Source organism: Aegilops tauschii, chromosome 2, assembly GCF_002575655.3.
Source record: "Aegilops tauschii subsp. strangulata cultivar AL8/78 chromosome 2, Aet v6.0, whole genome shotgun sequence".
Classification (NCBI taxonomy): Eukaryota; Viridiplantae; Streptophyta; class Magnoliopsida; order Poales; family Poaceae; genus Aegilops; species Aegilops tauschii.
Window position 1 is genome coordinate 108,927,372 of NC_053036.3, and position 72,089 is coordinate 108,999,460.

General features: G+C 46.8%; 1 protein-coding gene, 1 non-coding gene and 1 pseudogene across 2 annotated transcripts; all 3 read left to right on the top strand.

Moving 5' to 3' along the window:
* The first annotated feature begins 26,529 nt into the window (after nt 1-26,529).
* On the top strand, nt 26,530-31,425 carry LOC109737160 (DEAD-box ATP-dependent RNA helicase 36). The gene is made up of 6 exons (XM_020296369.4): nt 26,530-27,410; nt 29,156-29,478; nt 29,806-30,009; nt 30,112-30,193; nt 30,829-30,927; nt 31,094-31,425. The coding sequence occupies exons 1-6, from the start codon at nt 26,709-26,711 to the stop codon at nt 31,214-31,216; spliced, it is 1,533 nt and encodes a 510-aa protein (XP_020151958.1). The 5' UTR covers nt 26,530-26,708; the 3' UTR covers nt 31,217-31,425.
* Nucleotides 31,426-32,082: 657 nt separating this feature from the next.
* Nucleotides 32,083-32,193, top strand: LOC120975034 (U5 spliceosomal RNA; annotated as a pseudogene).
* Nucleotides 32,194-43,064: 10,871 nt separating this feature from the next.
* On the top strand, nt 43,065-43,184 carry LOC120975036 (U5 spliceosomal RNA). The gene has a single exon (XR_005770882.1). It is a non-coding gene; the product is annotated as a U5 spliceosomal RNA (small nuclear RNA).
* Nucleotides 43,185-72,089: the final 28,905 nt, after the last annotated feature.

The following is a 72,089-nucleotide window of genomic DNA, read 5'->3' on the forward strand; positions in this document are numbered from 1 at the left end:
TATGTCTCTTTGCCGTCTGCTAGCAGACGGCAAAGAGGTGGGACGTTAAGTTTTTCTAAACGGGCGGGGGGTGGGGGCCACCTCTCTCTTTGCCGTCAGCCAGCGGACGGCAAAGATTCTTTGTCGTCTGCTGGCTGACGGCAAAGAGCCGGCATATGGCAAAGACCTGTTTTGTCGTCTGCCATTTCTTTGCCGTCTGCTTTTGGGTAGCTGATGGCAAAGAGCTTCTTTGCCGTCAGCTAGCAGACGGCAAAGAGCTGGCAGATGGCAAATTAGCTGATTCCAGTAGTGATTCGGAGCAGAGGTTGCGGCCATGTCTGAGGCGGTGGCCATGGCAGCTGACATTGGCGCCCTTCGTGTCGTCTTCGAGACCGATTCACAGCTACTGCAGGAAGCAGTCGACTTGTCCAAGGTTGACTCGTCCCCATACGCGGCTGTCATCGAGGACATCAAGCTTCAGCTTAAATTGTGGTTCTCTAAGCAATCTATTACTTTCTGTAGACGCGCAGCGAACTCGGTAGCGCATGAACTTGCGAAACTTGGTAGTTTATGTTTGCCAAATGACAGCATTGGCTGGACCAATATTGTACCGCCCCATGTGACTGCTTGTGTGTCGGGCGATTTGCCCGAGCACCGTTAAGTTATAAAGCTTTGCTTTCTCTCAAAAGAAAACTGTTCAAGTATACGCCCCCCTCAGAAGTTCCCGAGCTAATTCGACTTCAAATATGTAATTTGAAGATGTCTATTCATCCTTCTCAGCATTCTTTTTTTACTTTAGCAAATATGTTCGGAGTTTTTGTACTTTCCCATGCATATATCTTTCTCCGAAACTGCTCTGCGTACGATTCATTTTCATCGTACACTGGTACGACCAGAATGCAAATGCTATGGCCCACAAACTGAATTATCAACGATTTATCTCTAATCGTAAGTGTTGGACGGGGAATCCATCGTACGTATAGCAAGGTCGATCTTTCTATGATAACAAGCCTCCATCTACCGTTTTTCATGTTTCCAATGCTGTCGGTTGCCCAACTAGCAACGTGTTGGCCACACGTTTTTTGTTTCGTTTTGAGACAAATATTCATATTATGAACCGCTTCCGTTGTTGCATTTCTCTTGAAGAGATGTTCAAAATAGACCTTATTTTGATATACTTCATGAAATTCTTTTGATGTCATTTCTCTAATGGATATGTTCTCGGCATCGTGACTCGGCAGGTGACAGCGAGCGATACACAAATGTCATCTTTGATGAATGCTTCACTACTAGGAAAAGGGCTCTACCTAATATGGACATTAATGGCACACCAAATACAGGTGCACCATTACTAGTTTGGGAAAAAAATGTTAGTAATGGCGCATCAGGGATAGTGCGCCATTACTACTAGTAATGGCGCATCTTCACTAAAGTGCGCCATTACTATGTGTATGACTTGGTCAAACCTTGGTCAAACTTAGTAATGGCGCACTTTGCGTAGGTGCGCCATTACTATGTCAAACTTAGTAATGGCGCACTTTTTGAACTTAGTAATGGTGCACCTACACAAAGTGCGCCATTACTAACTTTGATCAAGGTTTGACTAAGTCATACACATAGTAATGACGCACTTTGTGAAGGCGCGTCATTACTAGCCTGGTGCGCCATTACTAACTTTCTTTGCACCCACCCCCTTGGACCGCCTTTTCAGTTTTTAAAATAATAAAAGAAAATGATGGAAATGTCAAAAAAATAAAAAAAAATAAGTTTCTCATGTGATATGTGGTCTAGTTGTTGGAAAAATTTACAAATATGAATTTCGACTTTATTTGCAAAATCTCTCTGGAATTTAGTAAATGGGCATAACTTTTGCATACGAACTCGGATTAAAAAGTTTTTATATGAAAAATCATCTACTCGAAAAGTTACATCCGAATTGAACCGGGAAACCCCGTTCAAGATTTTCAGAATCCCCAAAAACCTAACCGAACGAAAGATACGGGGCTTTTAAGATCTAGAGGGGGGAAAATGGAAAAAGTTTCAAACTTACTAGTGGCGCACCATTTGCTATGTGCGCCACTAGTAACAGAAAAAAAATTGGTTCCGAATTATTTTTTTGGAATTTTTTTTCAAAATATGATACGTAATATGACAGGGATGTTTGAAATATTTTTTCAAAATTTCATCACACTCATGAACATGAACAAAGTCCTAGACATCAACAAGGTTTAATAGGATTGATATGATAGATATATCAACAAGTGCCTGTGAAGTGAGCTGGTGCTGGGATTGGATAGAACTGCGAAGTTAAGCATGTTCGGGCTGGAGTAGTGTGAGGATGGGTGACCTTTCGGGAAGTTTGACCATGGAGTGCGATTTGACTTGAGATTAAGCATATTGATCCGAGATTAAGCCACAGTGACCCGAGATTAAGAAAAAAATGATAAAATATTTGAAAAAAAAATTCTGAATTTTTTTTTTAAAAAATTGTTAGTAATGGCGCACTTCTATGATACTAATGGCGCACTATAGGTGCGCCATTACTATCTGGGATACTAATGGCGCACCAGACTATTTGTTATTAATAACGTGATAATAGTGGCGTACCTATAGTGCGCCATTAATGGCCAAAACAGGTGCGCCACTAATTAGTCTTTTGCTAGCAGTGCTTGCTCCAACCTATTTTCCTTTTTATTGTCACTAAAGTAATTAAAATTCAGATGTTGTCTATCTTAGAAATTACTCTGTTGAACTAATATGTTTATGGTGCTCCGACGAGCTGGCGATGCTGCGATGACAGACGAAGATGTATGATGGCGAGACATTGTGAGGCCAAGAGCGGGGTATGAGCAAGCTGCGTGACGCCGCCTTTTTTTGATGCAATAGCTTGTTTCATAGGTGTACGCCCAAGTCTTTTTTTCTTGTTTCCATGGACTCTTGTGGCTCACTAAGCTGTAATGAAAAGCTGCCAAACAAAGAAGTGCTTGGTTGCTGGTCATAGTGGGAATTAATTTTGATTAATAACATGCATATGTTATTAGCCTGTGTTGGATAGTAACATATGTGTGGTATCATGCAAGCCTTCATTTATTTAGATATAGACTTATTTTATTTTGAGGTGTGTTATGTTATAGTAACATAGTGAGTTATCACAAACATTTCTTTTCTTATTAACTACATGACACATAAGCAAACTTGTCTTCATGTGTGCTATGCTACTATCTAAGTTACTTTCTGGGTCTGTCTAGGGCACAACTAGATGTGCCCTAATTATTGCACATCTAAGTGCTCAATCAAACTAGAAAGAAAAAGAACAAAAAAAAATACTTGCATGAATCTTAGTGTAAAACCAATAATATAGGACTTAGATGTGCAATACTTATTGGGTCCCATGACAGGCTAGCGGACAGTGACAGAGCATGCAGTGTGGACAGCGACTGGGCATGCGGTCATGTGAGACGTACGCGAACAGCGTCACCGATGTGAACGATGGACAAGACTGTTTTTTCAACCGCTACAGCCGATTGGCGCATAGCGTCTACCTATGTTTATGTATCTGACTTTGGGTAAACGTGCGTGTTGGTGGAAAGTCCTTCCGATTTTCCTGTCCAAATCTGAGGGAAGAGTGTTTCTACTAGAGCACATGACCGGAGGAGGGAGGGCATATGCCCCCTCCCATTTCCCTAAAATTTCAAATTACTGGTTACATAAATATTTCCCCCTCGGCACTACTTATACTTCACACTATACCCTCAGATACGAGTCGTGACAACATGTCATGCTCCAACAACTGGATACATGTATTTCACCCCGTAAATTATTAACCATGCTCTAATAATGCTAAGTTTTCTTTGTATATCAAGTTACAGAATGGCCACTGAGTGTGCTAAAAATTCTTCATACATATGTACATGGACAAGAAAAAGTATGCAGGACACAATATCTTATATGTTTGTTTTGTCATGTAAATTCTTTTTTTTTTGAGGAATTGCCATGTAAATTCTTAGTATGCAAACTACCGAGCCTTATGTAAACCCAAAAGTGACAGAGCCGAGTTTATTGGGACCATATAATTATTATTCATTAGCACCCAGGCCATGTCACAAGTCAACTGGCGGACATGTACGTGTCCACGATGATGGCATGATACTTATTGACTCCTTCCATCGAACTTTGTTAGTCTGTATAGTGCTGAATGCGGGGCATGAATATTGATTTCCATAAACCCGATATTTGGTGCATTTATCAAGTACATGGAGCATGGAGTTATAGAACATTCATGAAAATTGTGTAAGCATATTTTGGATAAATTACTTGTGTGGTTACTCTATGCACACAATGCTAAATTATAGTATTTCTTGAAACTCATTTAAATTATAGATTGATTTGTGGTATTTATCAAGACGTGCGTTCCACGTGCACACTTACTAGTACATCAAATCTATGCACACGATGCTAAATGGGCTGCCCTCACACACAGTCAGGCACGGCCTCACGGGAACCATGCATCATAGATATAGCCCCTGTAAACATTGTGACGATTTAGATAAAACTTCGTGAGATTGTCTTAAAAAGAAATTATCAGCTTCTTCGGTGGTTACGGTTTTTGACCACTGGAAACGAAACGTACACCGAACACTAAAAACCAATCGAAGTTCCCACTGAACCGAACAAACAGGCAAATTGGTTAAAACGATTCGGTTTGATTCGGCTTTTCTATTTTTGGTGTGACAGTGTCCACCCCTAGGTCAGGGGTGATCTCAACCAACAGTCTCTCACATGGAACAGAGAAACAAAAGGTGTTTTGAAGAAACAGAATTCCTAAGATTCCATATAAAAGGTCTTCTATCACCGTTTAGAACAAATGGATCCCCATCCTAGATTTCTTTCTAATTCCTACTGCGAACATCTCGGTTCATGTGGTTCTACTTTGCAGCAAGCTGATTGTAAAAAAGGAAGAAGCTGATTTTGCAGTCTATGCCGTAGGGCCGCAAACGAGTCAACTTTGAGCGAGTTGAATTAGGCTCACCTCAACTTATACAAAAATTCGGGTCAGCTCAAACCAAGTGAAGATCAAGGTTGAGTTGTAGAAAGTGGCTCGTGCTCAGCTTGTAACAATCTCGAATCGATCTCGAGCTAGTTTCGAGCTAAATAAGATTATAAATTTTTAAATAATCTAAGTCAAATTTTAAAATAAAATAGGCCACAACACAACATAAAAAACCATTACATAATGCAAGCTATTCACTCTAAACTTAAGACTAGTATTCCCTCCATCCGGAATTATTTGTCGAAGAAATGGATAAAAATGGTTGTATCTAGAACTAAGATACATCCATTTCTCAGACAAATACTTCTGAACGGATGGAGTACTTAATAGAAAAGATCATGGAAGAACTAGTAGCAAGAGGAAAAAAATGAAGGTGTGTGTGCTCTCAAAAAATAACATGCTATTTTACACATGCTGATCACATTCCATAGTGAGGCTAAGTTTTCTCTGGAGTTACTAATTAATTTTTTTCATGTTTGGTAGCAGGTAAAATGAAGGGAAATCATACACAACATATATGGTAATAAATTATTTTTGACTATCTATATGGTAATAAATGTTGGGGAACGTAGTAATTTCAAAAAAATTCCTACGCACACACAGGATCATGGTGATGCATAGCAACGAGAGGGGGGAGTGTGTCCACGTACCCTCGTAGACCGAAAGCGGAAGTGTTATGACAACGCGGTTGATGTAGTCGTACGTCTTTACGATCCGACCGATCCAAGTACCGAACGCACGGCACCTCCGAGTTTAGCACACGTTCAGCTCGATGACGTCCCTCGAACTCCGATCCAGCCGAGCTTTGAGGAAAAGTTCCGTCAGCACGACGGCGTGATGACGGTGATGATGATGCTACCGACGCAGGGCTTCGCCTAAGCACCGCTGCGATATTATCGATGTGGAATATGGTGGAGGGGGGCACCGCACAGGGCTAAGAGATCAAGAGAGGTGCCCCCTGCCCCCGTATATAAAGGAGCAAGGGGGAGAGGCGGCCGACCAGGGAAGGCGCGCCAAGGGGGGAGTCCTACTCCCACCGGGAGTAGGACTCCTTTCCTAGTAGGAGTAGGAGAAGGGGGGAAGGAGGAGGTGGAGAGAAGGAAGGAGAGGGGGGCCGCCGCCCCCTTCCCTTGTACAATTCAGACTGGGGCAAGGGGGGCCGCGCGCCACCTCCTGGATGCCCTCTCTCTTCTCCACTAAGGCCCAATAGGCCCATTACTTCCCGGGGGGTTCCGATAACCCCCGGTACTCCGGTAAAATCCCGATTTCACCCGGAACACTTCCGATATCCAAATATAGGCTTCCAATATATCAATCTTTATGTCTCGACCATTTCGAGACTCCTCGTCATGTCCGTGATCATATCCGGGACTCTGAACTACCTTCGGTACATCAAAACACAAAACTCATAATACCGATCGTCATCTAACTTTAAGCGTGCGGACCCTACGGGTTCGAGAACTATGCAGACATGACCGAGACACGTCTCTGGTCAATAACCAATAGCGGAACTTGGATGCTCATATTGGCTCCTACATATTCTACGAAGATCTTTATCGGTCAAACCGCATAACAACATACGTTGTTCCCTTTGTCATCGGTATGTTACTTGCCCGAGATTCGATCGTCGGTATCTCAATACCTAGTTCAATCTCGTTACCGGCAAGTCTCTTTACTCGTTCCGTAATACATCATCTCGCAACTAACTCATTAGTCACAATGCTTGCAAGGCTTATAGTGATGTGCATTACCGAGAGGGCCCAGAGATACCTCTCCGACAATCGGAGTGACAAATCCTAATCTCGAAATACGCCAACCCAACAAGTACCTTCGGAGACACCTGTAGAGCACCTTTATAATCACCCCGTTAGGTTGTGACGTTTGGTAGCACACAAAGTGTTCCTCTGGTAAACGGGAGTTGCATAATCTCATAGTCATAGGAACATGTATAAGTCATGAAGAAAGCAATAGCAACATACTAAACGATCAAGTGCTAAGCTAACGGAATGGGTCAAGTCAATCACATCATTCTCCTAATGATGTGATCCCGTTAATCAAATGACAACTCATGTCCATGGCTAGGAAACTTAACCATCTTCGATTAACGAGCTAGTCAAGTAGAGGCATATTAGTGACACTATGTTTGTCTATGTATTCACACATGTATTATGTTTCCGGTTAATACAATTCTAGCATGAATAATAAACATTTATCATGATATGAGGAAATAAATAATAACTTTATTATTGCCTCTAGGGCATATTTCCTTCAGTCTCCCACTTGCACTAGAGTCAATAATCTAGATCACACAGTAATGATTCTAACACCCATGGAGTTTTGGTGCTGATCATGTTTTGCTCAGGGAAGAGGCTTAGTCAACGGGTCTGCAACATTCAGATCCGTATGTATCTTGCAAATCTCTATGTCTCCCACCTGGACTTGGTCCCGGATGGAATTGAAGCGTCTCTTGATGTGCTTGGTTCTCTTGTGAAATCCAGATTTCTTTGCCAAGGCAATTGCACCAGTATTGTCACAAAAGATTTTCATTGGACCCGATGCACTAGGTATGACACCTAGATCGGATATGAACTCCTTCATCCAGATTCCTTCATTTGCTGCTTCCGTAGCAGCTATGTACTCCGCTTCACACGTAGATCCCGCCACGACGCTTTGTTTAGAATTGCACCAACTGACAGCTCCATCGTTCAATGTAAACACGTATCCGGTTTGCGATTTAGAATCGTCCGGATCAGTGTCAAAGCTTGCATCGACGTAACCATTTACGACTAGCTCTTTGTCACCTCCATAAACGAGAAACATATCATTAGTCCTTTTCAGGTATTTTAGGATGTTCTTGACCGCTGTCCAGTGATCCACTCCTGGATTACTTTGGTACCTCCCTGCTAGGCTAATAGCAAGACACACATCAGGTCTGGTACAGCATTGCATACATGATAGAGCCTATGGCTGAAGCATAGGGAACATCTTTCATTTTCTCTCTATCTTCTGCAGTGGTCGGGCATTGAGTCTGACTCAACTTCACACCTTGTAACACAGGCAAGAACCCTTTCTTTGCTTGATCCATTTTGAACTTCTTCAAAACTTTGTCAAGGTATGTGCTTTGTGAAAGTCCTATCAAGCGTCTTGATCTATCTCTATAGATCTTGATGCCTAATATGTAAGCAGCTTCACCGAGGTCTTTCATTGGAAAACTTTTATTCAAGTATCCTTTTATGCTATCCAGAAATTCTATATCATTTTCAATCAGCAATATGTCATCCACATATAATATCAGAAATGCTACAGAGCTCCCACTCACTTTCTTGTAAATACAGACTTCTCCAAAAGTCTGTATAAAACCATATGCTTTGATCGCACTATCAAAGCGTTTATTCCAACTCCGAGAGGCTTGCACCAGTCCATAAATGGATCGCTGGAGCTTGCACACTTTGTTAGCTCCCTTTGGATCGACAAAACCTTCTGGTTGCATCATATACAACTCTTCTTCCAGAAATCCATTCAGGAATGCAGTTTTGACTCCATTTGCCAAATTTCATACTCATAAAATGCAGCAATTGCTAACATGATTCGGACAGACTTAAGCATCGCTACGGGTGAAAAAGTCTCATCGTAGTCAATCCCTTGAACTTGTCGAAAACCTTTTGCAACAAGTCGAGCTTTATAGACAGTAACATTACCGTCAGCGTCAGTCTTCTTCTTGAAGATCCATTTATTCTCAATGGCTTGCCGATCATCGGGCAAGTCAACCAAAGTCCACACTTTGTTCTCATACATGGATCCCATCTCAGATTTCATGGCCTCAAGCCATTTTGCGGAATCTGGGCTCACCATCGCTTCTTCATAGTTCGTAGGTTCACCTTGGTCAAGTAACATCACCTCCAGAATAGGATTACCGTACCACTCTGGTGCGGATCTTACTCTGGTTGACCTACGAGGTTCAGTAGTAACTTGATCTGAAGTTTCATGATCGATATCATTAGCTTCCTCACTAATTGGTGTAGGGTCACAGGAACCGGTTTCTGTGATGAACTACTTTCCAATAAGGGAGTAGGTACAGTTACCTCATCAAGTTCTACTTTCCTCCCACTCACTTCTTTCGAGAGAAACTCCTTCTCTAGAAAGGATCCATTCTTGGCAACGAATGTCTTGCCTTCGGATCTGTGATAGAAGGTGTACCCAACAGTTTCCTTTGGGTATCCTATGAAGACACATTTCTCCGATTTGGGTTCGAGCTTATCAGGTTGAAGCTTTTTCACATAAGCATCGCAACCCCAAACTTTAAGAAACGACAACTTTGGTTTCTTGCCAAACCACAGTTCATAAGGCGTCGTCTCAACGGATTTCGATGGTGCCCTATTTAACGTGAATGCAGCCGTCTCTAAAGCATAACCCCAAAACGATAGCGGTAAATCAGTAAGAGACATCATAGATCGCATCATATCTAGTAAAGTACGATTACGACGTTCGGACACACCATTACGCTGTGGTGTTCCGGGTGGCGTGAGTTGCGAAACTATTCCACATTGTTTCAAATGTAGACCAAACTCGTAACTCAAATATTCTCCTCCACGATCAGATCGTAGAAACTTTATTTTCTTGTTACGATGATTTTCCACTTCACTTTGAAATTCTTTGAACTTTTCAAATGTTTCAGACTTATGTTTCATTAAGTAGATATACCCATATCTGCTCAAATCATCTGTGAAGGTGAGAAAATAATGATACCCGCCGCGAGCCTCAACATTCATTGGACCACATACATCAGTATGTATGATCTCCAACAAATCAGTTGCTCGCTCCATAGTTCCGGAGAACGGCGTTTTAGTCATCTTGCCCATGAGGCATGGTTCGAAGTACCAAGTGATTCATAATCAAGTGATTCGAAAAGTCCATCAGAATGGAGTTTCTTCATGCGCTTTACACCAATATGACCCAAACGGCAGTGCCACAAATAAGTTGCACTATGATTATCAACTCTGCATCTTTTGGCTTCAACATTATGAATATCTGTATCACTACTTTCGAGATTCAACAAAAATAGACCACTCTTCAAGGGTGCATGACCATAAAAGATATTACTCATATAAATAGAACAACCATTATTCTCAGATTTAAATGAATAACTGTCTCGCATCAAACAAGATCAAGATATAATGTTCATGCTCAACGCTGGCACCAAATAACAATCATTCAGGTCTAAAACTAATCCCGAAGGTAGATGTAGAGGTAGTGTGCCGACGGCGATCACATCGACTTTGGAACCATTTCCCACGCGCATCGTCACCTCGTCCTTAGCCAGTCTTCGCTTAATCCGTAGTCCCTGTTCCGAGTTGCAAATATTAGCAACAGAACCAGTATCAAATACCCAGGTGCTACTGCGAGCTCTGGTAAGGTACACATCAATAACATGTATATCACATATACCTTTGTTCACCTTGCCATCCTTCTTATCCACCAAGTACTTGGGGCAGTTCCGCTTCCAGTGACCAGTCTGCTTGTAGTAGAAGCACCCAGTCTTAGGCTTAGGTCCAGACTTGGGTTTCTTCTCTTGAGCAGCAACTTGTTTGCTATTCTTCTTGAAGTTTCCCTTCTTCTTCCCTTTATCCTTTTTCTTGAAACTGGTGGTCTTATTGACCATCAACACTTGATGCTCCTTCTTGATTTCTACCTCCGTAGCCTTTAGCATTGCGAAGAGCTCGGGAATTGTCTTATCCATCCCTTGCATATTATAGTTCATCATGAAGCTCTTGTAGCTTGGTGGCAGTGATTGAAGAATTCTGTCAATGACACTATCATCCGGAAGATTAACTCCTAGTTGAATCAAGTGATTGTTATACCCAGACATTTTGAGTATATGTTCACTGACAGAACTATTCTCCTCCATCTTGCAGCTGTAGAACTTATTGGAGACTTCATATCTCTCAATCCGGGCATTTGCTTGAAATATTAACTTCAACTCCTGCAACATCTCATATGCTCCATGACTTTCAAAACGTCGTTGAAGTCCCGGTTCTAAGCCGTAAAGCATGGCACACTGAACTATTGAGTAGTCATCAGTTTTGCTCTGCCAGACGTTCTTAACGTCGTCAGTTGTATCTGCAGCAGGCCTGGCACCCAGCGGTGCTTCCAGGACGCAATTCTTCTGTGCAGCAATGAGGATAATCCTCAAGTTACGGACCCAGTCCGTCTAATTGCTACAATCATCTTTCAACTTTGCTTTCTCAAGGAACGCATTAAAATTCAATGGAACAACAGCACGTGCCATCTATCTACAATCAACATAGACAAGAAAAATACCATCAGGTACTAAGTTCATGATAAATTTAAGTTCAATTAATCATATTACTTAAGAACTCCCACTTAGATAGACATCCCTCTAATAATCTAAGCGATCACGTGATCCAAATCAACTAAACCATGTCCGATCATCACGTGAGATGGAGTAGTTTTCAATGGTGAACATCACTATGTTGATCATATCTACTATATGATTCATGCTCGACCTTTTGGTCTCAGTGTTCCGAGGCCATATCTGCATATGCTAGGCTCATCAAGTTTAACCTGAGTATTCTGCGTGTGCAAAACTGCCTTGCACCCGTTGTATTTGAACGTAGAGCCTATCACACCCGATCATCACGTGGTGTCTCAGCACGAAGAACTTTCGCAACGGTGCATACTCAGGGAGAACACTTATACTTTGATAATTTAGTGAGGGATCATCTTATAATGCTACCGTCAATCAAAGCAAGATAAGATGCATAAAAAGATAAACATCACATGCAATCAATATAAGTGATATGATATGGCCATCATCATCTTGTGCTTGTGATCTCCATCTCCGAAGCACCGTCATGATCACCATTGTCACCAGCGTGACACCTTGATCTTCATCATAGTATCGTTGTCGTCTCGCCAATCGTATGCTTCTACGACTATCGCTACCGCTTAGTGATAAAGTAAAGCATTACAGGGCGATTGCATTGCATACAATAAAGCGACAACCATATGGCTCCTGCCAGTTGCCGAGAACTCGGTTACAAAACATGATCATCTCATACAATAAAATATAGCATCATGCCTTGACCATATCACATCACAACATGCCCTGCAAAAACAAGTTAGACGTCCTCTACTTTGTTGTTGCAAGTTTTACGTGGCTGCTACGGGCTGAGCAAGAACCGTTCTTACCTACGCATCAAAACCACAACGATAGTTTGTCAAGTTAGTGTTGTTTTAACCTTCTCAAGGACCGGGCGTAGCCACACTCGGTTAGACTAAAGTTGGAGAAACTGACACCCGCCAGCCACCTGTGTGCAAAACACGTCGGTAGAACCAGTCTCGCGTAAGCGTACGCGTAATGTCGGTCCGGGCCGCTTCATCCAACAATACCGCCGAACCAAAGTATGACATGCTGCTAAGCAGTATGACTTGTATCGCCCACAACTCACTTGTGTTCTACTCGTGCATAAACATCTACGCATAAAACCAGGCTCGGATGCCACTGTTGGGGAACGTAGTAATTTTAAAAAATTTCCTACGCACACACAGGATCATGGTGATGCATAGCAACAAGAGGGGGGAGTGTGTCCACGTACCCTCGTAGACCGAAAGCGGAAGCATTATGACAACGCGGTTGATGTAGTCGTACGTCTTTACGATCCGACCGATCCAAGTACCGAACGCACGGCACCTCCGAGTTCAGCACACGTTCAGCTCGATGACGTCCCTCGTACTCCGATCCAGCCAAGCTTTGAGGGAGAGTTCCGTCAGCACGACGGCGTGGTGACGGTGATGATGATGCTACCGACGCAGGGCTTCGCCTAAGCACCGCTGCGATATTGTCGAGGTGGAATATGGTGGAGGGGGCACCGCACACGACTAAGAGATCAGGAGATCAATTTTTGTGTCTGGAGGTGCCCCCTGCCCCCGTATATAAAGGAGCAAGGGGGGGAGAGGCGGCCGGCCAGGGAGGGCGCGCCAAGGGGGGAGTCCTACTCCCATCGGGAGTAGGACTCCTCCTTTCCTAGTAGGACTAGGAGAAGGGGGAAGGAGGAGGTGGAGAGAAGGAAGGAGAGGGGGGCCGCCGCCCCCTTCCCTTGTCCAATTCGGACTGGGGCAAGGGGGGCCGCGCGCCACCTCCTGGCTGCCCTCTCTCTCCACTAAGGCCCAATAGGCCCATTACTTCCCGGGGGGGTTCCGGTAACCCCCGGTACTCCGGTAAAATCCGGATTTCACCCGGAACGCTTCCGATATCCAAATATAGGCTTCCAATATATTAATCTTTATGTCTGGACCATTTCGAGACTCCTCGTCATGTCCGTGATCATATCCGGGACTCCGAACTACCTTCGGTACATCAAAACACAAAACTCATAATACCGATCGTCATCTAACTTTAAGCGTGCGGACCCTACGGGTTCGAGAACTATGCAGACATGACCGAGACACGTCTCCGGTCAATAACCAATAGCGGAACCTGCATGCTCATATTGGCTCCTACATATTCTACGAAGATCTTTATCGGTCAAACTGCATAACAACATACGTTGTTCCCTTTGTCGTCGGTATGTTACTTGCCCGAGATTCGATCGTCGGTATCTCAATACCTAGTTCAACCTCGTTACCGGCAAGTCTCTTCACTCGTTCCGTAATACATCATCTCGCAACTAACTCATTAGTCACAATGCTTGCAAGGCTTATAGTGATGTGCATTACCGAGAGGGCCCAGAGATACCTCTCCGACAATCGGAGTGACAAATCCTAATCTCGAAATACGCCAACCCAACAAGTACCTTCGGAAACACCTGTAGAGCACCTTTATAATCACCCCGTTACGTTGTGACGTTTGGTAGCACACAAAGTGTTCCTCTGGTAAACGGGAGTTGCATAATCTCATAGTCATAGGAACATGTATAAGTCATGAAGAAAGCAATAGCAACATACTAAACGATCAAGTGCTAAGCTAACGGAATGGGTCATGTCAATCACATCATTCTCCTAATGATGTGATCCTGTTAATCAAATGACAACTCATGTCCATGGCTAGGAAACTTAACCATCTTCGATTAACGAGCTAGTCAAGTAGAGGCATATTAGTGACACTATGTTTGTCTATGTATTCACACATGTATTATGTTTCCGGTTAATACAATTCTAGCATGAATAATAAACATTTATCATGATATGAGGAAATAAATAATAACTTTATTATTGCCTCTAGGGCATATTTCCTTCAACAAATTATCCTATTGTGACGCCCGGATAATTAAGCTACAGTGATCCCCTGCTAATGATGCCATGTCACCGCGGTTACTGTTGATAAACTCTCGATAGTTCAGAACTGAAACAAATTCAAAATTTAAATAAAAGAAAACAATAAAACTTTTCAAATATTAAAACTAAAATGTTCGGAGTGAACCAAATATTGCATAGGTAATTATGGTGGAGAAACCACACTTTTATAAAATGTTTAAATACTCTAAAATGAATAAAACAGTAGCAAATACAATTATTTAAATGCTTTAAAAATAATAAACTTCTTCAAAACTAAATTGTTATAAGTATTAAACTATTGTGGCAGTGGCATAATTTGTAAAATCTATTTTGGTGTCACTTTGGTAATTTACTAAAACAAAATAAAAGAGAAACTAGAAATAAAACAGAAAAGAAAAATAAATAAAAAGTAAAAAGAAAGCAAAAGAAAAGAAACCCCGGGCTCCCCAAGGGCCTTGGCCCACTGGCCCAGCTGGCCAGCTAGCCAGCCCAACCCAGCCAGCCCAACTCCCCCTCCCCGGTCGTCTTCCCTGTTCCAGCGACCGCATCGCTACAGGGGCGAGACCCCGCCGGATCACCTCGCCGGCATCGCCGCGAGAGGATAAGGCCTCCACCTCCCGCGACGCCTCGGGCACCTCCACTCCCCCCCTCTCTCTCTCCTCTCGGCCTCTGCGCCTCTCTCTTCCCCCCCAGGTCCGTGCCGCTCCTCCCTTCCCCACGCCCGACGCGGTCGCCGCCGTTCACCGTCGTTCACACGGCCACCGTGCCCGCCTCGCCGCCCCAAGGTGTCTCCAAGGACCGCCGTCGCCCGCTGCTGCGTCTGGTGCAGACCGTTGGAGACCGGAGCCCCTACAACGAGCACACCGAGCTCGTCTTCAGCTTCGGACGCCGGCGACCCCCTTCTTCCCCGGTGCCGACCTGCTGCTCCTAAGCCTCTCACCGGCCTCCGTGTGCCGCGCGGTGAGCCTCTCCCCCCTCCTCCCCTGTCCTTTCTCTCTCGCGCGCCCCCTAGCGGCTTCCCCACGCGCGCCCGAACGCCGCGCCGCGGAGCTCGTCGTCGGCGGGTCTCCGGTGACCATTTGGTCATGGGCGTAGGCCCGTTAGCTCGACCGCATCGTGCCGCACCCGCCTAGCTAGTTAGTTCGGCCGCTCGTGCGCTCTAACGCCGCACCCGCCCCAGCCCGAAGCACCTCGCCGCCGGCGAGCTCGAAGCGCTCGCCCCCGCCCGTTCCAGCCACTCCGGCCACCACCGTTGGACGCGCTGCGCCGAGCCGCGTCGAACGCGCCCAGCCACAACCCCGCAGACCCCCTGTGCGCGAGACCCGCGCCCCTCCCGAGCCGCGCCGCCGCGTTTGGCTCGTCGGAGTCGCTCCGGCGCCGGCCGCCGACATGGCTGGCCTGGGGCCACCCCCAGTGCCACTGCCAGTGGGCCCCGTGGACCCAGTTGACTGAGTCAACTGCTGACTGGGCAGGCCCAGCCACTGACATGCGGGCCCCGCCGCAAAAAAAATGTTTTATAAATAAAATTAATTAGATTAACTAATCACTCACTGACATATGGGGCCCACCCCTCTAATTAGACTCTTAGTTTAGTTTAAATTAATATTAGACTAACAGAGGCTGACATGTGGGTCCCACTAGACCCACCTGTCTGGGTTGACTGGTCAGCCGACCTGTTGACCTGCTGACGTCAGCATTACCTCATGCTGACGTCATAATTCATTTTTGCTAAATTCAAATAATTCCAGAAATTCAAATAAACTTTGAAAATTCATATCTTTTAAACCGTAACTCGGATGAAAATGTTTTCTATATGAAAGTTGCTCAGAACGACGAGACGAATCCAAATACGCAGTCCGTTCGTCCACCACACCTCCCTAACCTATCGAACTAGCAACCTTCTCCCTCCGGTCATCTGTCTGGCACAGGTCCGGAATCGGGAAAACATTCCCGGTTGAATTTCCCCCTTCACCTATTCGTGTAGACATACGTTAGGTCACCCGACACGTCGTATTACCATGTTATGCTTTGTGATGCTATGTTTGCTTTATATTTACTGTTTCTTCCCCCTCTTCTCTCCGGTAGACCCCGAGACCGATGCTGCCCCTGTGATCGACTACGTCGACGACAACCCCCTCCTTGCCAGAGCAACCAGGCAAGCCCCCCCCCCCTGATCACCAGATATCGCCTACTCTACTCTCTACTACTTGCATTAGAGTAGTGTAGCATGTTACTGCTTTCGATTAATCCTATTCTGTTGCATAGCCTGTCATTGTTGCTACAGTTGTTTCCCCTACCTGCTATCCTACTGCTTAGTATAGGATGCTAGTTTTCCATCAGTGGCCCTACATTCTTGTCCGTCTGCTGTGCTATACTATCGGGCCATGATCACCTGGGCGGTGATCACGGGTATATACTACATACATTATATACATGACACATGTGATGACTAAGGTCGGGTCGGCTCGTAGGAGTACCCGCAAGTGATTCTGATGAGGGGACTGAAAGGACAGGTGGCTCCATCCCGGTAGAGGTGGGCCTGGGTTCCTGACGGCCCCCGACTGTTACTTTGTGGCGGAGCGACAGGGCAGGTTGAGACCACCCAGCAGAGAGGTGGGCCTGGCCCTGGTCGGCGTTCGCGGATACTTAACACGCTTAACGAGATCTTGGTATTTGATCTGAGTCTGGCCATTTGGTCTATACGCACTAACCATCTACGTGGGAGTAGTTATGGGTATCCCGACGTCGTGGTATCAGCCGAAGCTCTTTTGACGTCAGCAACTGAGTGGCGCGCGCCGCATTGGACCGTAAGCTCGCGCTTGTATTAAGGGGGCTAGGTCTGCTTCCGGCCGCGTACGCAACGTGCAGGTGTGCATAGGGCGATGGGCCCAGACCCCTGCGCGCATAGGGTTAGACCGGCGTGCTGACCTCTCTGTTGAGCCTAGGTGGGGCTGCGACGTGTTGATCTTACGAGGCCGGGCATGACCCAGAAAAGTGTGTCCGGCCAAATGGGATCGAGCGTGTTGGGTTATGTGGTGCACCCCTGCAGGGAAGTTTATCTATTCGAATAGCCGTGTCCCTCGGTAAAAGGACGACCCGGAGTTGTACCTTGACCTTATGACAACTAGAACTGGATACTGAATAAAATACACCCTTCCAAGTGCCAGATACAACCCGGTGATCGCTCTCTAACAGGGCGACGAGGAGGGGATCGCCGGGTAGGATTATGCTATGCGATGCTACTTGGAGGACTTCAATCTACTCTCTTCTACATGCTGCAAGATGGAGGTGGCCAGAAGCGTAGTCATCGACAGGACTAGCTATCCCCCTCTTATTCTGGCATTCTGTAGTTCAGTCCACTGATATGGCCCTTTACACATATACCCATGCATATGTAGTATAGCTCCTTGCTTGCGAGTACTTTGGATGAGTACTCACGGTTGCTTTTCTCCCTCTTTCCCCTTTTTCTATACCGGATTGTCGCAACCAGATGCTGGAGTCCAGGAGCTAGAGATCCCGAGGGTGATTCTACATGGAGTTCGGCTTCGAGGAGTAGTTAGGAGGTCCCGGGCAGGAGGCCTTGCCTTTTCGATCGTTGCTACTTTTGTGCTAGCCTTCTTAAGGCAAACTTGTTTAACTTATGTCTGTACTCAGATATTATTGCTTCCGCTGACTCGTCTATGATCGAGCACTTGTATTCGAGCCCTCGAGGCCCCTGGCTTGTATTATGATGCTTGTATGACTTATTTATGTTTTAGAGTTGTGTTGTGATATCTTCCCGTGAGTCCCTGATCTTGATCGTACACATTTGCGTGCATGATTAGTGTACGGTCAAATCGGGGGCGTCACAAGTTGGTATCAGAGCCAACTGCCTGTAGGAATCCCCCTTTCCAACTCCTTGGCCGAAGTCGAGTCTAGACATTACAAAACTTTTACTAACATGGCTGTGCGGCTTACGGGCCCACGTCGCCATTGGGTGGTAGTAGGATCTTTTATTCCTCAACCTATACTCTGGTACTCTGTCATCTCTTCTATTCGGGTTAAATGATTTTTCTAAATCTAACATTAGGATCTCGTTATCACTTTCACCCGGAAAGCCCCTTATTACTGATGATCGTCTGTTGCACGTGAAGACCCTGAAGATACTCTCCGCTGATAACCCGAGAACTTGTGTTCATCGCTTTTACAATTCCCTTTCATCGATAAACTCCTATGGATATCCACGTATACTCGCCATTCATACAATGTTTCCCAGTTGATCTTGGTATTACGAGATACCCCGAAATTCTCTTTGCTGCTCCGAGAATCTTTTGAGCTTACTGCCTTGCTGTTCTTTGCCACATGAATACCACTACGGATAATTTCTAGCACTTACCGAGTATCCGATCATCCCCAGTTGATTCAAGTATTCCACAATAGTCTTCAAAATACTATTCGATCTTTCGAAAATCCTCAGGAGCCTATTGCTCTTGAAATTCTTGTTTGCTTGCTTTATGGTTAATCCCATAAGTCTCGTAATCTTATTGGCATCTCTTGTCATTATCATTTTGAGTCCGTTGATTCAATTTGTTGCGAGTGCTCACAATCCTCAATCATACCCTAGAATTCATTCTTCCGGCTCAGACGACATTTTAAACGTGAGCTGGATCTCGACCTATCAAATTGCCATCGATTGTACCCCTAAGCCTACTCAACTTATCCATCCTTGATCAGAGCGTTGCTTCTGACCCCATGATTTGGAAATCATAATTCTTTTGCATTTGAACTTTGAGTTAGTCAGTTGTTTCTTTAATCAGATCTCCTTGCATTCTTTCTTCCTCTGGTTGAGTACTGATGCTCACATCAGATCCCTTGTGGACCACCAGACCCTTTTGTCGGATTTTATCCGACAATGTCCTCCATATTAAATAAGCTTGTGAGCTTTTCCTCGGATACATGATGCCTTTGGTAAATTGTATCCTCTGCTTTGTCGACCATGCTCTACTTCTGAGCTTGTGTTATTTACTCCTGAAGTTTGTAGTATATCTTTCTTCGATGCCCCGATGGGTTGAACCTATGCCTTCCTTAATCTGTGTGAACCCGAAAGATTTCGCGGGACATACTTATCTGGTATTGCACCAGGTAAAACTTTCGACAACTAATGTCATTATCAAAATACGAGAGGCGAAGGGAAGGTTATGCATTGAAGAAGTGGGAGTCGACCTTGAACTTTGTGTTCATGCCCATGGACACGATGTAGATCTTATCATTAAAAGCTTCTCTTAAATTAATTATTCCCTTGGTATAAGTTCATCTTATATCTGGGATCTGGCCTTTTGCAAACGTGGTTCCGACCATGTTCTCCTTTAAATACCATTTCTTGGTCAAGTTAAATCACTTGTCTTCTGCAGGTCAATACGCCTGCCCAACCTCTATTATGATCTACCTTTGGGTATTACCCCTGATATCTCGGGGATATCTTACCATTGCACTACATCTTATAAACTTTGATGAAGTACTACCTTACCTTGTCTTTGTCACTTCATGGGCTCTGGGTTGTTTGTCAATCGAGAACACCGAATAGTGAATCAAGTCCGCACTCCGATTCAATAACTCTAGGTAATTTTCGTTGCTTACGAGTTTAATAATATTAAGTCATTCCTAGCCTGATCGGCTATATCATTAGCGTGCTAAATTTTAACCGTGCTATCTGGTCCTTAACCCCGGAGCACAACTTTCGATGATGAGCTAAGCTTACGCCGATCTTCCTCTCATACCATTTCACCTGGAACAACAAGCTTGATTTCAAGCGTGTGTCCTACCCATGGTTCCAATAACCGTCTGCTTCATCATTCCTTTGACTTGATGTCGTCGCTGATTGATTACATCTTCATGAAATCCCTCGACAAATGTGTCGTGATCATCATCAACCTTATGCGCTCTTCCAGGATATCGATTGAGTTCATGATGAGAAATACCATCCTTGCCCTCGATGATCTGTGTTATCATCGACCACTTTATTGCCTTCCCACCAACACAAGCTTGTTCGTGTTTGGTGTTATACCTTGAGTTCCTTGCTATCCAGAAATTGTTCTTCTTTACCTTGGAGTAATACCATCTTTTATGTCAAGTATGTCGTAAGAATTTCACCACCTCGCATGACATCTTGGTACAGTGATACTTCTCCCCATCACCATTCTTCTTGGTCCCCGTGTTGTTTCTAAAAGGAATACCAACAAATGGTCTGTGATGTGTAAATTCTAAACTTCTAGCAACCCTATTGCTTTGAAGTCATTGGTCTATAGTTTCATTCTACGTCTATGGCTTAATCAATCATCATTCGAACATTGATCGTGCTACCTAGCCCATATTTTGGGTGCACATTTCAACCAATATTTAACTGTGTATGTTTTCCTCGAGCATACATCATTAAGTCATTCGATCTAGCTAATGTTATTTCCTTGTTCACATAGTTGTGGAAATCCATCCTTTGGAAATCTCAATGGATTGTCGCTGCGTCAATCAGTCACCTCCTCACCTCTCCTTGATTTAATTATGAACCCTTGTTCGGAACTCGCTTCCATAGTTTAATTCCCGAGAATCATACAATGTCACCTCGACAATTTGTGTTGCACCTTTCTTCTCAGGCATCCTGAGTCTGAGTTATCTTGACATCAATCAGATCTGAATCTCGGTCAGATATGATGGTTGGAACATATTTCCAAGAGTTATAACATTGGCCTATTTATGACCCTGTAAGGTGATGTCATGCCTAACACACCTGGCGGGAGGACCTATTGTTATAAGTTTTACTTTTCAGCAAGGTTAGCTATTCTTCCATGAGGAAATTGTAAGACTTACTCTATAAGTTGTTCCTGATGGATCCTTTTTGTTTCCAAAGTCTGATCTTCACCTGTTGACCATGTCAGTGCTATCTCGAAGCATGTCTATGGTACTCTGATTTTAAACTGGAACATTTGAAGCCCAAAGCTAATTGTTTCCTGCTCAATTATCCACACACCGTTGTATGGGTAATGTCATGAAATTTCTCTCCCGTACCTAAAGAGTTTTCTACGTTATATCCCGTCATGGATATCATGCTCTGCTTACCCTTGGGAAGAATATACCCTTGAAATATGTGTTTTAACACATTTTCCTTTCCATTCTTCTGTTTAATCTGATAATCATATTTTCCTTTCCATTGTTTGATTTAACCTTTCTGGTGATCTATATGATCTAAGCAGTAATATTCTCCTGCTTATGTAAACACCTCGGTGTACAACTCTGTCAGTAAGACCTTGTTAATATTGTTGGTGACATTTCGTTAACCACTGATGGACGAGAACTTTGCCTACTGGTCCGCCTCGTTCAACGAGCAGGAAAATGGTTCTCTTTGTCCCTCGCCCTTGGTACCGACGTTGTTGCCGACATAACTGACAGGCTACCCTCTGACATGCCTTGCTTGCATGATCACGCAAGACGTCTCCGCCTTCCTACTTTTAACCCACATAGTGGGCCCATAACCCACAGTTCCACAGGATCGAAACCTGACTCTCTTGTGCACCCCCTGTTTCCAAGGTTGTTCCTCGCACCTGGCCTCGTATGTAATTCACGAGCCACCTTCAGGTCTGATATCGGACACAATACTTATTCCCATTGCTTTGACCCTTTCACGCCCTATAACAGGCATCGAACGATTGCCTGCCCGCTCGAAACTTCCCAGGTTACCTCCTTACTTTGCTCTCGATATTTTCTTAAGTTTCGATTCGAGGGTTACTTTTCGCCACCTTCCTCGATGTTGTCGACCCAATAGACAACCTTGTCGAGGCCCGTTCTCCCAGAATGCCCACCCCTTATTCTTTCGTAAGTACGATGGAGTTCCTGAAGAAAGGACGCCGACTTCATCATGATGACCGCAGCAGAGAAATGAAGACATCAATGTATTGGACCAGCCTCTTCCAGAAGTGCAAGCCAGGATGAGAAGACCCGCTAGATTCGTTACCAAACCTTCCCCCCTTACTCCCCTCTTAAATCTCGGGACGAGATTTCTTGTAGTGGAGGAGAATTGTGACGCCCGGATAATTAAGTTACAGTGATCCCCTGCTAATGATGCCATGTCACCGCGGTTACTGTTGATAAACTCTCGATAGTTCAGAACTGAAACAAATTCAAAATTTAAATAAAAGAAAACAATAAAAGTTTTCAAATATTAAAACTAAAATGTTCGGAGTGAACCAAATATTACATAGGTAATTATGGTGGAGAAACCACACTTTTATAAAATGTTTAAATACTCTAAAATGAATAAAACAGTAGCAAATACAATTATTTAAATGCTTTAAAAATAATAAACATCTTCAAAACTAAATTGTTATAAGTATTAAACTATTGTGGCAGTGGCATAATTTGTAAAATCTATTTAGGTGTCACTTTGGTAATTTACTAAAACAAAATAAAAGAGAAACCGGAAATAAAACAAAAAAGAAAAATAAATAAAAAGTAAAAAGAAAGCAAAAGAAAAGAAACCCCGGGCTCCCCAAGGGCCTTGGCCCACTGGCCCAGCTGGCCAGCTAGCCAGCCCAACCCAGCCAGCCCAACTCCCCCTCCCCGGTCGTCTTCCCTGTTCCAGCGACCGCATCGCTACAGGGGCGAGACCCCGCCGGATCACCTCGCCGGCATCGCCGCGAGAGGATAAGGCCTCCACCTCCCGCGACGCCTCGGGCACCTCCACTCCCCCCCTCTCTCTCTCCTCTCGGCCTCTGCGCCTCTCTCTTCCCCCCCAGGTCCGCGCCGCTCCTCCCTTCCCCACGCCCGACGCGGTCGCCGCCGTTCACCGTCGTTCACACGGCCACCGTGCCTGCCTCGCCGCCCCAAGGTGTCTCCAAGGACCGCCGTCGCCCGCTGCTGCGTCTGGTGCAGCCCGTTGGAGACCGGAGCCCCTACAACAAGCACACCGAGCTCGTCTTCAGCTTCGGACGCCGGCGACCCCCTTCTTCCCCGGCGCCGACCTGCTGCTCCTAAGCTTCTCACCGGCCTCCGTGTGCCGCGCGGTGAGCCTCTCCCCCCTCCTCCCCTGTCCTTTCTCTCTCGCGCGCCCCCTAGCGGCTTCCCCACGCGCGCCCGAACGCCGCGCCGCGGAGCTCGTCACCGGCGGGTCTCCGGTGACCATTTGGTCATGGGCGTAGGCCCGTTAGCTCGACCGCATCGTGCCGCACCCGCCTAGCTAGTTAGTTCGGCCGCTCGCGCGCTCTAACGCCGCACCCGCCCCAGCCCGAAGCACCTCGCCGCCGGCGAGCTCGAAGCGCTCGCCCCCGCCCGTTCCAGCCACTCCGGCCACCACCGTTGGACGCGCGGCGCCGAGCCGCGTCGAACGCGCCCAGCCACAACCCCGCAGACCCCCTGTGCGCGAAACCCGCGCCCCTCCCGAGCCGCGCCGCCGCGTTTGGCTCGTCGGAGTCGCTCCGGCGCCGGCCGCCGACGTGGCTGGCCTGGGGCCACCCCCCAGTGCCACTGCCAGTGGGCCCCGTGGACCCAGTTGACTGGGTTGACCCAGTCAACTGCTGACTGGGCAGGCCCAGCCACTGACATGCGGGCCCCGCCGTAAAAAAAATGTTTTATAAATAAAATTAATTAGATTAACTAATCACTCACTGACATATGGGGCCCACCCCTCTAATTAGACTCTTAGTTTAGTTTAAATTAATATTAGACTAACAGAGGCTGACATGTGGGTCCCACTGGACCCACCTGTCTGGGTTGACTGGTCAGCCGACCTGTTGACCTGCTGACGTCAGCATTACCTCATGCTGACGTCATAATTCATTTTTGCTAAATTCAAATAATTCCAGAAATTCAAATAAACTTTGAAAATTCATATCTTTTAAACCGTAACTCGGATGAAAATGTTTTCTATATGAAAGTTGCTCAGAACGACGAGACGAATCCAAATACGCAGTCCGTTCGTCCACCACACCTCCCTAACCTATCGAACTAGCAACCTTCTCCCTCCGGTCATCTGTCTGGCACAAGTCCGGAATCGGGAAAACATTCCCGGTTGAATTTCCCCCTTCACCTATTCGTGTAGACATACGTTAGGTCACCCGACACGTCGTATTACCACGTTATGCTTTGTGATGCTATGTTTGCTTTATATTTACTGTTTCTTCCCCCTCTTCTCTCCGGTAGACCCCGAGACCGATGCTGCCCCTGTGATCGACTACGTCGACGACAACCCCCTCCTTGCCAGAGCAACCAGGCAAGCCCCCCCCCTTGATCACCAGATATCGCCTACTCTACTCTCTACTACTTGCATTAGAGTAGTGTAGCATGTTACTGCTTTCGATTAATCCTATTCTGTTGCATAGCCTGTCATTGTTGCTACAGTTGTTTCCCCTACCTGCTATCCTACTGCTTAGTATAGGATGCTAGTTTTCCATCAGTGGCCCTACATTCTTGTCCGTCTGCTGTGCTATACTATCGGGCCATGATCACCTGGGCGGTGATCACGGGTATATACTACATACATTATATACATGACACATGTGATGACTAAGGTCGGGTCGGCTCGTAGGAGTACCCGCAAGTGATTCTGATGAGGGGGCTGAAAGGACAGGTGGCTCCATCCCGGTAGAGGTGGGCCTGGGTTCCTGACGGCCCCCGACTGTTACTTTGTGGCGGAGCGACAGGGCAGGTTGAGACCACCCAGCAGAGAGGTGGGCCTGGCCCTGGTCGGCGTTCGCGGATACTTAACACGCTTAACGAGATCTTGGTATTTGATCTGAGTCTGGCCATTTGGTCTATACGCACTAACCATCTACGTGGGAGTAGTTATGGGTATCCCGACGTCGTGGTATCAGCCGAAGCTCTTTTGACGTCAGCAACTGAGTGGCGCGCGCCGCATTGGACCGTAAGCTCGCGCTTGTATTAAGGGGGCTAGGTCTGCTTCCGGCCGCGTACGCAACATGCAGGTGTGCATAGGGCGATGGGCCCAGACCCCTGCGCGCATAGGGTTAGACCGGCGTGCTGACCTCTCTGTTGAGCCTAGGTGGGGCTGCGACGTGTTGATCTTACGAGGCCGGGCATGACCCAGAAAAGTGTGTCCGGCCAAATGGGATCGAGCGTGTTGGGTTATGTGGTGCACCCCTGCAGGGAAGTTTATCTATTCGAATAGCCGTGTCCCTCGGTAAAAGGACGACCCGGAGTTGTACCTTGACCTTATGACAACTAGAACTGGATACTGAATAAAATACACCCTTCCAAGTGCCAGATACAACCCGGTGATCGCTCTCTAACAGGGCGACGAGGAGGGGATCGCCGGGTAGGATTATGCTATGCGATGCTACTTGGAGGACTTCAATCTACTCTCTTCTACATGCTGCAAGATGGAGGTGGCCAGAAGCGTAGTCATCGACAGGACTAGCTATCCCCCTCTTATTCTGGCATTCTGCAGTTCAATCCACTGATATGGCCCTTTACACATATACCCATGCATATGTAGTATAGCTCCTTGCTTGCGAGTACTTTGGATGAGTACTCACGGTTGCTTTTCTCCCTCTTTCCCCTTTTTCTATACCGGATTGTCGCAACCAGATGCTGGAGTCCAGGAGCTAGAGATCCCGAGGGTGATTCTACATGGAGTTCGGCTTCGAGGAGTAGTTAGGAGGTCCCGGGCAGGAGGCCTTGCCTTTTCGATCGTTGCTACTTTTGTGCTAGCCTTCTTAAGGCAAACTTGTTTAACTTATGTCTGTACTCAGATATTATTGCTTCCGCTGACTCGTCTATGATCGAGCACTTGTATTCGAGCCCTCGAGGCCCCTGGCTTGTATTATGATGCTTGTATGACTTATTTATGTTTTAGAGTTGTGTTGTGATATCTTCCCGTGAGTCCCTGATCTTGATCGTACACATTTGCGTGCATGATTAGTGTACGGTCAAATCGGGGGCATCACACCTATTTATCTTTACCATATATCAAAATTATGTAATATAATTAAATGATCTCGGGCTATCAAGCTAAAATCGTGCGAGCTGGTGTTGGCTCAAGATCAACTCATTTCTCGATCGAGCTACATAAAATGTTCAAACTCAGCTCATTTCTTTTTGAGTGAATCTCAAATCAAGCCAAAATACGAGTGGATCTCAAATGGCTCACAAAGCCTCGAGCTATTCTTGCAGCCCTCCGTTTAGGCCTGCATTTATATAATCTGACTGATATCAAAATGGAACTCAGACGGACGCTGGTTAGACTTTCTATTTTCTTTTCTGATATTTTTTTTACTTGTGCTTCGAGTTTGTGCGTCCCAACCCTAAACTTCCCACTTCCTCCGCCGCCCCTCCCCCGCGCCTACCCCCACCCCCCTGCTCGACCCCTCTGCCGCCGCCGGCGCCGCCACGAACCACGGGGGCGATGGAGGTCGACGGCGAGGCCCGCCCGTTCCTCCTCTTCTCCAAGCCCAAGTCCAATCGCCGGACCGAGCCTCAGCCCCAAGTCCAGTCACAGCCGAAACCCCCAAAACCCGACCTTTCTCCCGCCGTCCAGACCGACCACGCCGACTCTGGCGACTCCGACGACTCCGGCTCCGATTCTGACTCCGACCCGGCGCCCACCGTCGTGATCGACCACGGCGACACCTGCAGCGCGGACGGCGCCGCCGCCGACGCGCTCGCCTCCTTCGCGGACCTCGGCCTGTCGGAGTGGCTGGTCGACGTGTGCACCTCCCTGGGCATGCGGCGCCCCACGGCCGTGCAGCGGCGGTGCATCCCGCGCGCGCTCGCCGGCGAGAACGTGCTCGGCATCGCCGAGACCGGCAGCGGCAAGACGGCCGCGTTCGCGCTCCCCATCCTGCACCGCCTCGGCGAGGACCCCTTCGGCGTCGCCGCGCTCGCGCTCGCGCCCACGCGGGAGCTCGCGGCGCAGCTCGCCGAGCAGTTCCGCGCTCTCGGCTCGCCGCTGGGGCTCAGGTGCCTCGCGGCGATTGGAGGGTTCGACTCGCTCGCGCAGGCCAAGGGCCTCGCGCGCCGCCCCCACGTCGTTGTGGCCACCCCCGGCCGCATCGCCACGCTCATCAAGAACGACCCTGACCTCGCCAAAGTCTTTGCCCGCACCAAGGTTTGGCATTCGGTTACTCTTTTAGCAGTCATACGCGAAGATATAGCAACTACTTGCTTGCTTAATTGTGCTATGGCCTGCTGTCATGTACAACCATACATTGAGATTCTCATCTTGACTCAAAATGCATGTGGTTTAATAGCAAAGCACATTATGCCCATGTAGTCACACGACCTGTATATAGTAGAGATTTGTGTAGAGAATTTTAATGGTGTGTTATCTTGTAAATAGTGGTAGTGATGTTATGCTATTTGACCTTCATGAGAAATTAGACATGATGTGCTGCTTTTTTGTGATGAATTGAGGTGTTCTGTTAATATCATGATGCAAAGAAACTATCGGTAGCACACCTTTGTGCTAGAAATACGTGATTCCACTGAGGTATAGCAGATTTCTTGTGCTTAACTGCTTATGTCTGATGTATGCTCCTTATGGGTGTGTTGGTTGGTGGATAAAGGGGGGGGGGGCATAAGTGTTATGTGAATTCTATTTGTGCTCCTTGCGTAATATCAGGATGCTCCTTAAGTGGTTCATGATTTGGTCTGTGTGATCACCGCCATGCCTATTTGAGCGATCTTTGTACTTGCAGTAAGCAATTAACTGCATCTCAAGCATCTAGAATTGTACCTAGGTTGCCCGGATACCGATACTGTGATACGGCATTTTTTTTTCTGAATGGTGCAGATACCGTGATACATTTGTATATGTGAAATAAATATTTTAAAATATAATGACAATAATTATATATGAAAACAGGACAGTTTACTACCAAGGAAAATGCACTGTAAACATTATTCTAGGTTTCTTCAGCCACTGAAACTTCAACTAGAAGCTGATGAAGAGTAGGGCACGTCACATTTGGGCATGATCCGATCCCCTTATTGGACATTTTAAGCAAATGTGCTTTAATTCTTCTGTAGCTACCTTTATATTCCTGAGTACAATACTTGTATCTGAATCACACATTTCCTCCACCTCCTAAGATATCCACAATGGCTTGTTACCTAGATCATTTGCTGGCAAATCCTAAAGTAGTGTGAAGCACATACAACATTAGACAATTAGAAGACAAACTAGGTTAGAAAGGGTGAACTCTCAACTCACCATAGCCAAGAAAATATTGCCTCTTGCTTCGGAACCTGGGAGGAACTGAAAGAGATGGAGGCGACACTCAGATCTGTTAGTGGAGCAGTTGCTAGTCCTTTCCTCTCAAGTGCGGAGCCAGATGGAGGAGAGGAAGCACTGGAGGGAGCACCAGTGGCGGTGCACAGATGCGGACAGGGAGCACCGAAGGCTGGCCCTCTTATTCCTTGTTGATGCGGCCCTGCCTGGAGCTCTCCTTCTCCGGTGCGGCGGCGCTCAGACCAGGGGAGGAGATAGAGAAGGCCACCCTTCCTCGCCCGCGTGGTGGCATCGTGACACTCAGGTTGGGATGGAGGCACGGATGTGTGAGGACAAGGCAAGAAAGGAGGAGGGGCATGCCGTGGGTATGGATAGATGGATTAGGGTTTTCTCGTACCCCGCCAGTATAGGGGTGTATCTCACCATTATCCTTTTTTTTACTTTTTGGAAAACAGAAAATCGCCAGATACATATCTTGGGGGCATCTGGAGGCATCCCCGTATCTAGACGTATCTAACCTCCGATATGCCATATTTTGGCCGTATACATGCATCCTAGAATTTTTCGTATTTTCTCTTCCGCTAGTTTTAGGTTTCTAAGGTATGCTGTCTTTTCTATTGCAGTTTCTTGTGTTGGATGAGGCAGATAGAGTTGTAGATGCCAATTTCGAGGAGGACCTCAAGGTGATATTTGATTGTTTGCCAAAGAAGCGGCAAACATTTCTATTTTCTGCAACGATGTCGGATAATCTGCGATCTTTGCTAGAGCTTTCGGGAAGCAAGTCGTACTTTTTTGAGGCATACGAAGGGTTCAAGACTGTTGAGAACTTAAAGCAGCAGTATATCCATATACCTCCGGATGGAAAAGAGCTCCATCTTCTGTATCTTCTGTCAAAAATGAAGGAAGATAATATACGTTCAGCCATTGTATTTGTTTCAACTTGCAGGTATGCTCCCCTACACCATTAACTATTCATTGTTCCGTGTAATAGGTTGCATAGAGTTATAGATCCTCTCATGAACATTTTATTTACGTGAACCAGAACTATGCTGTTGATTTTGTTTCGAGTGCAAAATTTGGGGAAAAAATGTTTATTATGCACGTATCTTACCAAGATATGCCTATTTCAGTTTACCCACTCCTGCAATTGTCAATCCCTGTATTCAGAAGTCTGATGGAATGCTGCGTGTTACTCTTTACGTTTAATTTGTAATCTGTTTAAAGTTCAATGCTCTCTTGAGAAGTTGCTGAAGTCATTTATATTATCATATAGGACATGCCAATATTTGGACTTTGTGTTGCAAGAGCTTGGTCGACCTGCTGTTTCTTTGCACTCTCACAAGGCTCAGTCACAAAGGCTTTCAGCGTTGCATCGTTTTAAGTCTGGTCAGGTCCCTGTGTTGATCGCTACCGATGTGGCCAGTCGTGGGCTGGATATCCAAACTGTTGATCTTGTTATCAACTATGACATCCCAAGGTATCTTGTACTAGCTTTATATTCATAGTAACTTAGTATTCGTTGCTAAAACATTTTGATGAATGTGAATACCCGACTGATGCTTGTGGTTACTTCTTTTAGGTTTCCACGTGATTATATCCATAGGGTTGGGCGAACTGCAAGAGCTACCAGGGGAGGGCTCTCAATATGCTTTGTGACCCAGGTTTGCTGAATGCCTGAGTTTAGATGATGTTTTCCATGGCCCAATTATCATTTGCCCTCTTGTATTTGAAAGAAAATCCGACCTTCACGAGTCTTCTCCTCATGTCAACTTAGATTGGTAACGGATCCAGCCGATTGCAATTCTACATGTACCGATGAAAAAAATACGGAGGAGCTTTCCATACAAACTATGAAAACTTGAAACTACTTCTAAGTAACTTGAAATACTTCAATGGCAGAAGCAACTAACCTTCAAGCATGCACGTTTATCAGAAACCGCTCTTTGCAAGTTATGAATTTCACCTCACAGAACTCTTATGCAAAGTAGGAATTTTACCTACCAGTTGGCTCTTTTATATGGAAACGTGTACCCCCGCTGTCCGGAATTAACTGTCGCTGAAATGAGTGAATCTACACACTGAAACGTGTCTAGATACACTCATTTCAGCGACAGTTAATTCCGGATGGAGGTTGTATGTTACAAGTGATCAAATCAGAAATGTACACAGTAGGAGCGCACCAAATTTTCTTATGAGACTGTGCTCTTGTTTACATGCGTTATCTTCACTTATCAATTCCTGCTGAAAACTGTGTACTTCTTACTAAACCTGCATGCTGATTGGGATGTCTCTGCAGAGGGATATATGTCTCCTACATGAGATAGAAGATGACGTGGGGAATCGATTCAGTGCATATGAGTGCGACGACAAAGAAGTCACCAAAGATATTACAAAGGTGTGCTAACTGGATTCATGTTTTGTGCATATCGCCTGACTGCAATATCTTGTCATTTAGTCTTGCGTCTGGACAGTTCGCTGCTGAACCTGTTCTAGTACCCTAGCTTATGACAAAGACATTTCTTCTGACAACTAAGTTTATATATACTGTCTGAACATTGAAGGTATTCAAAGCGAGGCGTCTCGCAAACATGAGGATGGCGGACGAGGGCCACGAAGACAAGGTTCAAGACAGGAAAGACCAGAAGAAGAGAGACCAGGCAAGAAAGCGCAAACACGACGAGTGAAGTGAACCTCGCCATAGAGATGGCTCACGCTTTACGGCTTGCGTTGTGGACGGACTGTGCCCCCTCTCATACACCGGGCGGTCAGTTCCCTCCTACACACTGACATCGTCTAATCGATGCGAAATTTTGTACTAGTAGCTAATTCATGTTGTAAATCACAATATCTAGTCATGCAATCGTAAAATTGAGCAGATGATGCTGTGACCGTCTGTCGTCGCTCCTCGACTAACCTCAGTATGCTATCCTATATTTCTCATCCTGGGACTGTTTGGCCGAAGCTTGTGCCTGACAGCGGTGCTGTTTCTAACTCGCATGATTGCGCCCCTCAAAAAACAAAAACAAAAACTCACATGATTCCGGTGTTAGAACCAAGCGGCTGCTGCTCATCGTTTTAGTGGGGAAAAAAACTTTGCCTTGCATCTTTTAGTGTTGTTTGACCTGCAACATGGAGGGAGATTTTGAAGACAAAAAGGAAAATTACGGCCTATGATCCGATGCAAACATCGATGGTGGAGTCCCGTGGCTCAGATAACGCCATCTGCGTGGGCAGCCGCAACAACTCGCTGATTGAAGAAGAAGTCCCTCAAAAAAATAGTAGACTTTTTCTTAAGGCAGGCTGAACAAAGTAGACGCCGCGGCGAATCGGCGAACGGGACGTAACTCCATGGGCCGACCTCCTGCATACAAGGCCCAAACCCAACACAGCCTACTTTTGTGGCCTTTCCGGTGAAGCGTGCGACGGCTGCAGCGGAACGAAGGATGGGACGTAGGTGCCCGTTCGTTTAGTCCCACCTCGCCTGGCCAAGGGAGAGAGGGCGGGGAGCTGGGCTACATAAGAGCGGGTGGTTCTGCGATGAAAGGTACGCAGCTGCGTGGTGAGCACAAAGCGAACTATTCTTTCGCCTTTTACTAAAGAATACCGTGTGCACGCCACACTAAGCAGCATACCCTAATTTTTGAAGGGTGTCTTCTCCCTGTGAGAAGGCCCCACCAATTCTAAAATTCAAAATTTTGATGAATTAGCAGCATATAACCATATTCAACAGTTTTCTGCCGGGCTTCTATTCGAGATGAAACCTTGGCATTCTGAAGTTCCGTTCCTTCTGACGAGATTGGCTTAAAACTCCAATTCATAAGGGGAATAAAAGACCCAAAAAATGAAAGAATTTGTATCGATCTCTGTACTTGTCCACATTGAGTCGTTTGCAAGTTCGTCTCTTCGGGAGCAATTTCAGTGTGTAGGGCTCTAGGACTGGTAGATTTTGTAGATTTGATTTGAGTTATTCAGTTCTAGGATATGCTGAAATTTTAAGAGAACTGGGTAGGCTTGCAGCGTCTGTTAATATCTCGTGTGGAAATCGTGATCTCTTGTAAATTTAGTCACTTATATATATACTTAAGTTGAGTTCCTTAGTTTGCTTGTTCAATTGGGTTGGCATGCGGTTTTTCTGTAGTATGTCTAGACACTATGGTCATTCTGAGCGCACCTGAATCAGTTCCCTTCTGGCTTTTCTACTTTATGTCGAGGGGTCTGCCTGTGAGGTGCTAGATTAGTCCCTTCTAGGCCTGAGTTGGCTGTAGTATGCATCTGGTTGTTTTAAATTTTGATTCAAGGAGTTTAAGAATATGAGACAGTTCTTGCAAGTCAATTGTTTCTTGCAGATTAGTGTGTTTGGAGAAGATGCTGAGTAGTGCAGTGGTTACTTAAGCTAACTCTTAGTCCAGTGGTAAATATGTTCTACTCCCTTTCTAGGGAGTACTTTGTTCACTTTGTTACTTGTACAAGAGCATGTATACGAATTAGGTTACGACATTGACTTCTGCATGTTCTATTATGCATTCTCTTTACTTGGTTCCGTATGTTATTGTATTTGAATTGTGAATATCACTTGCACACAATGCAAGGTGTGATTTAGAGTCAGATTCTCACTGAACAACAGTTTTATATGTCAAACAAGCTTTTGTTGTAGAGCAATATATGAATTTGAAATGTGATCAGTTTGAACATTCTTTAATTTTGACATGCAGTCATTTTCCGTTACTTCATCATAAGCACATATTTTCCACCAAAAAAAGGAAAAGGAATGCAGAAAGGAGACACAATGCCTGCTGATTCTTTTTATCTCTCTGAAACCGGGCGTTTGATAGCTTATCTGCAACATTGTCCATCTAATAATTGCGCATCGACATATCATTGCTGGTAACGTGTATCACTATGTCGGCTTGTGTTGGTTCTCAAACGGTAGGCAGTAGGGGTTCTTGGTGTCTTTTGAACACCGCCCATAAAGTCATCAAATAAGCCCCAAAAATATGACCTGGTTCTGTGAGTGCAGTCTTGCTATGAACAAAAGTAATTAACATTGCTAAGTCACCATTTTGTTTGTCATGCCTATACCTCTGGAGAGAACATGTGGTACATCACCAATAATATTAAAATACATAGATCTTCCACAACAATGTTAAAAATCATTTAAATTAGTATTTGGCTGCACTATACAGTGATATTACTGCAGCATGGCTGCAGTAGTACTATCCTATATCATTTCATCGTAGGATCAGCTATTCATGCATTTGTATTTTTACGTGTTGCAGATGATGGAACTAGAGCTGAAGAAGCTAGATGATACCATCAAATCTATCCATGAAAAAATGTTTTATCTTCGTGAAAGGTACAATACTGCCTATTATTTATAGCACTGGTTAAATTTCACTTGATGATACTTAAAGAAGCTAACTCTCAGATTAAGTTTTTGACCTGACATTCGTCCGCCTAGTATAGTTTTTTTTTTGGAAATGGAGGTATACCCCCGGCCTTTGCATCATGATGATGCATGCAGCCCTTTTATTAAAAATCCCGAAAGTAACAACCCAAAGGTCTTACAGCTCGCAAACGGAGCGAAGCACAAGGCATAAAAACTGAAAAGTACAAGCGGACAAAGACAACCGGTATGGTAATGATGAGGACAATCTCTCTAGATTCCTATTCTGTTATGCGACCGCCATCCGAACCGGTTGAATATAGCCCGAGCCACCATCTCCCATTGGTTGCACCCAGTAACCAAAGGCTCCCTGGAGTCCATAGGAGTGAGTAAGGACCACGTACGGATCCAAGCTGTAGCTCTGAGATAACCTGCAAAAAAGTTAAGTTGTGTTGTCTGGTGAATATCATATCATTTCTGCAATTCCATATAGCCCATAATAATGCACATATTCCAATCCGAATACGAGCTGCCATGAACTTTTCAACCCCAGCTAACCACGTCCCAAACAAAGACGCAATATCTATAGGGGGGTTGATATTAAAAGCTATATGAATCGTTCTCCAAAGTAACTTGGCAAGTGGGCATTCAATAAATAAATGTTGTATTGTCTCGTCTTGAGCACAGAACCAACACCGCGCGTTTCCTACCCATCGCCTCTTAATTAGGTTATCCTTTGTGAGTATTACTTGCTTGTGAACGAACCACATGAAAATTTTAATCCGCAAAGGAACCTTAATCTTCCAAATATGAAGTGATCTTGAGAGGGGACCAGAATTAATCAAATCCGTATAAAATGATTTCACCGTAAATATCCCATTCTTAGTTAACATCCAGTGCATGGAATCTGGCATGTTGGAGAGTCGAACTTCGATCAACCTCCGAACCAGGTGCATCCAGGCTGTCCATCTCTCCCCCACTAACGTACGGCGGAACTGGATGTTCAAGGGAATATTTTGAAAAACATTACCTACGTAATCTTCCTTACGTTGCACAATATTATAAAGGGTAGGATATTGTAAGGCCAGAGGTGTCTCTCCTAGCCACGTGTCCTCCCAAAATCTTGTTGACATCCCGTTGCCAATCACGAATTTGATCCTACGGAAGAACAAATCTTTCGTTCTCATAAGTCCCTTCCAGAACGGTGAATCATTCGGTCTGATAGTAACCTGAGCTAGAGTTTTCGAGTGCAAGTATTTATTGCGTAGGATTTGAGACCACATGCCCTCCGGCTCTGTCTCTAACCTATACAACCATTTGCTCATAAGGCATTTATTCTTAACTTCCAAGTTCTCAATACCGAGCCCCCCTTGGTCTTTAGGTCGACAAAGGATATCCCATCGTGCGAGACGGTACTTCCTCTTGGACTCCTCAGATTGCCAAAAGAAACGAGATCGAAAGAAATCAAGCCGCTTGCGGACCCCTTTCGGAATTTCGAAGAACGAAAGTAAAAACATTGGCATGCTAGTCAATACGGAGTTAATCAAAACTAGTCGACCTCCATATGACATCAGCTTACCCTTCCAACAGGTGAGTTTTTTTTCAATTCGTTCTTCAATACATTTCCATTCCTTATTGGAGAGCTTACGGTGGTGAATCGGAATACCCAAGTAACTAAATGGTAAAGCACCGACTTCGCATCCAAACAATTGTCTGTAAGTATGTTCCTCTTCTTTAGCCTTCCCAAAGCAGAACACCTCACTCTTATGAAAATTAATTTTTAATCCAGACAATTGTTCGAATAAACAATATAAGTTTCATATTACGTGCCTTAGCCATGTCATGTTCCATGAAAAGGATAGTGTCATCAGCATATTGTAGAATGGACACTCCTCCATCAATCAGATGAGGAACAAGACCTTCTACATGGCCATGTTGCTTGGCCCTGCCAATAATGACGGCCAGCATATCTGCCACAATATTGAACAGAAGAGGTGACATGGAATCCCCTTGTCTCAACCCCTTATGCGTCTGGAAGTAGTGACCGATATCATCGTTCACCTTAATTCCGACACTACCTTTCTGGACTTGAGTATTCACCTGGTGTCTCCATCTTTCACTAAAACCCTTCATACGCATTGCCTGCTGAAGAAAAGGCCATTTTACTTTATCATAAGCCTTCTCGAAATCCACTTTTAAGATAACCCCGTCTAGTTTCTTTGAATGAATTTCATGGAGTGTTTCATGTAAGACAACCACTCCTTCGAGTATATGTCGTCCAGACATGAAAGCTGTCTGACTAGGTTGAACCACTGAGTGAGCAACTTGCGTCAATCTATTGGTTCCTACCTTTGTAAAAAATTTAAAACTCACATTCAGCAGGCAAATGGGTCGGAATTGTTCTATTCTGACCGCCTCATTCCTCTTTGGTAATAATGTTATAGTACCAAAGTTGAGGTGAAACAACTCCAAATGGCCATCAAAAAAATCATGAAACATAGGCATAAGATCATCTTTAATGATATGCCAACATTTTTGATAAAATTCAGCTGGGAACCCATCTGGTCCCGGTGCCTTATTCGGCTTCATTTGAGTTATGGCCAGATGAACTTCTTTTTCAGTAAACGGAGCCGAGAGAATATCATTCTCCGCTGCCTGTAATTGAGGTATATCATCAATCACCGACTCATCAAGAGACACCGTGGAAGTAATCGGGGGCCCAAAAAGGTTTTTATAATAATTGGAAATATATGATTTCAGATTTTCATGCCCCACAATTGTTCCTTCGTCTTGTTCAAGCTGTATAATCTTCTTCTTCCTATGTTTACCATTTGCAATCATATGGAAGAACTGTGTATTGTTGTCCCCTTGTACAACTTTAAGCGATTTCGCACGCAGTACCCACTTGAGTTCCTCCTCTCTCAAGAGAGCACGTAGGCCTTGCTCAGCCTCTGACTTGGTGCGATGCTCAATCACAGATAGAAGAGTTGTTTCAGCTTTTACATCTAGTGCCTCAATGAGTTGAGTTAGACTTTCTTTTTTCTTCTTGTAAACCCCACTCTCGTTCCTGGCCCAACCTCTCAGAAATTGTCGGAGATGTCTAATCTTATTCTGCCATCTCTCGACATGTGTCGTACCCATAACTGGTAAAACCCATTCGCGTGCAATCATCTCCATAAATCCTTCTCGCTCAAACCAACTTTGCTCGAAGGAAAAGGTATTCTTGTTTGCAACATGGGTAGCCTCTCCCGAATCTAAAAGGAGTGGTGTATGGTCCGAGATCGCTCTTTGCATCGTATGAACCGACACCATGGGATATTTTTGTTCCCACTCCACACTAGAAAGTACCCTATCCAACTTCTCATATGTCGGAGTGGGTAACGAATTAGCCCATGTAAACTGTCTACCGGTGAGCTCAATTTCTCTCAAATTGAGACTCTCGATAATCATGTTAAACATCATTGACCACCGGCCATCGAAATTGTCATTATTCTTTTCTTCTCTTCTCCGAATGATATTAAAATCTCCCCCGACTAGTAATGGCAGAGTTTCATCTCCACAAATCCTCACTAAGTCGGCAAGAAAGTCAGGTTTAAATTCAGGTTGCGCAGCCCCATACACTGCAACTAGCGACCATCGGAATCCATCCAATTTTGATCGCACCCTAAATTTAACCTAAAAGTCTCCCTGCACTACATTAAGCACCTCTAACGACTCACACGGTACACCTAGTAAAATCCCACCGGATCTTCCTCTAGGGGGTAGAATGTGCCAATCAAAGTCGATACCACTGGACAATGTTTGAAGAAATTGGGATGTGAAATTATCTCGTCCAGTTTCTAAAAGTGCAATGAAATCTAAGTGATGCTCTAAAGTTGTCTCTGCTAAGAATCTTTGTTTAGCCAAGTCTGCTAGACCTCTGCTATTCCAAAAGAGTCCTTTCATAGATCATCATAGAATTTTTTCTTAAGTTTTACTCTAGCGCTTCTACGTACTGCCGAAGTAGGATAAATTTTCCGCTTCCAGGGTCGTTTGGGCTTCTCCTCAACACCCTGCGGTACGGAAGAATCATCTATAACAGATAGTCCGTCCTCTCTCAAGAGAGTTTCGACCGTATCTGTGTTCTCTACATCCTCTTCCTCTTCAGCCTCGTCACTCGGTAAGAGATTATGACAAATATTTGTTAGATCATTAATGCCTAAATTGTTCATGTCATTATCATTTAAAGGTTGGACAGAGGCAAGATTATGAATGATCTCTGAAGCCCTCTCCGCTTCCAAGTCTAAAAGATCGTTAACTGATTTGACGACCTCGGTTTCATTTGACCCCAAAGAAATGCCTAAGTCATTTGCCTTATCAACAATTTCATTCTCAGAGAAGTATAAAATGGAACAACTTGTATCAAAGGACGTACCTGCTGTGATCTCAGCATGACGCAGCATGGCGGTCCTCTTGGCACGCGCTAACTGCAAGTCGTCCGCGTCCGGCTGTCCCTGGATCCGGTTACTGACACGCCTGCCAGCCGACACCGGATCCGCAATCCCGCCAAAGGCGATGAGCTCCTCTGTGGTCTTCCCGCCAAGGGTGCGGTCAGGACTCCCACGCCCCTCCCTTATCGTCGGTGAAGGAGGGGAGGGCGCTGTGTAGTGGACATCCGCCGCCTGTGCCACAGGGGAAAAGGACCATGGAGACGCCTGCTCACAGATCCCGCCCCCCTTGGCACCCGCGGACACCGCCGTCCCTCGACTGCCCTGATCGATGCAACATGGTGGAGGAGTTGCGACACGGGACTCCTTCCCGCATCTCACCCCCGAAGCGCCATTGCGGAGGATATGATCCTGTGGAGGGGTTATAGCACGGGACTCCTTCCCGCACCTCACCCCAGATCGGCCAGAGACGTCAAAATGGGGGAAGTGCCACAGACCTCCTGTCTAGGCGCCCCTCCCGCAGCCACCCTCTCAGACACGGCCCGCGCCCCGGGTGTGGACTCCGCAAACGTCACATCGCCGACTAGATTCGGCACTGGTGGTAACTCAAGCTCGGCCGGGTCGTCTGCCTCAACCCTGGTGCTCCATAACCGGCTAGGAGCCGACCCCGGTGCAAAAGAACCAAAACGAAGCGTGTTCACCGGAGTAGTGGACGAGGGCGCCTGTTTGGTAGAACTGGCTACTTTATCTGGCGTAGGCCCCTTATCCGACTCCGGCAGTACATCATCGGCGCCCTTCTCCTCATTCCCGGGCGCACCACCACCCTCAGTCGTATCCATGTCATGTGGTCCATCTCCCTCCTCCGAGACTGCAGTATCCTCAATCTCGAGCTCTAAGATATAAGTGACTCCAGCATGTGTTCAGCTGACCACATCTGGTATATGCTCAACACTCACCACACTGACTAACAATCTCGCTGCATTTTGTGCGCGTGTGAAAGGCATGTCAACCTTTTCTGTCTTACCAATGAGACCACCCAAACTCCAAGCAATTAGAAAATGTTTTACATATTTAGGTGGCACCCCATAAAAGCGAACCCATACCTTCTGTAGAGGTGTACCTTCAGGTTCCTCCTGCTTCCACTCGTCGAAAGCGATAACAATGTTTGTACTCGTCACTCGGCATAAACCCCACTTAAGAAAATGCATCTGATCCTCTTTAGTGGGACAATCAACCTTATAAGACTGACCATCTAACTGCTCCAGAATCCAGTGGTGATTACCCGGCACTAACTCACGTAACTGTCTGATAATCTGAGCTTCGGACAACTGCCCATTAGTAACTCTGATAGCAACCGGGAAAGAGCTCTCAACCATCTGTGGTAGAGGATCGACCTCCGGTGTCTCAAAAAACATCAATTCCTTACAGCATACCCCAAAAATGTTAATGGCCGGCTTGGGACCGGAGAGAAGAGGGCATTCCCCAGTCACATGCTGGGAACGAAGACAATACTCGCAAAGCTCATTAGTACACTCTGCCACGAAGTGACCCGGCTCACCACATCTATAGCAAGGCAACTTCTTCTTCTTAATCGCCCACTTAGATAGTTTCTCTCCCTCCGCTTTCTCCGACCCTTTGTCAGACGTGCCCTCCCGATGTTTGGTCCCTCCCGAAGTCACCGGAACCTGCACGGCTGCCAAAGCCCTAACCGCATCAACTGCCGCTGCGGGTAACGTGGATGGATCTCCCACTGTATCTGCCCCGTGCTCGATCTCCTCACCCGACGCCTCCTCTATAGCTGGCGGTGGTGGCGGTGGGTAGTGCCGTGGCGGTGGTGGCCGTTTCCCTCTCCCACCGCGGCGATAGCCACCTCGGAAGCGATCTCTGGGTCCGGCGACACCTTCAACGAAATGACCGGGCGGCCCTTGAAATTGTCGCGCGTCCTCATCAGAATATCGAGTAAAGCCCCGGCCGCCACCGGACGAAGATCCACGGTGTATTCCCTCACCATATGCATCGTATCCGTCATCTCCCCACTGCCCGTATCGGTTGAAATTCTTTCCATCTCTACTGTAACCAGTATATCCACCACGCCCGTTCGCCCCGCGACCTCGTCCGAGGGCCAGAGCCTTGGCTGCCGGTGGCTGAGTTGGATCCTCCTGCTGACGTACAGTGGACAGAGCAGCGTGCGTCGTCGCCGTAACCCTGGCAGAATCGGTCGCCGCACCCTGCCGCAGGACGGTCGGAGCACCCCGGCCAGCTCCGGCTCTGGGTTTCGTCCCCGTAGCCGACGGTCTCTGAAGATGCAGTCCGCCGCGCCCGGCATTGCCATTCACACCAGCCGGCAACGCGCCGCGGCCGGCGCCACCAGCGCCAGCCATCAGCGGAACGCTACGCCCAACACCGCCCGCAGCGGCGGCTCCAAGAACCGGAGGAGCACCACGAGCAGTACCTCTCGTAGGAACGGCGCCGGCGGCACCAAGAACCGGAGGAGCACCACGACCAGTACCTCCCGTAGGAGCAGCGCCAGCAGCAGACGGCGGCCCTCGACCTGACATGCCGCATGCGCGAGAGACCCTCCTCGCCCGTCCCGGGCCGAGCGAAGGAAAACCCGAAGCCAAAACCCTAGAATCAATCGACGATATCCCTGGCAGTGTCGATACATGCACGTCCGGATGATTTGGAGACAGAGAGGCTTGGGCCTCTGGCTGGGCCTCGCCCGAACCGAGAGACTCCACGACCTTCGTTGTGTCCCGTAGTACATCCACCGCAGGCCCAAGGCCCAATAACGAGTTCAAACGAGCCCTTCTGGCTGCGCGAATCTCGCTCGCCGATTTCGCCACCGGTGATCCTGGCGGCGGCGGTGGCCGGAAAATCTTCCCTTTCTTCTTCTTCCTCGTGACCATAGTCCAGTTTTCCGGCAAAAAATCTGACAAAGTTACAGGTTCGCGGATTACCTTAGGAATTGGTCCGATCCATGGTTTCATCGGCGGTTTGGAAATGTGAACTTTGGATCGACGGCGAATTGTTGTGGCGTTAGGCTCCGGCAACACAGGCGCACCCTGCGAGGCCACAAGTGTTCTTGTGGGAACCTGAACCTCCACCTGTTCTTCGTCCTCGCTCTCCAAAAATACCCAAAAACGTCCGCCCGGTCGTGAAGAATCCGTCGGTGCCGTCAGATCGACCACCTCCGGCGCCTTAGGACGTAAATCTATCTGCACACGCTCGCCAACAACCACTGCATACGCATCAAAATTGAATTGAAAACCTACCTCGAGCATGCCGCCGTTCGGAAAGGGTTCGCCGACAAGAACGTCGTTCTCCAGATCGAGAAGTGCCAGCCAAGTTGAGTGCGGAGAAAAACGAAGACGACCCTCGGTCCAGATACCCGGATCCGTCCCAGCAGAGAACATCGCCCGCCATTGGATCCATCTCCGCTCATCCCGCCCGATCTTCTTCTGCGTAGAATCGCTGCGATCCCCGCCCGATCCTGGCAAACCCCCCTGTCCTCCCGGCGGCGCCTCCGGTAGAGGACTGAGAGAACACGGCCGGATCTCCCCTACGTAGCCACCTGACGGGTGCCGCACCTCCGGAGAAAGAGATCCGGTCGCCACCGGCGAGAGGAGTCCGGTCGCCTCGGCCTCCCTCATTTCCTAGCCATCTAGATCGAGTAAACACCAATTAGTTAATATGCGACATTTTTGGCACCGAACAAACTTCATTCCATGATAACCAGAGACGCGAATCTGAAACCAAGTTTTTTTTATCTGTCATTTGTGCAGGGAAGAGGAAATGCAGAACATCAGCAGGCAGACAAACTCGAGGATGGGGTGGCTGAGTTTCCTCTCGCTCTGCATCTGCTTGTCCGTAGCAGGGTTGCAGCAGTGGCATCTGAAGACCTTTTTCGAGAGAAAGAAGCTGCTGTAGTTTCCCCATGATCACAAACAAATCGTTGCGAATTAGCGTATATTGTTTCTGCCAGCTGTTAACCTGTGTTTCGAAGCGAATACTCGAACCTTCAGTAAGAAACCATGGTCATCATACTTTTGAAATGCCTTTCTGTGCCCTAGCTTTTGTCCAATCAAATACAGTTGTAAAATGTTTCCTCTTTTTTTCTTGAACAGAGGTGAAATGTTTCTGTTGATGGTTTCATATGATGTACCCCCTCCGTTCGTAAATATAAGTTTTTTTTAGAGATTCCAAAAAAGACTTATATTTAGGAACAGAGGAAGTTACATAGAGCGACATCGTTTTGTTTTTCTAAAGCTGAGTAGAGCCACATCCTTGGTACTGTTATGAGTAATGTTCCATTTAGCGAGTGGCGGCAACTTTGCCAACCAAATAATACAAATTGTTTCCTGGGCTCACAACTTTTATAGCAGCATAAAGAACACACGATTTTACATAGTGCTCACACGACCAGGAAGGAATGTGTTGCGAGGTTCTGTTATTTTTTCGAGAAACAGATCAAATTCTGTTGTGTGGGCGCGACGGGTCTGTTTGGGCTGAACTATTGTTGCCTCTCGAGTGGGCTGGTCACCTGGTTGGCCCACATTGTCCTTCTGTAGTTCTGTTGGCTTTGCTGGTGAAGTATCTGCCACGGAAGTCAAGTGGAAGAGACAGAGCGCCGTTCTGGTTTAGTCCCACCTCGCCTGGCCAAGCGAGTGAGGGGAGGAAGCTCGGGTACATAAGAGCGGGTGATGCAAGCGGTAAAAGGCACGCAGCTGCGTGGTGAGCACAAAGCGAACTATTCTTTCGCCTTTTACTAAAGAATACCGTGTGCACGCTACACTAAGCAGCATACCCTAATTTTTGAAGGGTGTCTTCTCCTTGTGAGAAGGCCCCACCAATCCTGAAATTCAAACTTTGTTATGTGGTACGTTTGGATAAAATACCCTAATCCTGAAGGGTGTCCTCTCTGTCATGATGCCCCGCCAAATCTGAATTTCAAATTTCGAGCTGTATTTGGACAAAGTCGATGGGAACTGAGGGATGGCAAACAAACTATTATGTCATGCGATCAGTTGAAAAGAAATATCGAAATTCCACTTGGTTCATCGTCTGGACAGCTCTCTCTTGACCGGGTCCTGTAGATTGGAGAGGGCACGAACGACCGGAGCAGGCAGCCAGGCAGGGACACCTGGAGCGCTACTGCCGACCATCGCGTGGGGGCCTCGTCACTTGGAAGAGACCCAAACATGCGAAGCTCGCCTGCAAATTTGTTACGTGTGCCATGAACGTTGGACTGCGAGTGAGTACTACATAAATTACGAACTGCGACAGCTGCAGCCCAGGTCTCTTTCACACACGAACGTGCGTGAGCTGAGCTGAGCCGAGCCAGGTGGACTTCACATGAGGCCACGCCACTGCCCCCAACGTTTCATTTAGTTTAGCCCTCGTCAAGCCCAACGCCGGGTCATGGTGAGGTAAACCTTTTTGGTGCAATGCAAATGTCGGGGTGAAGCCAGCCAAGCCAAGAAGACGCGTGCTGACCATCGTCGGAGTGAGACAGGTGCCGGGGTCGGACGAGAGATTCGGTCAATTCGTTTAGTTGGCCCATTAGCGTCGATCCATCTTCTCTGATGCCAAAGGATAAGCTTTTCCTGAAAAACAAAACAAGATGCAGAGGATAATGAGATGAGGGTCGCTGTCTTTTGCTTACCTCATGCGAATTTTCTAGCCTCTTGTCTTGGCAAATTCAACCATCTACATACTATACAGGTACTATTTCCATCATGGAATGCTGTTGTTGATCGAGGCCGTCACATTACTTACTGTACATGATGCCTGCGGTGTGAGAGTGTGACAGGCTGATCCGTTTAATTTGTCCGCCAAGCCGACGTACGTACGTCGTCCGAGCGGTCGATCGACAGCTACATCGATCGGTAGGATGGGTCAGAGATCAGCTCTAAGCATACAGAGCTTCCAATGATTAGACATTTGATCTTAATTAGGCGATCGACTGGTCTAGAACGCTCGGCGTTGCGACTATCTTGCTGGCTGGCTCTTTGGGGCCAAGGGACTCCCAGAGGCCGTACTTGTAAACCACATGCAGACCCTCGATGGCGTGTACAATGGCATCAAGCCAAATTAAGGAGTATAATACTACTAAGCTAGTACTATGAGATCGATCTGTAGACAAGGATATATAGCGCGCATGATTTTGCCCGCGGCATCCCACTACAAACAACTGCTGCCGAATCAAAGGATGATCAGAACAACACATACGAATCTCACAGGGAACGTGTTCTCTATGCGAGTCGTCTCCCAAAGAAAGAAAAATATTGGAAGCATATGAAGCTGCACATGTCACTAGGATATCACAGCCCCCAAACGATTAGTCTACGACTTGAAAAAAAAGGGTCTCGTAATCGTTGATTAATGCATCACACAGCTGGACTCGTCGTTGGCCAAGCTGGAGCCTCTTGATCCCTACGCACGCGCGCCATTCTTAACACCCAATCATGCTCCTATACTACTACAAACAGTTGCTTAATACTCCACTATCAGTTGTTATCAGTGGTGGTGGTGATTAATTATACTCGTACGCCCAATGAAACAGTTCACGGAGAGGGCATGCCAATGGCTCAATCCAATCCACGTCCCCCTCTCTTGCCTGCCTACTCATCTGGGATTATATTTTGTGAGTTCTTTTGTGTATTATTAAGTCAAAGGGGTTAGAGGTGTACTTTTAACCTAACATCACAAACTATACTATTCTTGCTTCTTGGGGATGACGCATATATCAGCATCAAGATCTTGGAACAGTGGACTGGGAGATGAATGCTGGAGCTGGCTGTACTGTGTAGAGGTGGTGGCTGGTGATTGCTTGATCTGGATCGACCTGCGCAAAATAATTGTGTGCACTGCATTAAACTAGTAGGTCATTTTTTTTTCTTTTCAAAAAGGGGTTTGCCCCGGCCTCTGCATCAGAAAGATGCATACGGCCAATATTATTAATAAGCAAAAGATCCAACAAATGTCTCGTAGTCTCAAACAAAAAAGGTTGTGCTCAACACAGAGCACGAAAGCAACAAACCGGACAGCCACAACCGGCAGGCAAATAAAACAGATAGGAAACTAAACACCTATCCTATTACATGACCGCCATCCAAACCGGTTGAATATAGCCCGAGCTACCGTCTTCCATCGGATAGATCCAGTAACCAAATGCTCCCTGGACTCCGTCAGAGTGAGTAGCGACCACATACGGATGAGTGCAGTGGCCCTGAAGATAACCTGCAAGAAATGAATATTTGTTGTTCTGTTAAAAACCAAATCGTTTCTACAGTTCCAAATTGCCCATAGTAAAGCACATACTCCTACATGGGTATGTCTCGCTGTTACTACGTCAATTCCATCTAACCACGTCCCAAATAACGTGTTGATGGAAATCAGAGGAGATATATTAAAGGCTATGTGGACCGACCTCCACAAAATCTTTGTCAGAGGGCAATCGAGAAAGAGGTGTGTGATTAACTCATCACTATCACAAAAACTACATCTTTTAGAACCCAACCAATTGCGTTTCGCCAAATTGTCTTTAGTTAAGATGACCTGTTTGTGGACAAACCACATAAACACTTTGATTATTAAAGGCACTTTGACTTTCCAAACATGTTTCGAACTTGGAATAACGCTAGCGTTGATAATATCCAAATACATGGATTTGACCAAAAACTCCCCATTCTTAGCTAGCTTCCAGCATACACTACTAGGGAAAACCTTATACACAGCATCTTAGCAGTAGCGCTGGACAAAATCATGCGCTACTGCTACTTAGTAGCAGCGCGTATAAATAAACCACGCTACTGCTATAACTTTAGCAGTAGCGCGTACTAGCTAAAGGGCTGCTGCTATGTTTGAACTGGGCGCACATGGCTAGCCCAACTTAGCAGTAGCGCGTATCCTCGCCCAGCGCTACTGCTATTCTCCTTAGCTGTAGCGCTTTTCTCAAACCCGCGCTACTACTAACCCTACCTTATCCTCCCCACGCGGCCGACCCTCTCTCACTCACTCTCCCTCTCAGTCACTCTCGCCCGCGCCGATACTCGTCGTCCGCCGCCGCCGCCGTTGTCCGTCCTCCACCGAGGTACTCCCTCCTTCCCTCCCTCCTCCTCCCTCCGCCTCCCGGCCGCCCCCTCCTCCCTCCTCCTCCGGCCGCCCCCTCCCCCCTCCTCCTCCGGCCGCCCCCTCCTCCCTCCTCCGCCGGCAGCCCTCCTCCCACCGCCCCTCCCTCCTCCTTCTCCGGCCGCCCCCTCCCCCTCCTCTCTCCTCCCTCCCTCCCTTTGTCTCTGTTCTTGCAAATTGTAGGTAATTTAAATGTAGATTTTAGAATGTAGACATTGTAGAATGTAGTTTTTTTAATAGAATAATTTATTTTGACTATTTTAGGTGTTTTGAATAAAGTAGAAGTAAGAAAATTTAGGGTAGAACTAGGATAGTAGAAATTTTAGCAAGTGTTTAATAGAAATAGTTTATTTAGTAAGTGATTAATATAACTAGTTTATTTATATTAAGTGCTTAATAGAACTAGTTTATTTAGTAAGTGCTTAATAGAACTAGTTTATTTATAGTAAGTGCTTAATAGAACTAGTTTATTTAGTAAGTAGTTAATAAAACTAGTTTATTTAGTAAGTAGTTATTAAAACTAGTTTATTTAGTGTTAGGATTATATATAAGATATTTTGAAATGTTTTTGTTCATATTTTACACCATTGAAATGCAATGACCATCGATAAGTGGCCTATGTTTTGCCGGAGTGTTGATTAATTTTCGTTCCGGCAAAATTTCAGGCGCTCGATATGTCCTTTTGTAGCAAAGGTCATGTCGGATTTTTTGGGTTTTGCCGGCGAGTTATAATCTTTGAATTTTGAACACAGGAGATGTCTGATGACGATGGGATCCCGGAGTGCGGGTACTGCTACGATGACCAGGGTTTGTGCGATAGGTTTCGTCACCTGCGAAATGATAGATTTTTCACCGTGAAGCTGGAAGAGACCTTTGATGTTTGTACGGTACGCAACGACAAGCATTTCATCGTAATTAGTATAATCACTTGTGCTTCTTTTGTTCAACGTGTAATTTATGGATTTTTTTAAATTTGATTAGTACATCTCGTGCCATGCTAGACCATATGTATTGGAGAAGCTTGGTTTTGGTTTAGATGATTTTGAGAATGTGGAGACGAGGAGGGCTCACTTAAGAACTAAACATGGTTATGAGTTTTTGGTTAAGCTGTACAATGCGGTCGATCGCTCCCATTTCGGTTGCTCTAATTGGAAAGCTCTCTGCAATGCATATGGATTTGAGGAGGGAATGCGAATAAGATTTGATATTCGTCCCGAAGATTATGATGATGATGATAATATCGACATCTGGGTGGATGTGGATATGCCTCCAGTTTTGCCTAGATGTGAGTTTGTCAAACTAATTTGTTAAGTTCAGTAATTTATGTTGTTAATTTAAAAATATTTGGTGTTCGTCGGTACTAAACTTATTTATTTATAATTGTCAGCTTATTTCTTATCTTCAAGAAATACTCGGAAGGTAATAGACAGCACATACTACAGCTATGACTCCAAGCTTAATTGTGAGGAGAAAGGTTATCTTGTCTCATTCATAGAAGATGTTGAGGCCTTCAAAACCAGTCACTCTATCAGCCCAAATTATACTAGATACGTGCCACTAATCCATAAATTGCTTGATGGTAACTTCATTGCCAAAAACTTGGTAAGATTTTGTTAATGATGGTAACTTCATTGCATACATTATTCTTAAGTAAACTACATTGCTAACTATATATGTTACTATTACGTTTTTGAACAGAGGCTCCCGAAGCAGGTTGTGCCTGACATGCTATTTACCGAAGGTGATATGCATATGGTTAGCTTACGACCAACTCCTTCGAAGGCTTACCATACTGCATACTCGATTTCTTCAAATGATGGAAGGCTCAAAATCAAAGAATGGAGCAAAGTGATGAATGCGCACACGCAAATAATTGGAGACAAAATGAATGTGCGCAAGCCACAAGTTGGAGATAGGTTTATGTCCATTCTCATGGAGAAGGACCGGTTTATCTGTTTTATGGTATTTTAGCTAGGAGATAGGAGTAGGTCCTAAGTATTAAGAACAATTAGTTAGTGTTGATTATATATGACTATGATGATGGTGAGAAGCTTTTATTATGTGCTACAATGTCTTAGACTTGATGGTGATGCTGAGTAGGAGTAGTGATTATGAGTACTATGATGATGATGAGGAGGAGTTGTTATTATAACTAGTGACCAAGTTGTTAGATGATGTCATGGACGAAAATGATGATGATGAGGAGTTATATGACAATGATATATTATGATGATAAGTTGTTAATGATATTATGATGATGATGATGATAAGTTATTATGTCATTGGGTGAAAGAACCGCGGATTAGTTTCAAATAGATGGATCCAAAGTGACCATTGGTTACTTTGGATCCATGCACTTGAAACTAATCCAAGGTTCTTTCACCTAGTGATTTAATAACTCATTATAATGTAAAAACAATCTCTAAATTGCTACTGTATGAAAAATTGTATAAAGGTGTACGAATACGACCTAAAATTTAAAAGAAATAGAATACGGAATAATAGTAGTAGCGGTTGTTTTGGAAAGCGCTACTACTAAGTAGATATAGTAGTAGCGAGTGCCAGTAGGCGCTACTGCTAAGCTTTAGCTGTAGCACCGTATCACGCTACTGATAGGCCAAAAACCAGCGCTACTGCTAGGCTTTTCCCTAGTAGTGATAACTGATCTGGCTGTTGAGAGAGTTGGACCTCTATCAATCTTCTCACAAGATGGAGCCAAACTTCCCAACGGTGTCCCACTAGTGTCCTCCTGAATTGAATATTAAGAGGATTTGACTATAGTACTGTTGCAACATAAGCGTCTCTTCGCTGAACAATACTATAGAGAGAAGGATATTGGAGTGCTAGGGGCGTCTCCCTAGCCATGCATCCTCCCAGAATCCTGTGGAAGTACCATTGCCAACTACAAATTATGTCTTATTGAAAAAGGCTGCTTTTACTCGCATGAGTCCCTTCCAAAAAGGCGAATCATTCGGTCTTACCGTCACCTGGGACAAAGTTTTGGACTGGAGGTACTTATTACGAAGAATCTGTGCCCAAGTGGCATCCGTCTCTACAGATAACTTATACAACCACTTGCTGAGAAGACATCTGTTCTTCACCTCTAAATTTTCAATGCCTAGACCCCGTTGGTCTTTTGGCCTACAAATGATATCCCACTTAGCAAGTCTGTATTTTCTTTTTAATTCGTCGCTCTGCCAGAAGAAACGCGACCGATAGAAATCTAGCCTTTTTCGTACACCAACTGGTACTTCGAAAAAGGACAATAAAAACATAGGCATACTTGTGAGAACCGAATTAATCAATATCAATCGTCCTCCGTAAAACATAAGCTTGCCCTTCCAGCAGCTCAGTTTTTTCTCAAATCGATCTTCAATGCCCTTCCACTCTTTGTTAGAAAGCTTGCGATGGTGGATTGGTATACCCAAATACGTGAAGGGTAAAGATCTCAATTCGCACCCGAACAATTCTTTGTAAGCTTGTTGTTCTTCTTTAGCTCTTCCAAAGCAGAACTATTCACTTTTGTGGAAGTTAATCTTCAACCCCGATAATTGTTCGAACAAGCATAATACTAACTTCATGTTTCTAGCTTTAGCCAGATCATGCTCCATAAAGAGAATAGTATCATCAGCGTACTGTAGGATAGACACTCCTCCTTCAACTAAATGTGGGGCGAGGCCACCTACCTGACCATCTTCCTTGGCCCTTCCTATTAGGATTGTCAACATGTCAATGACAATGTTGAACAGAATCGGCGACATCGGATTTCCTTGTCGCAGACCCTTGGTGTGTGGAAATAATGACCTATGTCATCATTAACCCTGATTCCAACACTCCCTTTTTGCGTGATCGAGTCTACCTGGTCTCTCCAGGCCAGATCGAATCCTTTCATACGCAAAGCCTGCTGAAGAAATGGCCATTTTACCTTGTCGCACGCCTTCTCAAAATCCACTTTGAAAACCACCCCATCTAGTTTTTTGTGTGGATTTCTTGGAGCGTTTCATGCAGAACCACAACCCCTTCTAGGATGTTCCTGTCCGGCATGAAAGCAGTTTGGGACGGCTGCACCACAGAATGCGCAATCTGTGTAAGCCTATTAGTCCCAACTTTGGTAAAGATCTTAAAGCTAACGTTAAGAAGATAGATCGGCCTAAATTGCTCAATCCTCACATCCTCTGTTTTCTTAGGAAGCAGAGTGATAGTGCCGAAATTCAAGTGGAACAACTGCAACTGTCCCAAGAAAAAATCCTGGAACATCGGGAGCAAGTCTCCCTTAATGATGTGCCAGCACTATTTATAAAACTCCGCCAGGAAACCATCCAGACCTGGAGCTTTATTATTTTTCATTTGGGAGATTGCTTCAAACACCTCTTTCTCCAAAAAGGAGCTGTCAAAATGTCGTTCTCGTCAACTGCGAGCCGAGGAACATCCTCAAACCTCGACTCATCCAAAGAAACACAATTGTCCTCAGGAGGCCCAAACAGCTGCCTTGTGACGCCCCCGATTCAATCGTACACTAATCATGCACGCAAACGTGTATGATCAAGATCAGGGACTCACGGGAAGATATCACAACACAACTCTAGACACAAATTAAAATAAAACAAGCTTTATATTACAAGCCAGGGGCCTCGAAGGATCGAATACATAAGCTCGAAAACACAAGAGTCAGCGGAAGCAATAATATTTGAGTACAGACATAAGTTAAACAAGATTTCCTTAAGAAGGCTAGCACAAAAGTAACAACGATCGAAAAGGCAAGGCCTCCTGCCTGGGACCTCCTAACTACTCCTCGAAGCCGAACTCCATGTAGAATCATCCTCGGGATCTCTAGCTCCTGGACTCCAGCATCTGGTTGCGACAACCAGGTATAGAAAGGGGAAAAGAGGGAGAAAAGCAACCGTGAGTACTCATCCAAAGTACTCGCAAGCAAGGAGCTACACTACATATGCATGGGTATATGTGTAAAGGGGCATATCAGTGGACTGAACTGCAGAATGCCAGAATAAGAGGGGGATAGCTAATCCTGTCGAAGACTACGCTTCTGGCCACCTCCATCTTGCAGCATGTAGAAGAGAGTAGATGGTAAGTTCACCAAGTAGCATCGCATAGCATAATCCTACCCGGCGATCCCCTCCTCGTCGCCCTGTTAGAGAGCGATCACCGGGTTGTATCTGGCACTTGGAAGGGTGTGTTTTATTAAGTATCCGGTTCTAGTTGTTATAAGGTCAAGGTACAACTCTGGGTCGTCCTTTTTCCGAGGGACACGGCTATTCGAATAGATAAACTTCCCTGTAGGGGTGCACCACATAACCCAACACGCTTGATCCCATTTGGCCGAACACACTTTCCTGGGTCATGCCCGGCCTCGGAAGATCAACACGTCGCAGCCCCACCTAGGCTCAACAGAGAGATCAGCACGCCGGTCTAAATCCTATGCGCGCAGGGGTCTGGGCCCATCGCCCGTTGCACACTTGCATGTTGCGAGGGCGGCCGGAATCAGACCTAGCCTAGCAGGTGTTCCAGTCCAATCCGACGCGCACCGCTCCGTCGCTGACGTCAAAAAGAGCTTCGGCTAATACCACGACGTCGAGTGCCCATAACTGTTCCCGCGTAGTTGGTTAGTGCGTATAGACCAAATGGCCAGACTCAGATCAAATACCAAGAACTCGTTAAGCGTGTTATTTTTAAGTATCCGCGGACGCCGACCAGGGCCAGGCCCACCTCTCTCCTAGGTGGTCTCAACCTGCCCTGTCGCTCCGCCACAAAGTAACAGTCGGGGGCCGTCAGGAACCCAGGCCCACCTCTACCGGGTTGGAGCCACCTGTCCTTTCAGCCCCCTCATCAGAATCACTTGCAGGTACTCAACGAGCCGACCCGACTTTAGTCACCACATGTGTCATGTATATAAAGTATATAGTATATACCCGTGATCACCTCCCGAAGTGATCACGGCCCAGTAGTATAGCATGGCAGACGGACAAGAGTGTAGGGCCACTGATGGAACACTAGCATCCTATACTAAGAAGTAGGATAGCAGGTAAGGGTAACAACTGTAGCAACAATGAGAGGCTATGCAACAGAATGGGATTAACCGAAAGCAGTAACATGCTACACTACTCTAATGCAAGCAGTATAGAGAAGAATAGGCGATATCTGGTGATCAGGGGGGGGCTTGCCTGGTTGCTTTGGCAAGAAGGAGGGGTCGTCAACACCATAGTCGTACTGGGTAGCAGCGGCGTCGGTCTCGGTGTCTAACGAGAGAAGAGGGGGAAGAAACAATAAATATAATGCAAACATAAGCATGACGATGGAAGACATGTCAATGCGCGGGGCTAGGTGTGCCCTAACGCGGTAGGAGGTGGTACCGGCGAAGGGGGGAAACATCCGGGAAAGTATTCCCGGTGTTTCGCATTTTCGGACAGATGAACTGGAGGGGGAAAGTTGCGTGTTTGCTATGCTAGGGATGTGTGGCGGACGAACGGGTTGCGTATCCGGATTCGTCTCGTCGTTCTGAGCAACTTTCATGTACAAAGTTTTTCCATCCGAGCTACGGTTCATTTTATATTAATTTAAAAAGGATTTTATCTTTTTCTAGAATTAACAGAATTAATTTAATTAGAAAAAGGTAATTATGACGTCAGCATGATGTCAGCAGTCAACGTTGACCTGGTCAACCTGACAGGTGGGTCCAGTGGGACCCACCTGTCATACTCTGATTAGGTTAATTAGGATTTAACTAAACTAATATTGGTCATTTAAACTAACTAGTTAATTAGACTAATTAAACAGGGTTAATTAACTTAATTAATTAATTTTTAATTTTATTTTTAATTCTTTTCTCCTTTTTTAACGTTCTAGGGCCGGGCCCACTGGTCATAGGCACAGGGGCCTTAACGGGCATACGGGCTGGCGGTTGCGGGCGCACCCGAGCGAGCACTCGCCCGCAGGGCGGGACGAGGCCGCCGGGGCACCGACGGCGGGGCAAGCCGGCGCGGCCAGCCGGGGCCACGGCGGGCGGATGCGAGGGGGTGGCGCCGGTGCGGCCAGTGGCACGCGGGCGGCGCGGTGGCGCGGCCGCGGGGACTAGCAGAGGCGGTCCGCGAGCGGCGCTAGCAACGGTGAGAGCCGACGCAGGCGACGGGCGCAAAGGGGGGAGGCCCGCCCTGGGCGCGCGCGAGCATGCGGGTGCCACTACGGGGCGCGGCCATGCAGAGGCGGGCACGGCGACGGGACGGCGTGGGGTGCAGCATACGGAGGGGGAGACAGACGGGGGCCGACGGGGAGCTCACCCCCGTTGACGAGAAGAGGACGGGGAGGGTCGGTGCGGTCCGGCGAGGAAGAGGCGGTGGGGCGGCGTCGGCGAGGTGGCACCAGAGACGGCGAGCGGTGACGGGGCACGGCGTGGCTTGGGGAGGCCGTCGGGGAGGAGGTCGAGGAGGTCCGGCGTGGGAATGAGACGGCGAGGTGATGAATCCGGCGAGGACTAGGCGGCGGCGTCGGGGCGGTTGGCGACAGTGCTCGGGGCGACAATGCCCAGATCGGGGCGGAAGGAGGAGTGGATCGGAGCGGGGCGGAAGGAGGAGTGGAACGGGGCGACAATGCCCAGCCACGGTGCGCCATTAGTGTGCCTCCCAGTGGGCATGTGCTTTGCCATACTAATGGCGCACTGCTGGGTGATGCGCCATTAGTTTGCTTTGGCATACTAATGGCGCACATTTGGGTAATGCGCCATTAGTATGTAGATTAGGGATTTTTTTCTTTTCTAATATTTGCACATATTACAAAATATATTATTGGACAGAATATAAACAGCACCACACAGCAACAGCAGATTCATCGAATACAATAGAAGATTAGTCTCCGAATACAATTCATCATATAAGTCTCCAAATTCAAAAGACCGAACAAAGATAGAACATTACAAGTCTTGAGACCGCGAGTAGCGAGTTTGTCGAAAGTAATACTAATCCTAACAAGTCCTACTAATCATCATCATACAACTTCTACTCGTTATTAAGGACCTAAAATACCCTATTTAAGGTAAAATAGCATAAAACAATATAGACCCTGACTCTCCATTATGGAGAATGGAGATCATCCTGTCTCCAATTCTTGCGCGGCGCTTCCTTTTGCTTCCAAGAACCTCCTTACGACTGTCCATACATTTTTCCATTCTCTGATTAGCATGTCTCCACTTCTTCTAGAAATCCGGTATGGACAATTGAGATTTGTAGGATGACCTGGATATAAGTTCAAAACTTGAAGGCTGCCATTCTGATACATCAAATGAGGCACACAATCCTCTGGGATTCTCTGTTGAAAAACATAGTAATAACTTCATAGTTAGCAATGATGTACTAGTTTTAGAAGTATGCAAAAGATGCACGGATGTCGTAATAGTAAAAAATCTTACCAGGGTATCTCCATGGTAGTTACCGTAGTTCAACACGTGCACTAGTGGCACGTATTGACCATACTGTTGAGGAGTTTGATTGTAGATATTGTAATTCTCAAGATCAGTACAAAATCCGACCAGATGATTTTTCTCCTGATAAGTTAACTCGGAGCCATCGGTGTAGTGGGTTTTGTCTACCATTTTCCGCACATTTTTTGAACAATCAAAATAAGCTGTTAATGGAAATAAGCTGTCAACTATTTTGAAATAAACAATATAGATTAGTTAATAATTAACTATGTTTGACAAACTCACATAGCGGTAGAACTGGAGGCGTATCCACAAGGACCCAAATGTCCATATTGTTTTGGTCGATGCCAGGATCACCAAGATCCATGGTGACAAGCATACCCTCATCAAAACCATACATCTTGCAAAATGCTTCCCAATTTTGGCAACCAAAATGGGTTACGCTCTCAGCATTATACAGATTTACTTCAAAATCCACATCATGATGTGTCCTTAGGTGAATTTTCTTCGTTTCAAAATTTTCATGATCTTCAAAATCCATCCTCTCCAAGACATAGCGTCTTGCATGGCATGGGATAAACTATACTCGAATTGTAAAAGATGAAATTACACGTTGAAATAGTTGAAGTCATGCTTAATTATGAAAAAAACACTTGTCGTTGTTGCGTACCGTTTCAACTTCGAAGGTCTCCTCGAGCTTAATGCTGAAGCGCCGATCATCGTCCAGGTGAGGCCTGTCGCACAGACCTCGACCGTCGTGGCACCAGTCGCACTCCCCCGAGAGACTTTCCTCGTCCGATGACGACATTTCCTATGTTCATAATTCAAAACTACATCATCTCTGTTGGGTCCAATAAGATAATCCACAGTGTGGTGAAAACACGCCCATCCAAATAGAATATGTGGTATGGGCTTTTTTAGTAGGCCATCCTACCAGATTAGGGTTTATCGATGACGAGCAACTGACATTAGTAATAACTATGAGTAGATATCACACTTCTATATGTATAACACAAGAGGCAGTTGATCCTACTTAATTAAGTACTAAGATACCCTGGCCCATGCATTAGTCGAAAGTGCCCCATATGTCCTATTTTTAGCAAAGTCATGCTAAAATTCACGGAAAATTTCAGCATGACCTTTGCTGAAAATAGGACATATGGAGTACCCGAATTTGCCGGAACGAAAGTTAATCGACATTCCGGCAAACTCAAGGGCCTCTCGGGGTACCTGCAAAATCATCACGACACGATGGTCGGAGACAAAACCCAGCAAACTAGCACCATAATGTGCCTCTACTTTCATATGGATGAAAAGGCCACAGACCATATGGTCCTCTACTAGCATATCTTCAACACTCCAATTTCTTTCAGTTTTGGCAGTTTATGTGCCTTTGGTAAGCATTATATTACAAAAAAACAAGATATGCAGTACTATACAATATCCATAACCAGAAAACAAGACATGCATAGGCTATATTTGAAACAAGATATTCTGCCACATCACAAAATACTACTACTACTGCTGCATATGATTCATGCCCTAAGCACAATATACTACTACTACTGCTGCATCATATCATAGGAAATAATTGCCACTGATATCATTCCAGCCTCTCAAGTGGAAGATGACCCAGCTAACTGAATTTAGTTTCAGTAAGGTTTTCAGTAAAGCCAAATTAATTGCCACTGATATCATTCCAGCCTCTCAAGAGGCTTGACTATATGTCTGTGTTCTGTCTACTCCATTGTCTCTAGCTAACCCTGGCATCTACACTGATGACTGATTTGCTAAGCTTTTGGGAGACTGTGTGTATAGAGCTTCTACTAAAAACAAGAACCATGCTCAGTGTTATGGCCTTGCAGAACATCTGAATTTGTGTGAGGAGCGAACTGCTCCAATCTGCAGTGACACCACCCTTCACTTCTACATTAATATTGCTTGAGATAATGAGAAATGAGACTTGCTTGAGATACCATATGAAAGTGATGAACTTGACAGTTGACACAGATGCAATCTCATATAAAATATGTGTTGGAAACACTTGAGCTTTATTACAAAGTAGAAAATTTTGCAACATAACCACTTATATTCACTGAAATAAACACTGAAATAATCACCACTTATATTCATCAACATAACCACTGCCAATCAGAGATGGGGGACAGGGGAGAGGGAGGGCGGACGCCGGCAGCCGGAGGGGCGGGAAGGGGATGAGCATACCTGCGCTGGACGCAGGTGGGTAGGGCTGGAGCTCGCCCCGGTTCTGCTCGATGATGGAGTTCGTCCGATCCTGCAGAGAGAAGGGAAGGTGGAGGAGTCAGGAGGGAATGCAGGGGAGGAGGGAGGTCGAGGTGGACGCCGGCGGGTCAGGAGGGATTTACCTGGCCGCCGCTCGATTTGGCGCTTGGAAGATGAGGTGGGGCGGCGGGTAGACGCGGGGGCGCCGGCGCGGGGGAGCTGCAGTGGTGGGGGGCGCGGGGCGGCGGCGCGGGGGAGCTGCAGTGGTGGGGGGCACGGGGGCGGCGGCGCGGGGGAGCTGCAGTGGTGGGGGGCGCGGGGGCGGCGGGGGTCGGGGCGGCGGCGTCGTGGGTCAGGCCGGTGAGCGCGCGGGTGGACTGGCGAGGGAGAGGGAGGAAATAGCTAAGGGGGAAACTTACTAATGGCGCACCCCGAAGCGGTGCGCCATTAGAATGTTTTTTTACATAGCAATGGCGCACCCACGACGCGTGCGCCATTAGTAATTTTTTTATGTAGCAATGGCGCACCAGCCAGAGGTGCGCCATAAGTAATTTTATTATTATTATTTTTTGTTGCATCTAATAATTTTTTAGAAATTGAATATGAATATGAAACAGTAATAATTTATTATTTAAAAATATCATCAAATTTATTATTTGAAAATATCATCAAATTTGTTATTTGAAAATATAATCAAATTTGTTTTTTTGCAATTTTAGTTGCATTCATTTGTGACGGTGGAGCGGGCCCGGGAGGGTGCGGGGGGTCGGCGGCGGCGGTGGAGCGGGCCGGGGAGGATGCGGGGGTTCGTCGGCGGCGGTGGAGCGGGCCGGGGAGGGTGCGGTGGATCGTCGGCGGCGGTGGAGCAGGGGAGCTAGGGTGCGGTGCGTCGTCGGCGGCGGTGGAGCGGGGGAGGGTGCGGTGGGTCGTCGGCGGCAGTGGAGCAGGGAAGGGTGCGGTGGGTCGTCGGCGGCGGTTGGAGCGGGGGAGGGTGCGGGGAGTCGGCGGCGGCGGCCGGTGGAGCGGGGTAGAGGGTGCGGGGGTGCTCGGTGGCGAGGGGGACCAGATCTGGCGAGGTGGGATAGCGATCGAGATGGAGGGGGATCGAGATCAAAGTGTCCATGAAATATACACTAATGGCGCACCGTCGAACAGTGCGCCATTACTAGCTTAAACTAGTAATGGCGTACTCTCCCCTGGTGCGCCATTAGCAGTTTTGCAAAAAAATAAAAAATAACATAGTGGCGCACTATGTGGCTAGTGCGCCTTACTAGTTAGAACTAGTAATGGCGCACTGTGCCCTGGTGCGCCATTAGTATGTCTGGAAAAATAAAAATAAAAAAAAATTGTTACTAATGGCGCACCGTGTGTCTGGTGTGCCATTAGTGTCTTTCACACTAATGGCGCACCAGCACATGGTGCGCCACTGCTATATAGCAATGGCGCACCACATGTCTGGTGCGCCATTAGTGGCCATTCCATCTATAGCCCTTTTCCTAGTAGTGACACCGTAGTCGTACTGGGTAGCAGCGGCGTCGGTCTCATGTCTAACGAGAGAAGAGGGGGAAGAAACAATAAATATAATGCAAACATAAGCATGACGCTGGAAGACATGTCAATGCGCGGGGCTAGGTGTGCCCTAACGCGGTAGGAGGTGGTACCAGCGAAGGGGGGAAACATCCGGGAAAGTATTCCCGGTGTTTCGCGTTTTCGGACAGATGAACCGGAGGGGAAAAGTTGCGTGTTTGCTATGCTAGGGATGTGTGGCGGACGGACGGGCTGCGTATCCGGATTCGTCTCGTCGTTCTGAGCAACTTCCATGTACAAAGTTTTGCATCCGAGCTACGGTTCATTTTATATTAATTTAAAAAGGATTTTATCTTTTTCTAAAATTAACAGAATTAATTTAATTAGAAAAAAGGTAATTATGACGTCAGCATGATGTCAGCAGTCAACGTTGACCGTTGACCTGGTCAACCTGACAGGTGGGTCCAGTGGGACCCACCTGTCATACTCTGATTAGGTTAATTAGGATTTAACTAAACTAATATTGGTCATTTAAACTAACTAGTTAATTAGACTAATTAAACAGGGTTAATTAACTTAATTAATTCATTAATTAATTAATTAATTAATTTTTATTTTTAATTCTTTTCTCCTTTTTTTAACGTTCTAGGGTCGGGCCCACTGGTCATAGGCACAGGGGCCTTAACGGGCATACGGGCTGGCGGTTGCGGGCGCACCCGAGCGAGCACTCGCCTGAAGGGCGGGACGAGGCCGCCGGGGCGCCGACGGCGGGGCAAGCCGGCGCGGCCAGCCGGGGCCACGGCGGGCGGAGGCGAGGGGGGTGGCGCCGGTGCGGCCAGTGGCACGCGGGCGGCGCGGTGGCGCGGCCGCGGGGACTAGCAAAGGCGGTCCGCGAGCGGCGCTAGCAACGGTGAGAGCCGGCGCAGGCGACGGGCGCAAAGGGGGAGGCGCGCCCTGGGCGCGCGCGGGCGTGCGGGAGCCACAACGGGGCGCGGCCACGCAGAGGCGGGCACGGCGACGGGACGACGTGGGGTGCAGCACACGGAGGGGGAGATAGACGGGGGCCGACGGGGAGCTCACCCCCGTTGACGAGAAGAGGACGGGGAGGGTCGGTGCGGTCCGGCGAGGAAGAGGCGGTGGGGCGGCGTCGGCGAGGTGGCACCAGAGACGGCGAGCGGCGACGGGGCACGGCGTGGCTTGGGGAGGCCGTCGGGGAGGAGGTTGAGGAGGTCCGGCGTGGGGAGGAGACGGCGAGGTGACGAATCCGGCGAGGACCAGGCGGCGGCGTCGGGGCGGTTGGCGACGGTGCTCGGGGCGACGATGCCCAGATCGGGGCGAAAGGAGGAGTGGATCGGATCGGGGGGGGGGGGGGGAGAGTGGGGAACGTGGGGTAGGTTAGGGTTACGGTGGGAGGGGGAGTGGGTTAGTAGGCAGGGGTGGGCCGGCCTGGGGTTGGCCTGGTGGCCCAGTGGCTAGCTGGGCCGAGGCCCAGCGGGGGGGGGGGGTCTTTTTCCTTTATTTTTTGTTTCCTTTTCTCTTTTTTTTTTATTTTTATTTTTCTGTTCTGTTTTATTTTAGATACACATTGTTTTTAGCTTAGAAAAAAATGATAACAATTCCTAAATTGATGTTTTAGAACCACCCACTGCCATAAATGTTTTACCCCGAAATAAATTAGTTTAGAATTTTATTAATCGAAAAAGGTATTCACTTAATTGTTTTGTTGCAGTTCTAATCACTTTAGAGTAATTAATTATTTTATAAAAATGTTGTTTGTCCACCAATACTATTGATGATTTAATTGTCACAATAAGAACATTTTAGTTTTGAGAATTGAAAACTTTATTGTTTGACTTTAATTCAAATTTGAATTTGGATCGGTTCTGAACTAACACGAGATTAGCAACAGTAATCGTGGTGACGTGGCATCATACCAGAGGGTTACCGTAGCTTGATTACCCGGGCGTCACATGCGTGTAGTAACTGGTAATATATTCTTTATGGTTTTCCTGCCCTAAAATCGTCCCCTCATCTTGCTCAAGCTGAAAGATTCTCTTCTTCTGGTGCTTGCCATTCGCAATCATGTGGAAGAATTGCGTGTTATCATCCCCTTAGACGATTTTGCGAACTTTAGCTCGCAATGCCCACTTCAATTCCTCTTCACGGAGCAGTTCTTTCAATCTTAACTCCGCCTCCACTTTAGTTTCCAGTTCTCTGGTATCTAATATGGAGGACTCGGCTTTTAAATCTAGGGATTGAATAAGTAAAAGGAGCCTTTCCTTCTCCGCCTTATATATCGCACTCAGATGTTTAGCCCAGCCCCGCAAGAATTGCCTCAAATGCCTGATCTTATTTTGCCATCGCTCAACACTCGTTCTCCCTCCTGAATCTTTAGCCCATTATCTTGCTATTAGATCGAGAAACCCTTCTCTTTCAAACCACGCTGATTCGAAAGAAAACATACTCTTGTTCCCCATGTGCGTTGCCGCCCCCGAGTCAACCAACAGAGGGGTATGATCGGAGATTGCGCGAGAGAGTGCTTGTACCGTCACAAGGGGAAACTTCTGTTCCCATTCGACGCTCGCTAGGACCCGGTCCAGCTTCTCAAAGGTCGGGACCGGTAATGTGTTGGCCCAAGTGAACTTTCTACCAGAAAGCTCAATCTCTCGAAGGTCTAAACTTTCAATAATTGTATTAAACATAAACGACCATCTGCCGTCAAAGTTATCATTGTTTTTTTCCTCCCGTCTACGGATAATGTTAAAATCACCCCCAATCAGGATGGTGTTGGAGATATGCCCTAGAGGCAATAATAAATGGTTATTATTATATTTCTTTGTTCATGATAATCGTCTATTGTTCATGCTATAATTGTATTGTCCGGAAATCGTAATACATGTGTGAATACATAGACTACAACGTGTCCCTAGTAAGCCTCTAGTTGACTAGCTCGTTGATCAACAGATAGTCATGGTTTCCTGACTATGGACATTGGATGTCATTGATAACGGGATCGCATCATTAGGAGAATGATGTGATGGACAAGACCCAATCCTAAGCATAGCATAAAAGATCGTGTAGTTTCGTTTGCTAGAGCTTTTCCAATGTCAAGTATCTTTTCCTTAGACCATGAGGTCGTGCAACTCCCGGATACCGTAGGAGTGCTTTGGGTGTGCCAAACGTCACAACGTAACTGGGTGACTATAAAGGTGCACTACGGGTATCTCCGAAAGTATCTGTTGGGTTGGCACGGATCGAGACTGGGATTTGTCACTCCGTGTGACGGAGAGGTATCTCTGGGCCCACTCGGTAATGCATCATCATAATGAGCTCTATGTGACTAAGGCGTTAGTCACGGGATCATGCATTACGGTACGAGTAAAGAGACTTGCCGGTAATGAGATTGAACAAGGTATTGGGATACCGACGATCGAATCTCGGGCAAGTAACATACCGATTGACAAAGGGAATTGTATACGGGATTGATTGAATCCTCGACACCGTGGTTCATCCGATGAGATCATCGTGGAACATGTGGGAGCCAACATGGGTATCCAGATCCCGCTGTTGGTTATTGACCGGAGAGGCGTCTCGGTCATGTCTGCATGTCTCCCGAACCCGTAGGGTCTACACACTTAAGGTTCGGTGACGCTAGGGTTGTAGAGATATGTGTATGCGGAAACCCGAAAGTTGTTCGGAGTCCCGGATGAGATCCCGGACGTCACGAGAGGTTCCGGAATGGTCCGGAGGTGAAGAATTATATATAGGAAGTCAAGTTTCGGCCACCGGGAGAGTTTCGGGGGTTACCGGTATTGTACCGGGACCACCGGAAGGGTCCCGGGGGTCCACCGGGTGGGGCCACCTATCCCGGAGGGCCCCGTGGGCTGAAAGTGGAAGGGAACCAGCCCTTAGTGGGCTGGGGCGCCCCCCTTGGGCCTCCCCCCATGTGCCTAGGGTTGGGAACCCTAGGGGGGGGGGAGCTTCCCCCTTGCCTTGGGGGGCAAGGCACCCCTTCCCCCCCTTTGGCCGCCGCCCCCCCTTGGAGATCCCATCTCCCAGGGCTGGCGCCCCCCAGGGGGCCTATATAAAGGGGGGGGGAGGGAGGGCAGCAACCTACAGCCTTGGGCGCCTCCCTCCTCCCCTGCAACACCTCTCTCTCTCTCTCGCAGAAGCTCGGCGAAGCCCTGCCGGAGACCCGCTACATCCACCACCACGCCGTCGTGCTGCTGGATCTCCATCAACCTCTCCTTCCCCCTTGCTGGATCAAGAAGGAGGAGACGTCGCTGCACCGTACGTGTGTTGAACGCGGAGGTGCCGTCCGTTCGGCACTCGGTCATCGGTGATTTGGATCACGGCGAGTACGACTCCGTCATCCACGTTCATTGGAACGCTTCCGCTCGCGATCTACAAGGGTATGTAGATGCACTCCCTTCCCCTCGTTGCTAGTATACTCCATAGATGCATCTTGGTGAGCGTAGGAAAATTTTAAATTATGCTACGATTCCCAACAGTGGCATCATGAGCCAGGCCTATGCGTAGTTACTATGCACGAGTAGAACACAAAGAAGTTGTGGGCGTTGAGTTTGCCAATTCTTCTTGCCGCTACTAGTCTTTTCTTGTTTCGGCGGCATTGTAGGATGAAGCGGCCCGGACCGACCTTACACGTACGCTTACATGAGACAGGTTCCACCGACTGACATGCACTAGTTGCATAAGGTGGCTAGCGGGTGTCTGTCTCTCCTACTTTAGTCGGAACGGATTCGATGAAAAGGGTCCTTATGAAGGGTAAATAGAAATTGGCAAATCACGTTGTGGTCATACGTAGGTAAGAAACGTTCTTGCTAGAAACCTACAAACCACGTAAAAACTTGCAACAACAATTAGAGGACGTCTAACTTGTTTTTGCAGCAAGTGATATATGTGATATGATATGGCCAGAAGATGTGATGAATGATATATGTGATGTATGAGATTGATCATATTCTTGTAATAGGAATCACGACTTGCATGTCGATGAGTATGACAACCGGCAGGAGCCATAGGAGTTGTCTTTATTATTTTGCATGACCTGCGTGTCATTGAATAACGCCATGTAAATTACTTTACTTTGTTGCTAAACGCGTTAGCCATAGAAGTAGAAGTAATCGTTGGCGTGACGACTTCATGAAGACACAATGATGGAGATCATGGTGTCATGCCGGTGACGAAGATGATCATGGTGCCCCGAAGATGGAGATCAAAGGAGCATAATGATATTGGCCATATCATGTCACTATTTGATTGCATGTGATGTTTATCATGTTTTTGCATCTTATTTGCTTAGTACGACGGTAGTAAGTAAGATGATCCCTTATAATAATTTCAAGAAAGTGTTCACCCTAACTGTGCACCGTTGCGAAGGTTCGTTGTTTCGAAGCACCACGTGATGATCGGGTGTGATAGATTCTAACGTTCGAATACAACGGGTGTTGACGAGCCTAGCATGTACAGACATGGCCTCGGAACACACGCAATACACTTAGGTTGACTTGACGAGCCTAGCATGTACAGACATGGCCTCGGAACACGGAGGACCGAAAGGTCGAGCATGAGTTGTATAGAAGATACGATCAACATGGAGATGTTCACCGATCTTGACTAGTCCGTCTCACGTGATGATCGGACACGGCCTAGTTAAACTCGGATCATGTTTCACTTAGATGACGAGAGGGATGTCTATCTGAGTGGGAGTTCATTAAATAATTTGATTAGATGAACTTAATTATCATGAACTTAGTCTAAAATCTTTACACTATGTCTTGTAGATCAAATGGCCAACGTTGTCCTCAATTTCAATGCGTTCCTAGAGAAAACCAAGCTGAAAGATGATGGCAGCAACTATACGGACTGGGTCCGGAACCTGAGGATCATCCTCATAGTAGCCAAGAAAGATTATGTCTTAGAAGCACCGCTAGGTGATGCACCAATCCCAGAAAACCAAGACGTTATGAACGCTTGGCAGCAGCGTGCTGATGATTACTCCCTCGTTCAGTGCGGCATGCTTTACAGCTTAGAACCGGGTCTCCAAAAGCGTTTTGAGAAACATGGAGCATATGAGATGTTCGAGGAGCTGAAATTGGTTTTCCAAGCTCATGCCCGGGTCGAGAGATATGATGTCTCCGACAAGTTCTTCAGCTGTAAAATGGAGGAGAACAGTTCTGTTAGTGAGCACATACTCAGAATGTCTGGGTTGCACAACCGCTTGACTCAGCTGGGAGTTAATCTCCCGGATGACGCGGTCATTGACAGAATCCTCCAGTCGCTTCCACCAAGCTACAAGAGCTTTGTGATGAACTACAATATGCAGGGGATGGAAAAGACCATTCCCGAGGTATATTCAATGCTGAAATCAGCAGAAGGGGAGATCAGAAAAGAACATCAAGTGTTGATGGTGAATAAAACCACTAAGTTCAAGAAGGGCAAGGGTAAGAAGAACTTCAAGAAGGACGGCAAGGGAGTTGCCGCGCCCGGTAAACCAGTTACCGGAAAGAAGCCAAGAAATGGACCCAAGCCCGAGACTGAGTGCTTTTATTACAAGGGAAGTGGTCACTGGAAGCGGAACTGCCCCAAATACTTAGCGGACAAGAAGAAGGCCGGCAACACCAAAGGTATATGTGATATACATGTAATTGATGTGTACCTTACCAGTACTCGTAGTAGCTCCTGGGTATTTGATACCGGTGCCGTTGCTCATATTTGTAACTCAAAACAGGAACTACGGAATAAACGGAGACTGGTGAAGGACGAGGTGACGATGCGCGTCGGGAATGGTTCCAAGGTCAATGTGATCGCCGTCGGCACGCTACCTCTGCATCTACCCACGGGATTAGTTTTAAACCTCAATAATTGTTATTTAGTGCCAGCTTTGAGCATGAACATTGTATCTGGATCTCGTTTAATTCGAGATGGCTACTCATTTAAATCCGAGAATAATGGTTGTTCTATTTATTTGAGAGATATGTTTTATGGTCATGCCCCGCTGGTCAATGGTTTATTTTTGATGAATCTCGAACGTGATGTTACACATGTTCATAGTGTGAATACCAAAAGATGTAAAGTTGATAACGATAGTCCCACATACTTGTGGCACTGCCGCCTTGGTCACATCGGTGTCAAGCGCATGATGAAGCTCCATACAGATGGACTTTTGGAGTCTCTTGATTACAAATCATTTGACACGTGCGAACCATGCCTCAAGGGTAAGATGACCAAGACTCCGTTCTCCAGAACAATGGAGCGAGCAACCAACTTATTGGAAATCATACATACCGATGTGTGTGGTCCAATGAGTGTTGAGGCTCGCGGAGGATATCGTTATGTTCTCACTCTCACTGATGATTTAAGTAGATATGGGTATGTCTACCTAATGAAACACAAGTCTGAAACCTTTGAAAAGTTCAAGGAATTTCAGAGTGAAGTCGAGAATCAACGTGACAGGAAAATAAAATTCTTACGATCAGATCGTGGTGGAGAATATTTAAGTCACGAATTTGGTACACACTTAAGGAAATGTGGAATAGTTTCACAACTCACGCCGCCTGTAATACCTCAGAGAAATGGTGTGTCCGAACGTCGTAATCGCACTCTATTGGATATGGTGCGATCTATGATGTCTCTTACCGATTTACCGCTCTCATTTTGGGGTTATGCTTTAGAGACTACCGCATTCACTTTAAATTGGGCACCGTTTAAATCCGTTGAGACGACACCGTATGAATTATGGTTTGGGAAGAAACCTAAGCTGTCGTTTCTAAAAGTTTGGGGATGCGATGCTTATGTCAAGAAACTTCAACCTGAAAAGCTCGAACCCAAATCGGAAAAATGCGTCTTCATAGGATACCCTAAGGAAACTATTGGGTATACCTTCTACCTCAGATCCGAAGGCAAGATCTTCGTTGCCAAGAACGGGTCCTTTCTAGAGAAGGAGATTCTCTCGAAAGAATTGAGTGGGAGGAAAGTGGAACTTGATGAGGTGATAGTCACCCCTTCCGAACCGGAAAGTAGCGCAGCGCGGGAAAATGTTCCTGTGGTGCCTACACCGACTGGGGAGGAAGTTAATGATGATGATCATGAAGCTTCGGATCAAGTTACTGAACTTCGTAGGTCCACAAGGACACGTTCCGCACCAGAGTGGTACGGCAACCCTATCCTGGAAATCATGTTGTTAGACAACGGTGAACCTTCGAACTATGAAGAAGCGATGGCGGGCCCGGATTCCGACAAATGGCTAGAAGCCATGAAATCCGAGATAGAATCCATGTATGAAAACAAAGTATGGACTTTGACTGACTTGCCCGATGAGCGGCGAGTCATAGAAAACAAATGGATCTTTAAGAAGAAGACGGACGCAGATGGTAATGTGACCATCTACAAAGCTCGACTTGTCGCTAAGGGTTATCGACAAGTTCAAGGGGTTGACTACGATGAGACTTTCTCACTCGTAGCGAAGCTGAAGTCCGTCAGAATTATGTTAGCAATTGCCGCATACTATGATTATGAGATATGGCAGATGGACGTCAAAACGGCATTCCTTAATGGCTTCCTTAAGGAAGAGTTGTATATGATGCAGCCGGAAGGTTTTGTCGATCCTAAGAATGCTAACAAAGTATGCAAGCTCCAGCGCTCAATCTATGGGCTGGTGGAAGCATCTCGGAGTTGGAACATTCGCTTTGATGAGATGATCAAAGCGTTTGGGTTTACACAGACTTATGGAGAAGCCTGTGTTTACAAGAAAGTGAGTGGGAGCTCTGTAGCACTTCTCATATTATATGTGGATGACATACTATTGATGGAAAATGATATAGAATTCTTGGAAAGTATAAAGGCCTATTTGAATAAGTGTTTTGCAATGAAGGACCTTGGAGAAGCTGCTTATATATTAGGCATCAAGATCTATAGAGATAGATCAAGACGCCTCATTGGTCTTTCACAGAGTACATACCTTGACAAGATATTGAAGAAGTTCAATATGGATCAGTCCAAGAAGGGGTTCTTGCCTGTATTGCAAGGTGTGCAATTGAGCACGGCTCAATGCCCGACCACGGCAGAAGATATAGAAAAGATGAGTGTCATCCCCTATGCCTCGGCCATAGGGTCTATTATGTATGCCATGCTGTGTACCAGACTTGATGTAAACCTTGCCGTAAGTTTGGTAGGAAGATACCAAAGTAATCCCGGCATGGAACACTGGACAGCGGTTAAGAATATCCTGAAGTACCTGAAAAGGACTAAGGATATGTTTCTCGTTTATGGAGGTGACGAAGAGCTTGTCGTAAAGGGTTACGTCGACGCTAGCTTCGACACAGATCTGGATGACTCGAAGTCACAAACCGGATACGTGTATATTTTGAATGGAGGAGCAGTAAGCTGGTGGAGTTGCAAGCAAAGCGTCGTGGCGGGATCTACATGTGAAGCGGAGTACATGGCAGCCTCGGAGGCAGCACAGGAAGCAGTCTGGATGAAGGAGTTCATTACCGACCTAGGGGTGATTCCCAATGCGTCGGGCCCGATGACTCTCTTCTGTGACAACACTGGAGCCATTGCCCTTGCGAAGGAGCCCAGGTTTCACAGGAAGACCAGGCATATCAAGCGTCGCTTCAACTCCATTCATGAAAGTGTTCAAAATGGAGACATAGATATTTGTAAAGTACATACGGACCTGAATGTAGCAGATCCGTTGACTAAACCTCTCCCTAGGGCAAAACATGATCAACACCAGGACGCAATGGGTGTTCGATTCATCACAATGTAACTAGATTATTGACTCTAGTGCAAGTGGGAGACTGTTGGAAATATGCCCTAGAGGCAATAATAAATGGTTATTATTATATTTCTTTGTTCATGATAATCGTCTATTGTTCATGCTATAATTGTATTGTCCGGAAATCGTAATACATGTGTTAATACATAGACTACAACGTGTCCCTAGTAAGCCTCTAGTTGACTAGCTCGTTGATCAACAGATAGTCATGGTTTCCTGACTATGGACATTGGATGTCATTGATAACGGGATCGCATCATTAGGAGAATGATGTGATGGACAAGACCCAATCCTAAGCATAGCATAAAAGATCGTGTAGTTTCGTTTGCTAGAGCTTTTCCAATGTCAAGTATCTTTTCCTTAGACCATGAGGTCGTGCAACTCCCGGATACCGTAGGAGTGCTTTGGGTGTGCCAAACGTCACAACGTAACTGGGTGACTATAAAGGTGCACTACGGGTATCTTCGAAAGTGTCTGTTGGGTTGGCACGGATCGAGACTGGGATTTGTCACTCCGTGTGACGGAGAGGTATCTCTGGGCCCACTCGGTAATGCATCATCATAATGAGCTCTATGTGACTAAGGCGTTAGTCACGGGATCATGCATTACGGTACGAGTAAAGAGACTTGCCGGTAATGAGATTGAACAAGGTATTGGGATACCGACGATCGAATCTCGGGCAAGTAACATACCGATTGACAAAGGGAATTGTATACGGGATTGATTGAATCCTCGACACCGTGGTTCATCCGATGAGATCATCGTGGAACATGTGGGAGCCAACATGGGTATCCAGATCCCGCTGTTGGTTATTGACCGGAGAGGCGTCTCGGTCATGTCTGCATGTCTCCCGAACCCGTAGGGTCTACACACTTAAGGTTCGGTGACGCTAGGGTTGTAGAGATATGTGTATGCGGAAACCCGAAAGTTGTTCGGAGTCCCGGATGAGATCCCGGACGTCACGAGAGGTTCCGGAATGGTCCGGAGGTGAAGAATTATATATAGGAAGTCAAGTTTCGGCCACCGGGAGAGTTTCGGGGGTTACCGGTATTGTACCGGGACCACCGGAAGGGTCCCGGAGGTCCACCGGGTGGGGCCACCTATCCCGGAGGGCCCCGTGGGCTGAAAGTGGAAGGGAACCAGCCCTTAGTGGGCTGGGGCGCCCCCCTTGGGCCTCCCCCCATGCGCCTAGGGTTGGGAACCCTAGGGGGGGAGCTTCCCCCTTGCCTTGGGGGGCAAGGCACCCCTTCCCCCCTTTGGCCGCCGCCCCCCCTTGGAGATCCCATCTCCCAGGGCTGGCGCCCCCCAGGGGGCCTATATAAAGGGGGGAGGGAGGGCAGCAACCTACAGCCTTGGGCGCCTCCCTCCTCCCCTGCAACACCTCTCTCTCTCTCTCTCTCTCTCGCAGAAGCTCGGCGAAGCCCTGCCGGAGACCCGCTACATCCACCACCACGCCGTCGTGCTGCTGGATCTCCATCAACCTCTCCTTCCCCCTTGCTGGATCAAGAAGGAGGAGACGTCGCTGCACCATACGTGTGTTGAACGCGGAGGTGCCGTCCGTTCGACACTCAGTCATCGGTGATTTGGATCACGGCGAGTACGACTCCGTCATCCACGTTCATTGGAACGCTTCCGCTCGCGATCTACAAGGGTATGTAGATGCACTCCCTTCCCCTCGTTGCTAGTATACTCCATAGATGCATCTTGGTGAGCGTAGGAAAATTTTAAATTATGCTACGATTCCCAACAGATGGGTAGTTGCTCATTACCACAAATACGTACTAAATCCGCCAAAAAGTCTGGTTTGAGTTCTGGTTGCACGGCTCCATACACCGCCAGCAAAGCCCAATTAAACCCATCGGCCTTTGACCGAACCCGAAACTTAACCGCAAAGTCTCCCAATACCACATTCCTAACTTCCAATGAATCACAATTAACCCCAAGTAAGATCCCACTGGATCTTCCTCTTGGAGGTAGACAATGCCAATCATAGTCAACCCCTCCCGATAGAGTACTAAGGAATTGAGGGGTGAAATTGTCCCTTCCAGTTTTTGAAAGGGCAATAAAATCCAATTTGTGTTCTATAGAGGCATCCACTAAAACCTTCTTTTAGCCAAGTCCTTAAGACCTCTGCTATTCCAAAAAATTCCTTTCATATTTCATCATGAAATTTTTTAGTGGTTCGGATCCTAGCACTTCTATGAACGGCTGACGCCAGATAAATCCTACGATTCCACTTGCGTTTAGGTCTGTTTTGGTCCTCTACCCGGTCCCCACGACCGAGCTCGGTGGACACCTCCACCTGGGACTCAGCAATAATGGAATCTCTTGGGGACGTAGAGTATTCATCCTCCTCATTCTCAGGAAGAGAGGGTGCCAGATCCACACAAAAGCTATCAAGCACATTTATCCCCAAAGCATCTACGTCAGAATCGTTCATAGGTTTAACAGCCACTAGGTTTCTAATCATCTCTAAAGCGCGCTCCGCTTCAAGATCCAAGAGATCACTAACGGACTTAGCAACTTCAACATCGTTGCTACCCAGAGAAACTCCCAACTGATTTGCGTTATGGATAATCTCATTATTAGAAAAATGCAAGATTGAATTGGAAGTGTTGACTGACATACCAGTAGTGACCTCAATATCACGAAGCTTGGCCGCCCGCATGGCGCACCGTAGCTGCATGTCATCCACATCTGGCTGATCCTGGAGGCGACAGCTCATCCGTCGACCATCAGTGACAGGATCCGGAATCCCGCCAAAAGCGATGATGTCGTCCCGAGTGACCTCGTTCGGGGTGAGGCCTCCTGCCCGACCCCCAACAGGGCTCAACTGAGCAGAAATAGCCGGAGGGGTGCCCTGCGTCGGCATAACCGGCGAAGCTCCCCCAGCCATCACCTCCACAGGGCTCGGTACGCTCGGCGATCTCGGTCCTAGACCTGCACCCGAGACCTGAGCAAAGGCCGCCCCTCCAGGGATGGCCGAGGAGAGGGAGGGGCGGAGGCCACCTGCCTGCGCCCCCTCCCAATCCGGCGGCTCCTCTAGCGCGCGTCGCGTCCAGTATGGGAGAGGCAAGGGCGGGGGCCTCCTGCCCACACCCCCCTCCCAGACCGTCTCCACCAGGTGCGTGTAGAACATCCGCCGCATCACACGGCGTCGTCGGACTCCTCATCCGCGGAAAAGCACCATCCCGATCAAGAACAACGGGGGATCGGAGGGCCTCCTGCCCATGATCCTCCCCACCGTCGCAACATATCTCTGTAGACTGAACAAACTCCGTCTCAGGACGTACCCTTGTCCCGAAGTCAGTCCCCGGGGATCCAGGTATCGTCGGAGACACACTGCCAGAAGCCAAAGCCGGCGGTAACTCAAGTTCCACCGGATCGTCCGTCTCCACTCGGATACTCCAAAGATGGCTAGGCGCAGAACGCGCATCAAAAGATCCAAAACGAAGCGAGTTCATCGCAGTCGAGGAGCCAGATGGCCCCGTAGCAGGCTTATCCGCCTTATCAGACAGCGAATTCGGCCCCTTAGTCGTCTCGCGCGATGTGTTGTCTGGCTCCTTACTCTGATCTCCTGGGGCCCCATCCCCCTCAGTAGTATCCATATCCTGGGCGTCGT

What these genes read in the sequence shown, in the direction of transcription:
- LOC109737160 (XM_020296369.4), top strand. Translation starts at nt 26,709, where the DNA reads ATGGAGGTCGACGGCGAGGCCCGCCCGTTCCTCCTCTTCTCCAAGCCC. An exon ending in ATCAACTATGACATCCCAAG is followed by an intron (nt 30,010 to 30,111) that starts GTATCTTGTACT and finishes TACTTCTTTTAG; the next exon opens with GTTTCCACGTGATTATATCC. An exon ending in CAATATGCTTTGTGACCCAG is followed by an intron (nt 30,194 to 30,828) that starts GTTTGCTGAATG and finishes ATGTCTCTGCAG; the next exon opens with AGGGATATATGTCTCCTACA.